Source organism: Artibeus jamaicensis, unplaced genomic scaffold (genome assembly GCF_021234435.1).
Source record: "Artibeus jamaicensis isolate MK-2021 breed Jamaican fruit bat unplaced genomic scaffold, CSHL_Jam_final contig_1015, whole genome shotgun sequence".
NCBI lineage: Eukaryota > Metazoa > Chordata > Mammalia > Chiroptera > Phyllostomidae > Artibeus > Artibeus jamaicensis.
This window is the reverse complement of record NW_026521194.1, coordinates 1,403,344-1,475,432: the sequence shown is the minus strand read 5'-3', so window position 1 is coordinate 1,475,432 and position 72,089 is coordinate 1,403,344.

Sequence of the window (72,089 nt, the reverse complement as noted above, 5' to 3'; positions counted from 1 at the left end):
AGCATTAGTGCTATTGTCACCTTGTGGACGCTTTATCGTGGGCCAAGGCCGGCCACCTCCTTCTGTTCTGGTGATAAGGAATGGCTTAGGGGGTATGGGAAGGGTGCTCCTTTAAAATAAGATTCCCAAGAGAGTGCCCGAGATAGAACCTCTTTCCTGAAGGTGCTGTATAAGGGAATCTGAGAGATTGCAGAACTGGCAGATTCCGGCTCCCGTTAAATAAAACGTACCACATTGCTCAAGGAGCATGTAGGAGTTAAGAACAGCTGACCTCCAGTCAGGCTCTTGGGTTGCCATTAGGACTTGACCTTTAATAATGTTACTTAGTTTCTCCCAACTTTGTTTTCTTTAGCTCAGGTGTGTTTTATTCTATTACCTGCTTCATTCAGTAATATATGTAAGTTCCAGTCTCTGTTCCACGTACAAAAGGTAGAGCAGAGAACAATAAACAATATACATGTTACTCGTCATCGAGTTTTTATTTGTGGGACAACCAAAGGGGCTAATTTTCAAGCAGGAAGTGACTTCACACGCTCGGACGCTCAGACTCCCCCTTAGATGCGCACTGTGGCTGAGTTGATTGTTTTCATTTTCAAGAAAGGTCAATGTGATGTCTGCAATTTGAGAAGGAAAAAGAATGAGGGGAAATTATTTCTCGTGAATATATTCTGCTGGAAATACTTGTAATTCCCAAACCACTTAAAATGCTTAGCAGCAGTCAACTAGATATAATAAAAGCAATAATGAATTAAAGTGAATTTGACCTTGGAGGTACCGCGCGACTCCTGATTTCACAATAAATTGTAGCAGGGTGTTCTTGATGATTCTCAAGCCAGGAAGCAATCTAAAAAGGTTTACACGTATCGAGAGTGTCACAGTCCTTTGGGGGGGCCATTTGTCACTTTCCCACCTAGTGCTGCTGTGAAAAGTCGGTGATGAATTTCACTTTACCAGGCATCTGCCACATGCGCTTTCAGCAGAGAATGAATTCCGCTAAAGTAAGGTCGTCATTGACATTTTTGCTGATCCTGCCTCTGCAGAGCACCTCTGATCAAACTAGGCTAAATCCTAAAATTTAAAGCAAGTTTAAAGTAATTGCTTGTCTTCCAGAGCTAACCATTTTCTAAATTGTATTTGTGGCAATAAGTCAAATAGGCATAGATCACAGTCATTCGAAATCCATCTCCAATGTATTAAAAGGTGCCAGGCCTGAAGAAGGAAAAAGGTTTTAAAGGTTCTGCAGTTAGAATAAACCATTCTGTTAGTCACGTTACACCTGCATAGTATAGCATGTGTTGTAACCTAAAGAACACTCATCCCATTGATCATATTGGAATACACAGTTGTCTGGATAGGGTCTGGCCCCTCCTCCACCTTTCTTTTATTCTACCAATTGTTTATTCACTCAACAAACAGGTGTTACCAATCTGTCCTGCATCTGCTACTTGGGAATATAAACCACGGGGGCCCCGTCCTGCAGCCTCACAGTATTTGCAGGCCCTGAAAATAGATCAGGACCATGAGAGCAGTGTGCCCGAGGAAATGCCTAGCATGATACCTAAGACAGGTGAGGGAGAACTTTATAGATGGGGACATGACTAGGTTGAAGCTGGAATGAGCAGTTAGAATAAAGGTGACAGAAAAATGGAGAAGGTTTTTTTGTTTTGTTTTGTTTTTTCAGAAAAATGACACCTCTGCAGAAGCCCAAGGAGATGAAAGACATTGCATATTTGAGACCTGAAGCACCTAAGCATTGTCTGCCTTGCTAGGAAGGTCAGTGTGGGGTGGGTGTGTCACGTGATGAGGGCTTGCTCTGCACTCAGGTTGACGTTCTCATGGTCAGAACCGTGCTGGGCCCACACACGTTCCTGGTAACTTTGCTGGATAGAATAGGAGAAAAACCTGAGTCAGGTATAGGAGACACAGGTTCTGTACCCAGCAGACCCCGAGTGTCCAGGTGTCCTTAGGAAAATTATTTATTTATTCAGTATCTGCTTGTGTAAGATGAAAATGTTTCATTTTGTGATTGAATATAAAGTATTATGCAACCTTCAAAACCTTGCAAAATGTATCTATTTAAAGCTCAAAGTGCACACATAACTTCAATATAAAATCTTAAAAGAACACTTAAAGTAATCTTATAAATCGATACATAAAAGACAATCAGTCTCATAGAGAATAGGAAAATATAATTAGTGGATTCAGAGAGGGTAAAGCCTACATGGCTAATAATTATACGGAAAGGTTCTCAACCTCACTAATAATGAGGACAATTCAAATTAAAATCATATGAGAATTCCATCCACATTTATCCAATCAGTAATAAACCATGTAATATTATCAAATGTTTGAAATAATATCAAGTAAAGGAAATTATTTAACATCATCAGTGGAATGCACATCATCACTGTGCACATTAACACAGTGACTTTTTGTTGCAGCCTCACACACATACAGATACTTGTGAACTGTGACCTCCAGGCACACCCTTTAAGAACCCTTCAAACAGAATTCCTCCAGGAAACATTTACATGACAGTTTCTAAGGGCTTTGTCGGCAATAACAAAAAAGTGCCCTACCCACTCCTCTCTCAGCCCTACTGACTGTGTCCACCACATCCCCACCACCACCAGCTGCACCATTGCAGTCATCTGGGACTGTGGGGTCACCTTCAGATGCCATGAGTTAAAAGTCACTTTGGATTTCCGCACTAAGATTACTGCTTTCTCCAAAAATGCATCCTTGCCACAGATGGAGATCCTGGCAGCCGACAGCTGACCCAAACTAGACCAATTAAATGGGTATTTGGAATCACAACAAATGGGTATTTGGAATCGCGACCGGTCCTGGAGGTCTGACATGGAGTCTTCAGAGGGAGTAGGTGAGCCTCAGAAGCCGCTGGGTGACGGTGGATGGCCCATGCCATACAAGATCAGGGCAGCACACAGATGTAGAGACAGAGGTGTGGCCATGACAGTTTGACTGACAGTTGCTGGCCCAAGCCCCCACCAGCCAGTCAGCGTTCCTGGGTTCTAATATGTAGCCCTGCTTCCTTTCCACGAGCTCCCATTTCATTCTCAGTTGCGAGTTGCCTTCTGTTACTTGCACATACAAATCTTGGCTGAGATTCCCAGACTACACTTTCCCAAAGGTTACAATAGAAACTCTGGTTCCAGAGTTTATAGATGATGGTTATAGTATAGCGCTGTTCTGTGAACCTTCACCCGATTTCACATTCTTTCTATGAGAAAAACTGGTTCAACTTTCAAATGGTGACTTGTGTATTTCAAAGAACTTGCCTGAAATCTGAGGACTACCTGGTCTGTTTTTACACTTATTTCTGCTTCCCTTTAAAGCAAGTGCAAATACTTTATTTTTCACTTCATAAATGATATAAGAGATGCCACTAATGCTAAACCGTCAGTGCACCTCGGATTGAATGAGACTCACTGACTCAACCACTGTTTACAAAAAGCCATTAAAAGTGGTATTTAAGATGTTTTAAAAGGAAAACAAAGGAGCAAAGCCAAATTCATTATGATTCTAGAAGGAACAATCCACCTTTCCTCCTTCAGTTGCATAACTATAAAACTTTAAAAAAATTTTTTTTAAATGTGTTGCCTGGAGATTTTCTTTAACTGCTAATTTCCTCAGAGGTGGATCAGCGTTTCCAGCAGGATGGAGCTCCTGGGCAAGTAATTTCCATTTAGGTAATTGAGCGTAAGGACTGCATTCTTCCCATGCTTTCCAGCGTCTCTGTCATCCATCTGCAAAGGCCCTTGTTGTGAGCTCCACGAAGCCTCTCGTTCCAGCCACTTTCCTGCCTGGTCGCCAGGAGGCAAATGGAATCACGTAACTTCTTCTGGCAGGAACTGCCAGGGCTCCTGCTGCCACAGGCTGAGCACAGAGAGGCGAACTCCTTTGAAATGTTTATTACATTTTATGATTTCAGTTCATTTCCTGCTCCTGTGAGGTTACCAGGCTGTTTGCTGGAATATGAAGGTACACAGGGGCCCTGCAGTGATGAAGTAATTTAATATTTTTGGTAAAAACAAAAATCGTCAAAGAGTTTTGCAGTTATGCACCAGTCAAAAAGAACATTTACCCTTGGGTACAGAGAACTCTCAGCTCTGGCTGGCAATGCCTTTGCAAAAATGCAGGGTATTGGAAAGAGATTTCAAAGGACTTGGTAGTCGAAGACCGTGTGAATGAAATTTATTTTATGAAAACTAAAAAGTGAACCAAAACAAAAAGCTATTTATTTCATTCACTTAATGTTTTATGTAGACAGAAATATATTTATTATATATACATGTATATCTTTAACACCTCATTACTGTAGGCCTAGATTACATAGACTCTCTAAGTAGTGATGTTGAAACCCAAAAAAGAGACCAGCATTCAGGCTGCCTGACACTACCAAACCCAATAAAAAAAGATAGTGATTGAATCTTTAGAGGCGCTTTATTCAGGACGGCGTCAATCTGAGAAGATGCAGGGTTCATACCCTAACAGACCAGCTTGTCTTTTCTTTCCAGGCCAAGGTTTTTATAGCAGGGAATAAACAAGGTACAATGAGGGGTTTTGAAGTTCAGGGAGGATTAGGTGACAGAAGCTGCAACATTAATGTCCTGGGCAGTTAGCTGTTTCCAGGGGTGGGTGGTGGTCTGGCTCTCCTGGGAACACAAAGGCCCGGATGCCTCTACTTGTCCCCAGGCGGTGATCTACAGCAGGGCCCCAGGAGGTCAGCTGTTTTCCCAGGAGCCAGGATGGGTCTTATCTATCTGTAGTTTCTGAAACAAAAGCTTTAACATATGCATTACATACTAGGCTCATAACTTTTTACCTTAAACTAAAATTTTCCAACTCTTGAGTCCCCTATCAATGTCACTTAAAGATCATTCCAGATCAACTCGTCAACTTCCTTCCCTTTATTATAAAACACACTAGTTTTTCGGAGCTATGTATACAAAAGCAAAGAAAGTAACACTTCATAACTTTACTACATGATCACCTTGCTCGCTAGTAACAGTGAAACTAAAGTAAAGTAGATACTTGGTTAGAAAAATGCAAACATTTAACAGTAGAGTGCAAAATAATATAATGGAAATTCCCATTCATTTCCATTTTGGCTTCCCAAAAGTAACACTATAAGTCATTTTTTAGTTTTTATTTTTATTATATTTTTATTATTAAAAACAGTTAATGACACATGAGTGTGCCTAGACTGACAAAAAAAGTACATTAAAAAATAAAAGCAAATGGTACTTTTTTAAATTCAATAATATACCTGTGGCATCTTTTAGTGTTATAAATTATAAACTGTTTTAATTATTATTCTTTGAATATGTACATTAATCAATGTTCAACCAAGTCACCAGCAATTTTTATCTCTTAGTTCTCCCACATCTACCCTAAAGTCTCCTGTCCATTGCCACATTTTTTTGTTTTTGTGTTTTTTTTCTGTGCTAGATTTCAGTACTATTTTATCAAGTCTGTTTTCCTTACACAAAATAATAATAATTTGGATGACATTTTATTTACACTCATATAGAATATTGGTGCTTTCAGTGTTAATGGTAAATACTGGTGGATTTATTTATTCTTATCTCATCTTTGCCTATGTTATTTCTTTTTCTTCCTTTATTGCACTATCAAAGACCCCTGGGATGATGTTGGAAAGGAGTGATGAGCATCTTCAATTTTGTCGCCAGCTTAAGGCAAAAGAGTTTAGTGTTTCCACAGCAAGTGGAATGTTAGCTGAAGGGCTTTGATAGATACACTTAATTAGATATAAAAAGTTTTTTATTCTTCCTAGTTCATTGATTTTTAATATGAATCTTTATTGAAAACCATATGGTATTTTTTCTTATTTTCTTAATTTTAGTGATGTACATTTATTGATTTTGAATTTTAAACTAATCTTTGTAATATTTCTTAATATAAACCAAATTAATCATGATATATTATCCTTTGTACATAGTATTAAATTTGATTTACAAATTTGTTTAGGTATTTTGCTTATGTTCATGAAAAATCCTAGCCTGCAATTTTTCTTACAATGACCTTGTCAGTTGTACTTATCAAGGTCATGAAAACCTCGTAAGTGAAACAGGAAATCACATCTTATTCTATTTTGTTAAAGTATTTATACAACATTTGCATTATTCCTTTGTTAAATGTTTGGAAGAATTCTGGGAACCCATTGTTACCAGGCACTGTTTTTGTAAAAAAATAATGATTAATTTCACATTTAAATTATTTAATATAGGAATATTCATATGTATTATTTCTTCTTTCAGTTTTATTTTTCAAGTGATTTGTACATCTCCTATATCATATTTATGGGCATAAAGTAGTTGACAAAGTAGATTTAATTGTGGCCCCATTTTTCCTTTCTCTCCTCCTTTCTTTATACATTTGTCTCAGCCTCCTAACTGGGTACAGCCTAATTAGCTGAAATCCAGAAATTTCCAGAAACATGAGAGACAATAGGGACTGTCGTTTCAAGTCCCTGACTTTTGGAATGGTTTACTTTATAGTAGTCAATAAAAATAAAACTCCATGATTTGCTTTGTGATACAGTGTGTGTGGTCATGTGCTGTGACTGATTTGTGTTTTCTGCTCTTTTTCTGGATTAGTCTTACTAGAGATTTAACAAATGTATTGCTTTTCCCAAACATTGTTTTTGCATTTTCTATTTCTTAGAATTTTGCTCTTATATTTGACTGCCTTCCTTCTACTTTCTATGGGTTTGATTTGCTGTTTTTTCTAATTCAAATTTGACTCTTATTGATCCTCTCACAGTAGAATTTTTAGTGCATATATGTGAGAAATTTTGTGTTGTCCCATGTCTCTTTTATATTCTTTTTCTTCATGAACAAATAGGTGTCCTTTCCGAAGGCGGGCCCCAAGCCCTTACCCTACTGTTTGTGATCTTTTATTCCAAACACCTAATAAATTGTTAGCTTCACTCTTATGTTTATCAGTTCTCAAATCTCTATTTAACAATGTGGGTGGATTCTGAGTCTCTCCTGCAATTCTCCATCTTTTCCTTCATTTTCTTGATATATTGCCCATAATTATTTTAATATCCTGTCTGCAAACGACAATGTCCGAATCCTCTATGGACCTGTTTTCTGTTTACTTCTATTTTCCTTTATCTCCAGTTTGTTGGTGTCTATGTTAGCATGTTTCATAGTTTTGATTTGATGCTGAACATAATGGGTAAAAATTACAGTGGTTTCTTCAAAAATGCTTCGTCTCTGCTGCAGGATAGGTGGGGCTCTAGTGAATGGGCTGGTCCTATTGAAGGTTTGGTAGGCGTGGTTATTCCAGTCTCCTCCTCCTCTGCCAAGCAGTCTCCTGCTTTAGTTTAATTGGTCAGAGCTGGATTGTGTGGGTGTCCCTAGTGGCAGAAGAGGAAGGAAACGAAACGTCTTACAAAAGGAGTGGGATTGGGGCTGGACCAATTACCATTCCAAGCTCATTCAAGGTTGTCTTGCAAAGGGGAAGGACAGCAGCTGTTTTATAGACAGTGAGCCCTGTCTGCCATAAAATCCATAATGAATGCAAGTAATAAATGTTCTTTATAAGGCATTATGATATAAATGACATTTAGAGATGACTATTGAATGCTTAAAAGAGAGAAAGATTAAGGCTCATAATATCTTGTCGAAATACTCTTTGTCATTTCAAATAAGTTCACCGGCATATGGTAGTTTGTGGTGAGTACCATACAAAATGACACTTTATTTCAAGGACTGTTTTAGAGCACTTTTGGGTTTACAGCAAAACTGAGCAAAAGATGCAGGGATTTCCCACACACCCCCTGCCTTCACATGTGCGGAGCCCCCACCATTATTAACATCCCCCGACACCCGTGGCATCTTTGTTACAATGGACGACACTACGATGACACAGTGTAATTACCCAAAGCCCATAGTTCATAGGAGAGCTCACTTTTGTGAAACATAATGACACCTATCCACCATTATAGTATCATACAGAGTATTTTTCTCCACCCTAAAAGTCCTCTGTGCTCCACTTATCCATCCCTCTCCACCCTCTCCCTGACCCGCCCCACAAAACTTGGCTGCCACTGATCTTTTTACAGTCTCCATAGTTTTGCCTGTTCCAGAATGACGCATACAGAAGTCTCTGCTTGTCCACAGGGGATACATGCCAAGCCCCCCAGGGGATGTCTGGAACCACAGATACGACTGAACCCTTTATGTACTATGTTTTCTTATACATATACACAAACGTTATGGCTTCTTTGGGGCATATCCCAATCCCCAGTATCACTATTCCTGGACTTTCTGGCCATTATTAAATAAAATAATGGCAACCTGAACACAAGCCCTGTGATTACCCTGACGCTTGGTCTGATAACTGAGATGGCTGCTAATATGTGTTGGTTGGATGACAAATGGGTGAGGGGTGTACAGTGTTAACACACTGGACAAAGGATGAGTCATGTCCTGGGCTGGATGGGGTGGGTTGGTGCAAGACTTCATGATGATACTCAGAATGATGTGCAGTTTAAAAGTGATGAGCTGTTAGTGGAATTTTTCAATTAATATTTTCAGACTGTATTTGACCTCAGGCCACTGAAACCACAGGAAGTGAAACCACGGATAAGGGGCATTTACTGTAATTGGAATTTTACAGTATGTTGCCTTTCAGATTGGCCTCTCTCACTTAATAATATGCACTTAAGGTTTCTACCTGGATTTTTCTGTCTTGATAGCTATTGCCTTTTTAGTGCTGAATAGTATTCCACCCTCAGGATGTATCCTTCTTGGTTTTGACAGCATGGACATAACGTGGGGAAACACTTACATATGCATTTATTATACGACAGAAAACATGATACGCAGGACAAGGTCCGGCAGGCAGTGTCACAGGTGCTTCTGTCCCCGTGGAGTTGGGGTCCACTACCCTCCTGCCACTTGTGTGTATTCACTACCCTGGAAGATCTCCAAACTCTGCAGTGAAGGAATTTTTATGGATGGAGGCTTCATCATGCAGGCATGATCAGGTTTTTTAAAACATGTATTTATTGATTTTAGAGAGAGAGGAGGAAGATGGGAAAAAGAGAGAGAGAAAGAGAGAAATGTTGCACACACCGACCCACAACCTAGGCGTGTGCCCTGACCCAGAATTGAATCCACGGTCCTCCTGCGTGTATGGGACAACACTCCAACCACATGAGCCAGGGCGGCATGACCAGTTACGAACTTGATCTCCAGCCCCACTGCCCTCTCCAAAGGATGCGAGATGGGGCTGAAGTTCTAACCTCATCGCAGCCTGGTCTTTTTAGTGACCAGCCCCCATGAGGAAGCTGTCCAGGAGCCCCGCCAGAGATGCTCCAATAATGGGGGACATTCCAAGGGATTCAGGAGCTCTGTGTCAGGAACTGGGGCCAAAGATGCTCCTAACACCTCCATCGTGTAGGAAATTACAGAGGCTTTAGGTGTTCTGGACAGGAGCCATGAGAAAGACCAAAACATGTGTTTTTTATGATATCACAATATCACAATTGCATGTTGGAGATGTGAAAGGCTTGTTCCGTTGGTTATAGCATTTGAGAATCCCACCTCCACACGACCTTTTTTATTATGCTTTTAGAACTTGCAAACATGTCTTAGTCCAGCCCTGGGAGGTTTTACTTGGATTGAATGCATACATTTCTCCATGTGTTGTGAAAGCATTTTGAAGTGGTTGTAATTCCAAGCACCTCCATAGGATACTGGAGTACAGTCCCATTCTCAAATCACAGTCCTGGTTTTAATAGACTATTTCTTCTAAAAAATCAGTTTGCTTTATTTCAGTGGCTATTTTGATTAAGATTTAAAAAATCTTCCATGTTTTATAAGAGCCCAAGATAACTGCTAAATGGAAAAGAAATTTCTAGAACTAGAAATGAACTCTTTTGAAAGCAGAGATGCACTTTTACCATCCGAGGTGCTCAGGAGAGGAAATATTTTTCATAAAACTGACAGACGTGAGGAGATTGGTTTCCAACAGAAACCTCTCAAGCCATTTTGATATAGTGGAGAAAGGAAAGAAAATGGGGAGGGATGTTGGCCAAGCCAGCAAGAGCCAAAATGTTAAAGAAAAAAACCTACAGTAGAATTTTAACTAGAGGGTTTTTTAATATATTCAAAAATAAAATTCCACAAAGGGCAATAAATAAAATATTACTGTTGTGAGCATAGATATGAGCCATAAAAGAACACACACAAGGAAAACTAGCATAAATATATAAGGCACTTGAGATCCATAAAACATGAATATTTTTCTCTAATATAAACAAATGTTTGTGTATTAGAACAGGTATATCTGTTGCATCCAGTGAAAATTTAGAAGTAAAAGCCCTAGGGATATATAACTTAATTTTAAGTATTGAAGCATGCTTTAAATAGTCTTTTTATACTTTGAATATTATTTTTACGTTAGAATAAGAAGAAACATACCCTTATTATATCCAACTTGAAACAGCAGAGAACACAATGTCTTATCTATGAAATTCAGATAAGTTTAGGTCTTTCCCTGGCAATGAATCTTTTTGATTTAGTTGAAGAGAGAGTAACCATCCTTGGTGTAGACAAGAAAAATAAGAGTCTACAAAGCACCCTTATTCTTCATTAAGTTTTAATACCATTATTATAAAGGACGCCTTTTATTTTGAGAACCCATTTTTTTCTTAGTTCAAACCACTGTGTGACTATATTTGCTTTGGATTAAACTACTTTAAATCTCAATGCACATCCCCCACTACCCATTACAAAGGAGGGAAACATATTTCTGTTCCATTACATAGTCTTCTGTCTCTATGCTGATAAATCCTAATTCTTTCAAGTAGTCACTTCTATGTGGTTTGCAGACTTTATTCTTCTTTCTTCCTTTCAAAGTCTTTCTGAATTAAATTTGATATTTTTATTTTTTCCTTCTAGTGTGCCACAAGTAGTGATAAAACATTGAATGTAGATTTTACTACATTCCCTTCTGGCAATTATTCCACATTATAATTAGTATGCAATGATTAATTTATTAGTTCATGAATGATCTTTTAAAGATTATATGTGGAGTCCTTTGCTTAATATACTTTTTTTTTTAATTCGAGAGAGGAGGGAGAAAAAAAAAGAAACATTGACTTGTTGTTCCACTTATGCATTCATTAGTTGATTCTTGTATGTGCCCTGACCAGGGATCAAACAACTGCCTTAGTGTATTAGGTCAGTGCTCTCCCCACCTGAGGGACCCAGCCAGGGCAGTACCCATTTTTTTTAAGACATGTAGTTTGCAAGCTATGTATAAACTTAAGAGAAAATATAATTTTATATGGCAGTTGATAAATTCATTTACATTACCCTTTGGATAATATAAGTAGAGAGTGACCAAAAATTCTAACATAATGTTTTTTCTTCTTTATTAATAAAAAGGCATTAAAGTGGGAGAGAACGGTTAAATTATTTTAATGTGAGATGAATAGGCATTATCTCTCATTTTCTATCATATCAAATTTCACTATGGATAAATATCTCTAATTCTATCATATGGAGAGGAAGTGTCTTATAGTTATAAATAACATGTCTGTAAATTTCATTTTTAAATGAATACACATTTTTTGCCTAATACTCCTTAGTAGAATTTAAATTGGGAATTAAAATACAAACTTTCATATTAAATATTCAGCAAAGCATTAATAATTCTGAGCATCCATCATGTGGAAATATGTCAGAAATAAGAACATAAAAATATAACATAATGTTGAGACAGGCTGCCCTGGATTCAGACACACTGAGGGTGGATCTTACTCACACTGCTAGAACCTAGTTAGTCTAGTTATATACAGCTTGGAGACTCCATGAATTCATTTTTACCATGAATGCAATAGTATGTACACCAGTGGATTGATGTGAGGATGAAATGATACATCTCAGTGCCCGTGTGAATCAAGTGAACTCTAAATAAACGTCAGGTATTATTATTAACATTAGTGTTCTGATTATTGATAGGTCAATCCTTGATATATTTAATTATCATTTTCTCACTTCTTTCTTTTTTTTACTTCTGTCTTATTGGAACTGTAGTTGTTGGGTCAGTTTAAAAAAAAAAAGTTTTCTAAGTTTATCACCCAGGCATAATTAGAGAGGGACTAAACAGAAAAGCCAACACGTTTCAGCTTCTCCAACATTCACGGGGCAACAGGTTTTTAAATCATAGTGCTATAACTGCATGCAAACTTGAAATTTCTGCTCAGAGAGAAATACAAGTGGAAGAGGAACTCACCTTCAAATACCCAGTGAAGGGCTGCCCATCCGGGCCTGGTAAGAACACAAAGAGTAGACCTGCGCATGCTAAGGGTCAGGGGCTCTATCATTTTTGAGGGTTCTGCCGAGCCGTTAAATGCTCTGAAATGTGCATTTAAATCTGGCCTTGCACATGTAAAGATGAACTGAAAAACTTATACTAATACCCTATCTTTTCAATATTTTTTACCTTGAATAACAATTAAATAACAAATCGGAACACTATGACAGATCAAGAGAGGAATCATGGAGGAAAGAAAAAAACCCCTCATACATTGGTACCTTAATGACCGACTTCCTTTTTTTAGGAAAAAGGGACTCCTGGAGTATTTATTCATTTTGCACGAACCCCACCAGTTATGGAGCCAGTCCTGTGTGACCACGCGTGTGCCAAACACCATTCAGAGGGTGGCTCCACGTCACTGCTTCATGGGCGATTAATGCTACAAAAGTTGTGAAGTGGAGCTTCGATTCCACGTTAACTAAGTACTGAAAAGTCAAGCTGGTGATTCATTTAAAAAACCTCTTGCGTTTGGCATCTTTCGCTTTATTTACTTGGGCTTTGTAACCTCTGTGGTGCATTCATTTCAATCTCTCCCCATGCCACAGCACATGACAATAGTCATGGACATGCTGTCCCTTATTCTGTTAGATTTTGTTGTTGAGCAAGGACATACTGTGGGATCCAGGAGGGAACTGAACCACAGAGTTGGCCTTCCCCCAGCTTCCGTCCACGCCTGCGCTCCAGAAAATGCACTAAGCAGTTGGGATGCTCCGGGAGTACCGGAGCAGAAAGCAGACAGCCCCACCCAGCTTCAACCATTGTGCATCATTCATGCATTTGTGAGGATACACTATGTGTTTGTCCAGATTCCAAGAGCTCGTTCAATCCCAGGTTTATCTTCTTCCCCTGCCGACCTCCTCTGGCCGGAGGTAATCCCCAGCCCAATCTCCCTGCATTCCTGAATCTGCAGACTCAAATCTGCAGATCCTTGTTCCAGGGCCCACACGCATCTAAATCCCTCCAAACCCAAACCTGGCTCTCTGACTCAGAGGCTCAACATTCCTTGGAACCTCTCCAGTTTTGTCCTGACACCTCTCTGATGTCAGCTTTGCCCTTGGGATTCAGGAAACAATCCAACCCTAAGGCCAGTGGTGAATTTAGGAATCACCAGGCCCTAAGGTGAACCACAAATGGGGAGGCTGAAATGAATTTGAGCAAGTAGAACGATGGAAGCTGTTAAGAGGCCCTCTTAATAATTTATTCTTTGTGTCATTCGATCACTCAAGTATTTATTGGGTGACTACAATGTTGTAAATTCTAGGAACAGAGTGAACGGCGAGGAGCTAAAACCCCCAAAGTCTTTGTGGGACTTGCAGTCTAACACTAGGAGACATTCAGACTGAAGATGCAACACACTGCCTGCCTTTGTCTTGAAAACTTTCTACTCTGTGCAAAGGGGAAACAGTGAACATAAAGAAATAAATACAACAAACTAACGAACAGCAGCCCCACAGGGTAAGACATACAAAGCGGATTATGTTAATTCTTCCTGGGAGGGCATCCTTTGAAAAGAATAGATTTAAGTACCAATTTTAAGAAAAGATTTGCTTCATGAATCCATTCTGGGTAATTGTTTAAAAAAAAAAAGGCTGAAGGAATAAATATGAGTTCAGTAGCATTTAAAAAGAGCCAGGGCAGCATCCTCCCTGGAAAAAACCAAAAATCTCTCCTCACAGTCATTAGTGATTATTTTGGCTGCTGGGTCTGCAGGCGCCCATCATTATGCAGGTTTCAGTGGGATCGATGGAGGCATTTGCAGAGCCTTTGTAGGAAGCCTTTGTGTACTGAAAAGATTATTCAGAAGACAACCTTTCTAAAAAGAATTAATCATTAATTATTAAAACTCCAACTCCAAAACCCTAATTTATCTTTAAACTTTAACGTCAAGTTATGAATCTAATTATCCTGTTTATAAATCAACAGAATCTTGGCAAAGAGTTTTTAAGGCAGCCTGGGGTAACTACTTGGTCTCATTTACAAATTAGATACATTACATTCCTTGAAACATTTTGAATTAAATGTACCAATGTAGGGTTGCTGACTTTCTTTTTGAGAACTATTTTCTGATTCACCGGAAAAAGAAATCTCCAACACTATGGTAAATTTTCAATGCAATGAATTCAATATAAATATTGTGAAATTAGATTCTCAGAAACATTGACTGACAGCCTGCGTCAAGCTTTTGCTGCAAGGAAACAGGCTTTTAAGCAATTCAAAGAGTTCACCTTAGTAGCATTTTATAACAGGAAAAACGATTGAAGTATCATTTTACACTAGATTTTAAAATTCTCGGGAAGGAGACCTGGCTAGACTGGATAAACCGTGATTAAAAGTCTTGAGGCATCTCACAAGGTAGAAAGTCAGCTGAGGTGTTCTTAGAAGAGGTTCTTAAGCTAATTAATGTCCGTCGGAAAATTGTTCAAGCATTTTATCACGTGTGTTGATAATTACATCCCAGAAGCAGTTTCCTGTCACATGGCACCGTGGAGTTCTGCCTCAGCTCCGGAGAGGAGAGTATCTGTCTCAGGGCAGTGGATCTTAAATTACCACGCGTGCTTCAGCATCACAGTAAATCTCTACTTAGAATTTCAACCAAGCAAATCACCCAATTAAACATGTTTTAATTTGAATTACTCTATCGGAGCATAGTATCTTTGATGTTACAAATATTTAACATGTTAAATTGCACAAAGTCCTTAACACAGAAATGCAAATATTATTCATTGGATTCCCCTCAATGTGTTTGTAGAAGATTAGATCTTCCCAGGGTTCAAAGATGCTTATGAACCAGAGGCTCATGAATCCTGCTGATTGAAGTTACTTATTGACCAGGGATCTCAGCTGAGTTTGAGGTCTGAGGCTTTCTATGCACAGAAATTTTTTCCCATAATACCTACTAAGTTTCTTTTTATAGTCACTATGGTCAAGTCTTGAAGAAAGGGTTGCTGTTCTGGCTCAGGGAGTACTTGTCCCCAAATTTAAAAATTAGCATTATCTATTTCTCCCATCTACCAGTAATAACTTTCTGTCTAGCTGTAATGACATACTAATATTCCAATAATGTCTTCACATCTGAAGTTGTCCTGTTGTACCCTTTTTGAATATGATGGAGTCTTTTCATTGGCTAATTTGGCAACATCTGATGTGTAGCACGAATGCAGGTGTGGTGGTAGCCATGGCCATGTCCTCAATGCAGTGGTGACGGCTGTCACCCAACCCAGTGGGCTCCTCAGTGGGCCTGATCTTGCAGTGATTCCTTCCAGCTGGTTTCTCTGGTTCCTGATCACTTTTCAATCTGGCTCTCTACCTGGATGTTTCCTAAAAGCTTCCCAATAATACAGTAGTTCCCCCTTATCTGTGGCTTTGCTTTCCACGGTTTCAGTTACCCAACATCAGCCAAAGTCAGGAAATGCTCAATGGAACGTTCTAGAACTAAACACTTTATAAGTTATAAATTGCCTGCCATCCTGAGTAGCAGATGAAATGTCCTGTCTAGGATGCGACTCAGAGAGGGACGTCCCTCTTTGTCCGATGTTTCCACGCCGTGTGTGCCACCCACTCATTAGCCACTGGGCAGCCATCTTGGTTATCTATCAGATCGATTATCAAAGCGGGACACCACATTCACGTAACCTTATTACAGAATGTTGTTATAATGCCTCCATATTACTATGGTAGCTATTAATCTCTTGTTGTGTCTGACTTATAAGTTAAACGTTACCATAGGCAGGTATGTACAGGAGGAAACACAGCTTGTATAGGGTTCGGTACTGTCTGGAGCTTTAGGCATCCACTTCGGGTCCTGTAAAGTGTTTCCCACAGAGAAGGGGGGCACCATGTTACCTTTATGCTAAACTGTTTGCAGCCAGGAACTCTGATATGTAAAAGTTTGCTCACAGTAGAAAAGCTTCGTGAAAACTTAATAGATAACAGCTGAGTTCAGTGTTCAGCGATGTAGTAACAGTTTGTACCCAGGTATTTTTAAAATCACACTCTAACTTAAATGCCACTTTAAAGCATTTTTATACTAAATAGTAAATCTGGTGCTTTCCTGAAAAGTAATATATATATAATAAAATATGGAAAATATATAGCAAGTCATTGAAGTTTCTTATCTTTATGTGATGGAATTACAGATGCCTTTTTCTGCTTGTGTGTATTTTTCAATTTCCTAAAACAAAATTTACTGCTTAGGTCATTTTTAATGATTTTAAAATATATTTGTAGGAAATATGTTTGTAGGAAATAGTATATAACTTAAATATTACTATTGCTTTTTAATCAAATATTTATGTGTCAACATTATCAATAAAATCTGTTGGGGACAGTACCCAAATGATAGACACACTACCTAGAATAATTTAATTGGTATTTCTAGGGCAATCATGGAAACCCATATGTATGGGTTTCCTTAGGTTTCCTTAAACCTAAGGAAACATGACCCCAAACCACAAGAGTATAAAATAATAGATTTCTGGCCAAGATGGAGGTATAGATAGACACACTGTACCTCCTTGCACAACCAAAAAAAGGACAACAAATTTAAAAACAAAAACAACCAGAACTGGCAGAAAATCAAACTGTATGGAAGTTCAACAACCAAGGAGTTAAAGAAGAAACATTTATCCAAACCGGTAGGAGGAGCAGAGATGGGCAACCGGGGAGAGGATGCAGGGCAAGGTGGTGGCTGTTGGACCAAGTGAGGCTGTAGCTTGTGGACTGGGTGATCCCACATTTGTGTGCAAATAAACTGAGAGGAGCAACTGGGGAGCAAGATAGACCACACAACCCAGGGTTCCAGCGTGAGGAAATCAAGCCTCAAACCTCTGATTGAAAACATCTTTGGGGGTTGAGGTGTCAGTGGGAGAAACTTCCAGCCTCACAGGAGAGTTTGTTGGAGAGACCTACAGGGTCCTAGAATGTACCCCCCTGGGAATCAGCATCAGAAGGGCCCAATTTTATTGTGGGTAGTGGGGGAAGTGACTGAAAACCGGCAGAGAGTGGAGCACACAGCACTATTCCCTCTCGGACCCCTCCCCCACAGACAGCATCACAACACAACTAGGTGGGTTGCCCCACCCTGGAGAACACCTAAGGCTCTGCCCCTTTCTACATAACGGTCATGCTGAGACAAAAAAAAAAAAAAGTGGTCCAAATGAAAGAACAGATCAAAGCTCCAGAAAAAATAAAACTAAGTGATGAAGAGATAGCCAACCTATCGGATGCATAGTTCAAAATACTGTCAATCAGGATGCTCACAGAATTGGATGAATATGGTTGCAAACTACAGAAAAAAGTGAAAGGTATGAAAAGTGAAATAAAGGTAAATGTACAGGAAACCAACACTGATGGGAAGGGAACTGAGACTCAAATCAACAGTGTGGACCAGAAGGAAGAAATAAACATTCAACCAGAACAGAATGAAGAGGCAAAAATTCAAAACAATGAGGACAGGCTTAGGAACATTAAACATTCCAACATCCAAATCATAGGGGTGCCAGAAGGAGAAGAAGAAGAGCAAGAAATTGAAAGCTTACTTAAAAACATAATGGAGAACTTCCCCAATCTGGCAAAGGAAATGGGCTTCCAGGAAGTCCAGGAAGCAGAGAGTCCCCAAAAAGTTGAACCCAAGGAAGCACACACCATGGCACATCAAAATTACTTTTCCTAAGATTAAAGATAAGGAGAGAATCTTAAAAGCAGCAAGAGAAAAGGAGAGAGTTACCTACAAAGGAGTTCCCATAAGACTATTAGCTGATTTCTCAAAATAAACCTTGTAGGCAAGATGGAGCTGGAAAGAAATATTCAAAGTCATGAAAGGCAAGGACCTACATCCAAGAATGCTCTATCCAGCAAAGCTATTGTTTAGAAGGGAAGGGCAGATAAAGCTCTTCCTAGATAAGATCATGCTAAAGGAGTTCATCATCACCCAGTCTTTAATATGTGAAATATTAAAGGGATTTATCTAAGAAAAAAATATAAACAGTAAAATGACAACAAACTTATAGCTATTGACAACTTAAACCTAAAAAAAAAATACCTAAGCAAAAAACTAGAATAGGAACAGAATCACAGAAATGGAGATCACATGGAGGGTTATCAGTGTGAGGAAGGGGGAATTGGGAAAAAGGTACAGGGAATAAGAAGCATAAATGCTAGGTAGAAAATAGACAGGGTGAGGTTAAGAATAGCATAGGAAATGTAGAAGCCAAAGAACTTATATATATGACCCATGCACATGAACTAAAGGGGGGACTGTGGTTGGGACAGGGGGTGCAGGGCAGAGGGGAGTGAAGTAGGGGGGGATGGGACAATTATAATAGCATAATCAATGAAATATATCAAAAAATAAAATAAAATAAAAAATTACCTTGTTCCATTATTTCAAGTGATCTCAAATTTGCCCTGTGCTTTTAGATAGCAGTAATCTTATTTCTTAATTATTTATATGTATCTATAAAAACTACCAGAAATAGCGCTCTATATGAAAAGTAGTACTTATTTTAACCTCATTTCATATTCAACTATCCTTTAAGCTCCTGGTCCATCATTACTACCTGAGTAGAAATTCTTGGGAATTCAAGAAATAAATGTTCAAGAGGAAAGCAGACTGGTACACGGGGGCAGCGACAAACCAAATGTGAGTGGTAACACTATGAAATATTTTCGGAAAGGGACCCTGCCAAGCACTGAAAGCTAAACATTTTTCTCTAAGCACTGTTTTAGCTGCACCCCATACGTTCTGATGTTAAATATTTTCATTTAGTTTAAAACCTTTTCTAATTTCAGTTATAATTTCTTGTTTGACTCATGGACTGTATAGAAATATCTAGCTTCATTTTGTTAAGTGTGTGATTTCAGACAGCTGAATAAATTGAAAAACCTAACATTAACAGAAAAATGAAATATTGTTTTTTTCCCAGAAATAATTGGAATCTTAGCATAATTCTAATTGACACTCCAAGGGACTTTAACACAACATCTCACAATATAATTATCTAATTCATATGCAATAACAAAAGAAACAAAAATAACCAGCATTTCTGTACTTATTTCATAACTGTCAATTTTGCATTTCTGGTTTAAAACAGGATCTTCTAGGCCTTACTCCCCCAACATCGGAGTTGTCTGCTCCCAGCTGTGACTGGCTGAATGTGCCCCCTCTGCTGTGGGTGAGAAGACAAGAAGATTGGCGGGTTTCTATTGCCACTTCGAACAAACTCTAAGGATGCAGTGTTTGAGGACTTCCTGTCAGTGGGGAGACACAAGTGCAGGCAAAGTGGTGTGGAGGTCGGGGAACTGCCCCAGACCTTGGAGATGACACCTTAGGGAGCAGCCTGTCCTAATGACCCTTCCCTGGGGGGCCTTCCTGCTCCCGAGAGGGCCCGCACCCTGGACAGAACAGGCTGAGGCCCACTGCGTGGAGCGGGGTCAAGCAGCGGAGGGTCCGATGCCCTGTAGGGTGTGAGAATCTTTAGTGAGGAGCTTTCCCCAGAAGCCAGGGGCCTGGGAACAGACCCAGTCCTGGGTGTAGTCAGCTCGTGACTGATTCTGTTTGCACACTGGACGCAGACCAGTTTAGTAGGGATTAAGGTTGAGGACTTTTAAGGAAGGAATTTGTACATATGATATTTCAAGAATTTGTAACATGAAAGAAGTGCTAACAAATCAGACAGAATAAAAGGTCAGTTTTGTGATGCCGCTTCAGAATCCAGAACTTGGTAATGGTATTTCAGGAATATTTTAGATTTACCACAAAAAAAAAAAAAAAAATACCCGTGTAGGAGTTCCCATATATCCCACACAAATTTCCCTATTATCATCAACTTAGGCAAGTGTGGACATTAGTTATAATTAAAGAACCAATATAAATACATTCTTATCTGAAGTCCTTACTTTTTCAGATTTTCTTAGATTTTCACTCATTTTTCCCCCAGAATCCCATGCAGGATATTACATATCACTTGACCATCATTTCTCCAAGAGCCTTGGTTGATTAAGCCTCAAGATGGAGTCAAAAAATCTTACTTACTTGAAAACAGATGGCCTTGAGATTTCATCCTTTCTGAAAGCTATGATGTTACCTAATGCTGGGGCCACTTGTGGGAATGGTGGGTCTCCAGGGTGGGCCTCCGCTTGATAATGACCTTGACTGTGTTATTCTCAAGGTGCCTGTGGGCAGCTGATGGGAACAGCACTCCCAAAGTGTCCTTAAGTCTTGTACTCAAGTCACACACAAAACGTGGGAGCAGCAGGTGTACAAAGAAAACAACAGGAGTGACTTTCTCTCATGACACTTGGTTTTACCAGCATATTCTACCTTCATTCGGTGCTGCAAGAAAACTTTTATCACACCTAAAATCAAGCTGTGGTAAGTCAGCAATGTTGATGCAGCTGGAGTTAGCATATGAGTATATTTTTCTAAACTATATGCTTTTAGTATCATCGTTGGCTATCTGAAATATTTGGAATAAGATCCATTTCCGGTGAAACGCAGTGGGAATTGCACATTGTGTAATAAGTTGCAAAGAACATGCTGTCCGTACAAAAGATAAGCGTGTGTTTGTGTTGTTCTTCCTCTGAGTGGTCGTAGGTAGAGCAGATGCTGATTCTGCATAAACATTTAAAGGGTTATGCCTCCCTGCTAGGATTTGCTGTACGAAATCGGCACAGACGAAAAGAGTGTCAGTGTAACTTGGCAAACCTATAGCCGGTCTTCTGGGAACATTTTGTTAGAAGAGGAGTGAATGTAAAATCACTTGTATATCAGAACTACCTGATTGATAACAGGTGGTTTTGAGAGTATGAGGTGTATTAAGAATTTATATATATACAAATATAAATACATATACTTTGTGTACATGTGGGTGTCTGCTTGTCTCCCTCTGTAGTTCTACTATTGGGTGTGCTAACAACTGTTTATTGAGTACCTCCCTGTGCTAAGCACGATGCTCCATGTGTTACATGGGTTATCTCATTTAACTTCCCACCAACCCTGAGGGTGGGTGTCATGATCTCCCTTTTGCTGCTGTCAAAGGAATGAAATACATTATTCAACCCATCAGATTGAGAATTTGGCAGGGGCTTGATCAAAGCCCACATCCGGTTACGGGCTTTTACCAAACAGGTGACGTAAGGCTTCTCGACTGGGGATCCAAACACAAGTAGGCATATGGAATCAACATGCAGGTTCTGGACTCTTCACAGTGAGTTCCTTCCTAAATGTGAGCTGCCCAAGAAAGCATGGGCTCTTGAGGCTTCTTGAAGGTCCTCCTCCCCCACCCGCTTCCCAAGAGCACTCACCCACCCCTCTCTATAAAAACACACTCGGAGCCATTCCAGATCTCCTGGCTCCAAGTGCAGCTGGTTTTTCCTTTTAGTTGTTTACACTGATGGTGGCTGATGGCTTTAGCAGGCACTGTTCAGTTCTTTCTCACATTGTGGGGCAAGTTTTCCTAACAGAGCATGGGTAGGTTTCCTAATTTCTTGGGAGTTTTTAAAGCATTTGGCTCTTACGATCACTGGTCTTCCATTCTTCCCTTTCTTTTCCTTTTCCTCACAGAAAGTAAAAAGAAGAAAATATGTTCCTATACACATACATACCTGTGTCATGCATGCTGCATACTGCATAAGATTTGGATCCTAAAAAGTCTGCTGACCATTTCCTGCCCCCAAATCAGGAAAGCTGCCTTGGTGGTAGGGTACTAGCCTCCTAACTGGTCAGCTCAGCCTGGGCTGTAGTGTTTCCACATTTAATCACACCCAGATTTTTAAAATCTCTTTAGCAACTCTAAAAGCCTTTAAAATTTTTTTGCCACCCTGGCTGGTGTAGCTTGGTGGATTGAGCACGGGCCTGTGAACCAGGGGATCATGGTTCGATTCCCAGTCAGGGCACATGCCTGGGTTGCAGGTCAGTTCCCAGCAGGGGACGCATGAGAGGCAACCATACATTGATATTTCTTTCCCTCTCTCCTTCCCTTCCCCTCTAAAGATAAATAAATAAAATCCTTAAAAAATTTTTGCCTATAGGATGGGTCATTCTTCTTCTTTTTTTAATCTACACCTGAGGATGTTTATTGATTTTAGAGAGAAAGGAATGGTGATAGGGAGAGAGAGAGAGAGAGAGAGAATCATCAATGTGAAGGAGAAACATCACTGAGCTGCTCCCTGTATGCACTTCCACTGGAGATCGAACCCACAACCTAGGAATATGCCCTAGCTAGGGATAGAACCTACAACCTTTTGGTGCACAAGACAACACCCAGACCAACTGAGCAACCCAGCCAAGGCAACACCAGTCATTCCTGAAGGGCATAGTATGTTTCAGTTGAATATTTTAGAATGTAATCAAAATAAGCAGAAATCAAAATAAACCAAACATCCTGTGAGTCTAGGATTCATGCAGTGCCCCCTTCCATTCTCTCTGATAACTGTGTGTGCTACCACCTGACTCTTCCCCACCCCCACTACGAGCAGACCCCTTATAGCGGCATAACCTGTTACAGTGCACTCCCAGTCTTCCCTGCGGCTGCCTCAGTCTGGCTCACTCAGAGATGACGCCCTAGAACAGCAATTAAGGTTTGGAATTGGAGTCAAAGGGACCACAAATAAGTGTACTCACTACTGACAACTTGACACAATATTAATCGGTCAGCACGAGTAGGGAAAATGAAGCAACTCAACCCCAGGAAAAAAATTAATGAGAGCAAAATCTATTTCATTTCGCAGACATTAAGGATCCATGATTCTGATACAAAGCTGTCTTAGCAAAAAAAAAAAAAAGCAGAGTTAAGATAATCACAGGAGACTGGGTGTTGATCATACAAAAATTTTTATTTCAGTTGTATGTCACAGTACTTAGAAGATGGGTGACTTTGCACCAGCATGAAAAGTGTTTGCAAAAATAGACACTGTAACTCTTTCCTGGCGTTATGAGTGATGGCCAAGCCCGACCAGGCATGGAAGCCAAACTATTCTCTGGGAATCAGAGGTGAAAGCAGCTTGAAATGGTACCAAAAAGAGCATTAGAAACCCTACAAGTCTTTCTTGAAATCAAACCCTCATTTTCCAAGCAATTAATGCTGATTCAAGTTGGTAGGACAATGGCCAGAAGCCACACCTAGGGGAGCCCTGTTGTTTCAGAGAACTGTGTCTGCTAAGGCAGCTGGGTCACAGATCCTGGACCAGGGATCTCCCAGGGAGTGTGAGCAGCAAGGAGAAGCCATAAACCTGCTCTGGGTGAGTCTCAGCTTCCACTAGTGACAGTTACTCGTCCCAGTAGTTAACTCCTGCCTCTCAGGAAAGACCAGGACCGGCTTCTGCTTCAGACTCTCTTCAGAAATCATACACACATAATAATAATAATAATAATAATAATAATAATAATAATAATAATAATAATAATAAAAATACTGAAAACTACCCAAAAAACCTTCAGTGACAAAGAAAAGGAACAGTCCAATGACTCCCGACTTAGGCAGAGTACGACCAGAACCAGACCACATCATACAGATCACATCTCAATTCAATTCAACTCATTCTCTTACTTTAGACCTAACACCCACATGAAGCTTCTGTGTCTGATTTAATCTTAGTGACGACAACAACAAAGTCTATGACTCAGTCCTAGACACCTATCCTTGGTTCAATCCCAACTGCAGTGGCAATGTCATCAGCAACTCTTAATATGATTCTGACACGGTTCAGGGCACTGGCAGACCCGCACGGTGGCACTTACAGGGCAGTGGGTGAGAGACCATCTCCAGCGATACAAGTCAGCACGTGGTGTACCTCCAGTGCAGCACCTAGTCACACGGGGGGTGTCTGTGGCTGAAAACCCAGTGGTGTAGGCGCCAAGGAGCGCTGGTGCAGGGCTCAGTGACAGGGCTGCTCAAACGTTGCCCTGAAATGAGTTTGCATTTAAGTGCAAATCTAAAGGTGGAAAATAGATAACACAGCTCAGTAAGAATTTGGAAGGCCTGAAATAACACAAACAGTACAAAAAAAGTTTTTAAAATATCACTTCCTTAAGTGTCTGAGATGTTTGTTACTTTTTTGGGGGGAGGGGGAACATTAATTTTGATGGAATACTCTTGATCATCTCATGTGACAACAATGTAGTAACATTTTCTCTGTTGAGAGATTTGAGATGATTTAGCTTTTTCTTTAATTTTTTTAGGGGAATTGTGTCCCCCAAGAAAAATATGTTGAAATCCTAAGCCCCAGTATCTCAGAAAGTGATCTTATTTGGAAATAAGGTTGTTGTGTGTGTAATTAATTAAAATGAGGTCATACTGGAATAGGGCAGACCCCTAATGCTAAGGTACAGCCACCCATGCAATGATACCAGATGCAGTGAGAAGACCAGGTGAAGGTGGAGGAAGAGACTGGAGCAATGCTGCTCTATGCCAAGGAGCATCTGAGGCTGCCAATTCCTAGAAGAGGCAAGGAAGGATCTTGCCCTTGAGGCTCCAGAGGAAGCATGGTCCTGCTGACACCTTGATCTTGGGCTTCTGGAACCTCTGCAGAACTGTGAGAGAGTAAATTTCTGTTGTTTTAAGTCACCCAGTGTGGGTTACTTAGTTATGGATGCCCTGGGAAATCAACCCTTCTAGCATGATCAGTCTCTCTTTTTTGATTACAGAGAATTTAGAAAACATGCTTTTTAACTTTGCAACTCATCATGGGTAATGTGATGAAAATGTTTAGTATTGTGGAATTTGAGAAAAACTACAAAGTTTCCTTTATGTGGAGCTGTTACCTATGATTTCACATGACTTTCATGTGTGTGTTTGTGTGTGTATTTAAACACACTTCTTAAACCAGGTATCAATGAGAGACAAATGCTTCCCTTAAGACTTTGCATGTCTGATGACTGGAAGGGTTTTACTCGGATTAACTCCAGGCTCTGTGAACATCAGGCCTTGTTTGCCCTCCTGTTTTGTTTTCCATGGTGCCAGGTGCATGATTCCCCTGCATATTTACCTGCATATTCATGTGCCTATTCTGGTCTAGCATGTTGATAACTGATGCTTGGTGAGTTGGCTCAGTGAATAATAGAAAAATTCCTGAAAACCATTCCTGCTCTTGAAATACTTGGCAATAACTTGATTCTACCCCAGAAATGACCGATAACACTGTAATAACTACATAGTGCCAAACTCCAACACTGTGGGCCCCCAATTAATTTGCCCTTTGCCCAATCTCAAAAATGCCCTTGGCCCCTCTGATACTTCCAAGCAATAGGGGAAGTATGACAGAGGATAACTTAGGTGGGAAGAGGCAGCAGTCAGGACCAGTCGGAATGAAGTATCTTGCAAGTAAAACTATACAAAACCATATGAAAACACCACCAGGGTTGGTTCCAGGGCCTTGGAAGGGCCCAGCCTGCAGGTGGAAGTGAGTGTGTCCTGTGGCTCATTAGCTTTGCAGTCAATTTGCTTTTGCTTTTTTTATTTCAGGGTACATTTGTTCAAAGGCTCAGTGTAATAATAAAATGTTTCAACTTAACTGGGATAAGAGATGCCCAGATAGCTAGTAAAATTATATTGGGTATGTCTATGAAGGAGTTTCTGGGGGAGATTAGCAACTGAATCAGTAACTGAGTAAAGAAGACCACCTTCACCAGTGTGGGTGGGCACCATCCAAACCACTGAGAGCCCAAATAGAACAAAAAAGAAAGGGTAAATTCTCACTTTCTCATATCGTGTTGGGATATCTATTTTCTCCTGATCTTGGACATTGGAGATCTAGGTTCTCAAGCCTTTAAACTACAGGACTTAACCAAGCATCCAACCTCTCCCTTCATCCCCAGTTCTCAGGCCTTTGGTCTCAGACTGGGATTTACACCATCAGTTCAGACTTGGACTGAATTATACCACCAGCTTTCCTGGTTCCCCAGCTTGCTGACAGCGTATCATGACATATCTCAGCCTCCATGATCACATGAGCCAATTCCCACAATAAATCTCTTCTTGTGTATCTATATATATCCCCCTGGTTCTGTTCTCTGCAGAACCCAGACTAATACACCCAGACGTGTAGATTTGTCTCATCCTTTAATTTAGCACCCTGGTTATCAAAACACACTGTGTATCGGAATCACTATCCAGGGCTGTATCTGTAAAATATGCATTTTGTTAAGTAAGTAATTTAAAGGATGGTTTAAGATAGTTATTGGAGGGTAACTCCCATCTCATGTAAGAGGAAATTCCACAGATGCTGTCTTTTAAAATCAGATGAGTTCTGCAACAATGGTATATGTCCTCTAATAAGAATGATATTGGATCCATGCATTTAATAATAAGGTTCAAAAAAGGGAAAATCTTGACTTATTAACATGAGAAGAAAGAAGGTGGCCTTCAAACATCTTTGTTTTTTAAGTAAAGAAGCCTCATAAGTCATGAACCAATTTCTTAATAAATTAATTTATTTGATGAGTAAAGTTTGAATATTCAACATTCAAGTTCAAATTATTCATTGAAAGGTTATATTTTATGACCTATGAAAATAAATATCTCAGTTTATAATTTATAACGTAACACCATAAGAAATATTTTAGTCTAAAATATGTTGTGTTAAGTGAACTCAATAAGTAGCTCACCCGAGGTCATGCAATTACTTATTTTTAAACTATTGCTGATGATACCACACAAAATGATAATAATTAGTATACAGGTTTCAGCAATCACCAAAGTGCATCTTTAATCAGTAAGAAAACTTATTTTATGCTGCTCAAATTCAGCCAGATTGCCAGTGGGACCTCTAATCGCAGTGACTCATCCCTGAAAAAGTTGTGAGTCGTCCCTGTTCCTACAGTAATGCACTGTTATTGCTATAAAAACTTCCCTGAAGTTAAGCCAACTTAGAGGTGATGTTTTTGGATGCAGAAATTATTACATCAGTTCCAGCCATCAACAAGGGTTTCGACACAATGAGTTTTATGTTTTTCTCCACTTTTTAAAAGATTTCTTTTGTTCTTCCTTGCAAACACATTGTGTGCTTAACCAGGCTTATTTCTATCCAACTGAAATCATGAGCTCGATAATGATGTTATAACCTGATCTCGGATAAAGTACAATACAGTCACTGGATTCTGCAAAGGGTCTTAGAAAAAAATCTGATTTAAACTTTTAATTTTTGGAGAATAGGGCACTAAAACAATAGAAATGACTTCCTCAAAATCACATTTATAGAATAAATGGCCTGGTATTTATTCTTATCTCTCTCCTGTGTTGTGCTGGTTACATTCTGTCATCCTCTTTTCTTCAAGGATAAAGTTTGAATTCCTAAGCCTAGCAATCAACACTCACCCCAATTTGGTTGAAGTAATTGCATTAATTGTATACAACATTACTCTTCACCATAATTTTGCTGCTAAAGTTACTCTGCTGTTTTCCAGTTTGCAGAACATGACTTGCTATCTGTACAAGGTTACAAAATCAGAAGGATCTGTCAGACTGATGAAAATGCCATACAAATAAAATGGTAAAGCAAAGGTGTTTAGCTGTTGGATCAATTAACATAGAGAAGGGTATATTCATAAAATCCAAAAGTCAGTGTCTGAATCTGAGTGTTCTGCACTCTTGTAAAGCAGAAAATAGGGAAGTAGAATGAGTGTTTTACAAACATTTTGGCACCAACACCTCATTATTTATAAAAACCAGGTGGCACCAGGAAGGGGTATATTCCGAAAGAAATGTCATGATCAACCCACAAAATTCTAAATAAAAAGTGAACACATGCAGAGAAGTTACCTTTTCTTTTTTATATATTTTATTCATTTATGTTTTAGAGAAAGGGGAAGGGAAGGAGAAAGAGTGGGAGAGAAACATCAATGTGTGGTTGCCTCTCATGTGTCCCCTATTGGAGACCTGACCTGCAACCCAGGCATGTGCCCTGACTGGGAATCAAACCGCGATCCTTTGCTTCACAGGCCCGTGCTCAATCCACTAAGCCACACCAGCCAGGGCAGAAGTTACCTTTTCATAAAGATGTCTGGATCTTCTTTCAAGGCTTCCACTGGAACTAAATGGGATGGACAGGAACATGAATTCTAGACAGGATGACAAAGATAATAGGCCAGATAACCAAGTGCCACCTGTTGATAAGACTATGGCAGTGGACACAGAGACGGCACTACATTTAGCTCTGGGCTCCTTAGTTCTGTGTAATCAAAACTGGAATATATTTCCTGGGAGACTAAGAAAGATCAGTATTCTTTTCTCCAATATTCCTGGGAAGCTAGTGTCATAGCAGAACTTGGGAACAAAACCCCTAAACACACACACTCACTTCTGGAGAGTTGTGCATCAGCTATTTCTCCTACCTTTTTTCTGAGGTGAGGGAGACATGCCTACTACTTATTTTACACACATGCTTTTTCTTGGTTAGTTTGCATTGCTATCCATGTGTTTTAAAATCACTCATACAGTTCCTTCAGAAAGGAGATTCAGAATGAGAAGCTAAAAACTATACATAGCAAGACCAAAATTCAGGTTAAGTGTAAGGGAATGTGGCCATGAAAATATGAGAGCTCCATCAAGGTTATCAATATTGAGAGAAAATACAATTTGGGGCAAGTGTCCGTGACCAATGGACACTTGTCTACACCAGAGAAGTGGGGTGGATCCAGAAGCTTTTAGTCAGAGTTCCCCGTGTGGCCAGCTCTAAATAAAAGTGTTGCCTCGTGTCAGGACGATGGGGAAGAGCAGGGCGGGAGACATTTGTCAGAAATGTTTACAAAATTGTCAGGACAGCAATAAAACAGGCTTCACCTCCAATTTAAATGAAACCATGAATAAAATGCTATTCTATGATATGGCTCTCAAACTTGTCTTCTTTAATGTAAAAACTTGGCAAGTGTCCATTAGATACCCACGATATTTGCTGAAGAAAGTGCTATATATTTCTCATGATAGTGCATTATATTTATTGTGTGAAACAGGGGCTATAGTCTTAGAACATAGAAATATTCATTTATTAATATTAACAGTAACCTGACTTATGGAGGGATCACTTCATAACTTGCCTAAATGTCTAACCACTATACTGTATACCCGAAACTAGTATATTGAATATCAACCATAATTTAAATATTTTTAAAAATATAAAAAGCAATTGAGATACATAAGTGTAATGAATACAGGAAATAATTCTTAGGGATCATTATGAGGTTAATTTTTTTTTAAGTTATACTTTAAAAAAGCAACCCGCCACTTTCCAGTTACAAAACCACATTTGCAAGCTCTTTGTGAGAGTTTCCTGTTCGTCTTTCCACCAGTCTTCTCCGACCGGCGCCCACGGTCCCTGGTGGCCGTCTGCAGCCGGCAGGAGTAAGGACTGCTTCGTGCCCTCAAGCCCAACTCAGCTTATGAAAAATCAGTATGCATGAGATGAGCACATCGATTTGGTGCAAAGAAGCCGAGGAGGATGTGAGAGGAAGGCACATGCTGGAGCACCTGCTTCAAACTCTCTGGACCGCCGGCCTTCCAAGGGCGTTTGCAGACATGCGGAAATACTAACTGAACTAAGATTTATGGCCTCGACGCTCCTCACTGTCTGCCGCACACTTCCTCCGCGAGGCAAATCTGTTTTCTAACTTCAGCCTGTCTGATGACCAGGAGTGAAGCAAAGAAGAAGCAGGGAGAGGGTAAACCATTCCAGACAGGATTTGAATCAAAGCAAAATGCCCATTCTTTGTTTGATCCAGACATAGAAATTTTCAAGACAGAAAAATAACTGTGATCTTCACAATATCTCTTGCTAGGCTTCATTTGTAGTCTTTTGAAGAGATTATATTTCCTTATTTGCCAAATTGACCTACTTTAAGGCCTCTTTGTTGGGTTCCTAAAAGAACAGAATGTCTTATTCATTTGCATACAGTAAACAGATGTCTCCTCCAAACAGCACAAAATTGAGAAATAGCCCTGAAACTCAATCCATTCATGGTAGCTTTGACAATCCCAGCTAACAAGAATCCCAAAAGGTTGCTCTGCCAGTTGCTTATACAAGCAGATTATGTTATCAAAACATGTTTATGAAAGACCATTCATCTTTCATTTCCTGCATACTGAGTTCCAGTTTAACTACCATTTCAGAGACAAGCATTATGGACTTCTATTATTTATCTATTTTGGTTGTGATAAAACCGGGATTCATAAACAGACTGGCAGTATACATGTCAAACTTACTTTATTGTCTTGGTTCAATTATGCTTTGGAAGTTGAAAATAAAATGTGAAAGAACAGTATTTCCTTCCAGAGGTCACTGTTTAATCTTCATTTGTCTGGCACAGATCAATTTTGCTCTGCATCTTTCATTCTGGAAATTAGGAAAGCAGTTCTTCCATCTGTTCTGGGATTTTAAAAAATCTTCCTTCTCATCAACGATCTGGGCCAGTCGGCTATGTGCATATTCTCTGAATTCCCAATGGAATAATATGTTGAACCTTGATGCCGAATGTGAGCAGATCCTAAAGCAGTAAGTGGCAATGGACATAAAACATTATTCTGTGGAATAATGGTTCAGGTCTCCGTAGGTTTTATTTTTCTAACAGCTTAACAGACAAGGTTATGTGAAGCCTAGCAAATGAGAACTGCAAACCAATTATAAAATTGAGCAAGCATTTGAAATTACCTCCCTCACCCTGCCCCTGACCTCTTATTATCAGAAGAAGATGACAAATCTTAGAACAATCCTCAAATAAGATCTCTAGTGGATGTAGGTTTTGGATTCTTAAGTGGTTTCCCTAGAAGGTGTCAATTCTAGAAATTACCTACTATTTACTTATTTCATTAAGTGGGAGGTTAGCATTTGCTTAAATGGTGAGACAGATCTGAAGATTAAGAAGGAGTAGTTAAAATCTTAGTCCTGGACACAGCTAAAACTTTTGGTCTAAAAATAATCCTAGTGCCAACACTGAGATCTATGAGAAGATGCAACTTTACTTTCACCAAACTACAGAATGAAGGCTAGAATGCTTGGAGGTGAAGAGTACGGTCATGTTGCTTTCATTGAAACTAGTTTATAGGCATTTATTAAGCACATACTACATGTGTGATAGCGTTCTAGGTGCTGGGAATATAGTCATAATGAAAGCAAAAATCCCTTATATTATAGTCGAGAGAAGACAGACAAAGCAATCAAATATAAAATATGTTAAATGCTAATAAGTGCTAAGAAAGGAAAAATACATCAGGGAAGTGGTATTCGGAATGTTGGTAGGTAACATTTGAGACAGAGTGGATTAAAGGTCTCCCCATGACAGGGACTCCTGAGGACAGCCTGAGTCCCCTCCAGTGGAAAGAGCTCTATGTCAGCACCAGAGTGTTCCACACCAAGGGAAGAGCACATGCGGGGACCCTGGGACAGGAATGATTCTGGAGTGCTCTCAAGCAAGAGTGAGGAGGTGTGATGCCCATGAAAACACACCACTTGGATTTCCAGGTGTGGGAGAGACAGTTGGCGGTAGCCCCAGTGGGTTCCTGCTGGGTTCACTACCAAGGTCACGTGGCAACCACACTTCCCATAGACTGATCCTGTTCAACAACTGACCATGGTGAGGGCTCTAGCGCAGGCCATTCCTGTGGATCTGGGGATACCACTCATCATGACATTAAAGATTTAATGATTTTGAGGATTCTCCATTAACCCTTGTCAAAACTTCCTTAGACTGACTCAGCAATCCGACACACTGCAGCCCAGCCCTCCTTTCTTCCCTGCCTCCTGCCCCGTGTCCCAGAGCCAGAGCTGCATCATGGTGTGAACCCTCTCCCGCTTCTTCCCTTTCATTCACAGGCATTTTGAGAACCACAGAAGTCTCAGTAGGCACATCCTAACTCTGCCCAACCCCTGCATGAAGGAACGTGACCAAACTCCAGCAGGACTTCTAGCCACATAAGGCTCTGTCCTACGACGACTGCAGCCCTTCTCTGCATGCCCCCATTAAAATGCCTGCCTAAGAAAGTTCAAAACTGCCAGGAAATTTACTATTCTTTCTAGCCAACATCTGCTGCTAATCCCAGATTTCGTTCTCTTAGAACATTTACTAAAAAGGAGCTTACGATTGTGAATATGTGTTTCTTCCAACTCAGAAGCATCCTTCTCAAGGACCTAAGAGACCTGGGTTTGAAATACTATCATCAGGAAATGTAGGGCAACTGTCTCCCAGGATCTGTGGGAGGATAGAATTCTAACCTCAATAACTGCCAGCTAGTAAATACAGCTGGCACAGTCATATGGACAGCGACCAGTGCTTTGTAACTCTTCACTTCTCTGTCTCTGTGGAACACTGGCTCTCCTCTCTAGCATCCAGCTCTCCCCTCTCCTGTTGTCCCTTTAAAATATTCAAGTCACCTTTGCATAAATTGAAATGGAGCTCAGCACTTTCCTCCATGGTCAGCAGTAGCTGAGTAAAATCTGCTTCCACTGCTTTAACTAATGTCCAACTGGGCTTATCTTTGATAATTTCTACCAATAAATCTCTAGGCTGTCTCACACTGTCTTGGTGATTGCTTCTAGGAGAAACTGAACCAGCACAAGAGCCCAGTGTCGCTGGAGTCTCCCAGAGTAGGGCAGGAATGGAGATGAGGCCAAGGAGGCAGCAGTGGATCACATCATGATAAGAACTAGAATCCCTTATTTTTGAATGAGATGAGAAGGAAATAAGGGTTGTGAATAGAAAAGTGATATGATCTATCTTCCTTTTTTTAACAGAAGATCCCTTTGGATGCTCTGAGAGGCAAGGGCAGGAAGGAGACCCAGGAGGTGGCTATTTCAACAATCAATATGAGCAGTGGCTTTATGTCAGGGTGGTGTCAATGTGGGTGATGGGAAATGCCATAGTCTGGATCTATTTTGATAGCAGCACTAAAAATATTTTCTAAAGGGAAAAAAATGGTTGTGGAAGAAAATGAAAGGGCAATGAGGAAAATAAAGCCATCAATTTGAGCATCTACATGAATAAAGTTATGGCCATGTCTAAAGATGGGGTTTTTTTTAATTACCTTTTTAAATCTTCAGATCTGTTTCACTAATTAAGCAAATGCTAATCTCCCACTTAATGAAACAGCAAAGTATCAGGTAATTCCTAGAATTGAGGCCTTCTAGGGAAACCAACTAAGAATCCAAAACCTACATCCACTAAAGATATACGTATGGATAGAAAAGTATCTGAAAATGTCATCCTTTAGTTACCCATCAAGTATTTTGGTTGAGAAAAAAAAGAGATAAGTGCAGGATAAAGTCAAACATTCTTAGTAATGCAAATAACTACAGAAGAATGACTAAAATAAGATGTTGTTTGTTGTCAGTTCCCAAATGAAATTCAGTTCTGGATGAAGAACTTCAAATTTGCAATTTCATAACATGTTGCTCATGCTTTGGGAATCATATGGGTCTTATGATCTAGACCCTAAAGCACGAGCATTGGGTATGTTCCACCTGGACTGGAAACTCCAGAGATTCATAATCATGAGTGTCAGTGCCTCAGCACAAATTAACCTATCAGAGTAGTTCATCTTAAACAATTCTCAAAACCATATTAATGTCAATATTAATGTTTTAGGATGCCTTTAATGCATAGTTTCTTTTCTCCAAAAGTTGTTTTATAATACCTTTAATGTACCCTATATTCTATGATTGAACTCCTTGCTTAGACATCCTGGAATGGTTCTTTATCAAACCCCTAAAACTCTGAGCTTAGAGTTAAGATTAATTGCTAGTAAAGTACTTCCAACCTTCCCCTTGGCTTAATGCTGGCAGCCATCTGCTCCTCCATATCTCAAAAAGCTAATTTATTCACTTGATTTAGGATGTACAAGTTAAATAACAAATAACCTTATTTTAAAGCTTGTTTCTTCTGTTTGAATTTTAAAATATAGTGAAGTCAACTGAGTTTCTTTTACTAGCTTAGAAATATATGCCACTGAATAGAATATTATCCTGCCCACATGGCCCAGGACCTATTTTATTATCAGAAAGTGGTAACTCATCTTTTAGCTTTCCGCCATTAATTAGTTATTGATTTGTAACAGTATGGTGCTTCATAAGAGAGTTAGAGACACTGGCTAAACTACTGGTCTACCATTTTTGAATATTTCTTAAACCTCAGGTGGACAATCAAAACTATAAAGATATTTCACATGATTTATGGCCAGTGCTAAGGTAAAGAACCCTCACCTCCCCAGCTGAACAAAAAGACAGCTAAGGCAATGCACATAGAGCAACATCGAGGAAGACTTTATTCTTGCAGCTGGAGCCTAATCCACAACAATTTAGACATCACTTGAACAAGACCGTGACCCTGAAGAACAAGACAGAGAAGGCTTTGTTGAGATGATGAGCCTAACGTAGGGTAAGGCTGGCCCATAAACAAAGGAGAGGGAAGAGAGCTGGTGAGTGCAGTGTGGTGTCTTAGTCAGAAAGGACTCCCAGGTGGCAGATTGACACAACACCTACACGTACCTCTGGGGTATTTCTTAAGCAGTTTCCTGTGTGGTAGTCAGTGTAAGTCCTCTCATACTTCTCCTCAAAAATACACATTACTCAGTAACTTTCTGAGAAATGTGAGTCAGGGTGTATGTGTGTACTTGTGTGGTTGTGGAAGGTGTGGTTAGGATGATGAAATGTTGAGTATTGCTTCAACTTTGGACTACAGATTGCCCACAAGAGGATTGTCACAAATGAGTTAATGTGAATATTTCAATAATAAGTTACCAGTAGCAATGTGTATAGGTATTGGTTATAAAATGTATATCCTGAATTCTTACCATAAGTAGTTTACTAAGAAAACACTTCATTCTGTGTTCAAAAAAATGAGAAAACTCCCATGCTGTTCAAGTGGAGAAAGCAAATCATGGGCTCCTAAGAGTCTGGAAGGAAAGCAGGGGCCAGATTAGACTTCAGTTTTAGGCTACAGTAAGGATTTGGCAAATTATTGATTGACTTTAACCTTGGAAGGGTTAAGATCAAATGCCACTTTTAAAAATGATTGAAATGTCAAAGTATAAAAACATATATTGGAGATGGGCAACATTGATGAGAAGAAACTAGTTAGGAGACTATCACAATATTTTAGGCAAGAGAGGATGGTAACCTGGAGTCAGGTCAGGGGGTTAGGGTTACAGAGAAGTGGACAAATTCAGAGTGAAACAGGACTTGTTAAGTTTTGGATGCAGGGAACTGATGAGAGGAGAAGTGACAATGATGCTAAAGTACTGACACATTTCACATACTTCCTGACATTGGAAACATGAAAGGCAGACAACGTTGAATGGGAAATATCACTTTGAACTAGTTCATTTTGAGATGTTCAAAGCTATTTAAATGGCCACTTGGCATATTGGTTTGGATTTCCAAAATTAGATCAACACTGAAAATATGGATTTGGAGTCACTTTCTACCCAATATTTATTCACCCTTCCCCATTGCTAACAGGGCCCTGATATAGTGCAAAGAAATAATATGCCCCACTAAAAATGTACGCGTTCTCAGACTTAATCTCATTTTTGGGTTAACCACATGACTCAATTTGCTCTAATGAGACCTAAAAGTCACTTTTTTAGGAACTGCAGGGAACATCTTTGCTTTTGTGACACACGCATTACTCTTGCCCACTCGACCTTCTGCTTTCTTTCTGCCCAAGGAACCACGATGTACCTGGAGGTGCAGCATTATATTGCAGCTACTTTCTTAATGTAAGTGGTGATTGAAGTGAAGGGAGTAGATAAAATGTAAGAGAAACAGAAAGAAGGTAGAGCAAGATGCAAATATATTCAGAGGCAAGTCCTTAGCAACTTCATAATTGAAAGACTGATTAGAGGAAAAGTGCTGGAAGAAATAAATGAGAATGAGTATAACCAAAGATGCTGAAACAAAATGACAATATGGAGGGAGAGAGGAAAAAAGAGAATGTTTCAACAAAGTTGATCATTTAAAATCATGCTCAGAAATTAATAAAATGATTAATATTTCCACCTAGAAAATATGAGGTCAACAAGTAAAAACTATTATGATGTATAGCAGATTTCAGGACAGTGATCAGACAAAGGCTAAAAATTAAAAATTGTCCCAATCAAATCTTCAACACAACCTGCAACATGAATGTCTTTTGGATGTAACTCTTTATCCCTCAGCTTTATGGCTTTATTTTTTCTGTTTTATCACCTTTCTGGATAATCCTCTCAGTGCCATTGCCAGTTAGTCACTGGTGCCACCACACTGTCATTTACATCCTGTCAATGTCATTTATAGCTCATTCCCACAAAAATTAATTTTTAATGTCTGAAACATTTAACCAATTGTTTTATTGTGGGTTTTTTTTCCTGAGGTACAGAGGCTCTAAAAGTCATTATTCTGCAGAAAATCCTAAGTCATCCCTTAAGAAAAATTAAGTCCTTGTCTGACAGAGGAAAATCTAACAGCAATATTGAAATAAAGCATATCCCCATCCATTGTGTTCATAATCTTTCTTTGTACAAGAGAAAATTGCTACTACCTGAGCAAAACTTTTCCCAGCACGGGACCATCTCAGACAATGACCACGATTATTTACTATCATTATAGCTAAGAGTCATGTAAAAAGATGAACTGGTGGATCCCTTTTATGGCTGGAGAGAATGCATTTACAAAGATGAATGTCATAGAACATTTATTTTTACTTCAGGCCATGCCCACTGTATGGGAGCCAATAAAATATTCATTTTCTGCTGTGCTTCCTTTTTGGGGGGTAATGGACTGTCATAAAGAACCATAAAACATCATTAGACTAAGAGGCTTGGAGACAAAGGAAGCCCACACACCTCCTGTGCAGGTCAGAAGCTCCTGTCTATGGGACATGATTGTGCCCCTGTATTTGCTGACTGGCCCCGCCCCATGAAGTGGCAGCCAAGGCTTCTTTCACAAGAGGAGGGCACTATGCCGATGAAGACCCATCCTCTGACTGGCAGGTGTTCTCCAATGCGGTTATAGAAAGCACATGATATCAGAGCTTCTACCTGTTCTGCTTCCCTGCCTTCTCTCTTCAAAGAAAAGTTCTGAAAGCTTAGAGAGGTGGGATTTGGCAGGAAGTGTTAAGTTGCTTTGCTGGCCTTTGGGGAAAGCAAAATTGGTAACTGCTAATATAATGCTGTATTCATTTTCAATTACTTCATAACAAATTACCCAAATGTTGTGGCTTAAAACAATACCCATTTATAATCCCAGTTTCTTTAGGTCCAAAATCCAGACATGGTGTAACTGGGCTCTGTGCTCAGGGTCTCACAGGACTGAAATCAAGGTGTCAGCTGGCTGTGACCTCATTTGGAGATTGGGGTCCTCTCCCAAGACTTTCAGGTCCTCGTGGTTGTGGAGTGGAACCACCCCTCCCCCTTTTAACTGTCTGCCAACACGGGCAGCTCTCAACAACCAGAGGCCACCCTCGAGTCCTAGCTCATTCAGCCTCCTCTATAGCTGGTTGACAACGTGGCTGTTTGCTTCCTTTCTTTTTAGGCTAGGAGGAGAGGACTTCGGACTTCTGAGAAGGCCTGGACCCCTTTCAAGGGTTCACTTGATTAGGTCAAGTATACCCCCCAAAAGCTCCCTTTTGATTTACTGAGTGAGCTGGTTACGAATCTTAATGATATCTCTAAGACCCTTTCTACCATTTAATGCAATATAATCTCCATAATGAAATCCCATTATTCTCACAAGTCCTGGCAGCACTCAAGGGTGGGGGCAGTTACCTGGGGGTGTGTATCAGGAGAAGGCATCTTAGGCCATCTTAGAACTCTGCCTCCCACACCATTCTGGCCATATCAGAGAGGCCCTCACCAGACAAACTCCTCCTTCCTGGGCTGAATTGTTTTCATAGTACTTACTGGCTCATATCAGGTTGTTCCTTTGTTTCCTGTTTTGTTAATTATCTCTCCCATTAGAATGTCAGCTTCATTGGAGCTGGGACTCTGTCTCTCTTGTCCCCTATGCAGATGTGCCAGCACATACCAGGCACTCAGTAAATATTGGTTCATTGGATAAACTAATGAATGAACGAGTGGATGAGTGAATAAGGAATCAAAAATGCAGGGTGGCTTTTTGTTTTCATATTCAACTAAGGTACTCTTTTCCCACATTCTGCCCACAAGAAAATGAAAACAGTCCCATGTGCCCATTGCTCTCTCCTTCAAGACTGCAGTCCTACAGACTGGGGTTTGCACTTGGGCCAGCATGAACTTGCTCTCCAGCACTGCTCTGTTATTAATTCTTTCACTAATGTCACCTTTCATTTGCCTTCTACTCTTCTCATTTTTTTAATTTCTAAAGCTAATTTTACATTTTTCTGAAAGTAACGCATAGCCAGAGCTAAAAAATGTTTGATGGCAGTAAGTCGCGCACACAGAGCACACATACACGGCCAGCCCCTCCTTAGTCCTTCCACAATCCACTCCCAAGAAGCAGCTTTGCTTCCAATATATTTAGAGCCATGCACCCGTGCAATTATTCCTTGACACTATGCTTGGGGAGTATCTGTTGTGCTGGTTGAGGACTCAGCTTCAGACATGTGGGGCAGATACTGCAGCAGGTAGCTTTGGGATCCTGAGATTCTTTTAGTCTAATAAGCTTCAGTATAAGGCTGAACCCAGGGGGGAGCTGAAGTTTAGCTCATTAGCACTGAGTGCCCAGAAGTGGCAGGACTGCGGTTTCAGCCACCTGTAATGAGACAGTGACAGATCTGTGGGAGAGCTGGATTGGTTTGAAAGGTTTCTGTTATCCGACTGCTGTGGGAAGCAGAGGGAAATCCAAACTGACATTGAATAATTGAAGCATTTTATTACCTGAGTGACGGCTAACCTGGCATGCCTTCTCTCTAACATGTGGCTCATTTGTCATTCCCCTTATTCTCTTACACATTCTGAACTTGTTCTTTAACCTGACCCCCTATCCAGGGGTCACTAATAAGGAAGGCTCCTCTTTTCCTAGCCCATTTCAACTATTCCTAAGTCTTTAATCAACCTGTCTTGTATTTGAATGCAATCTTAATGACTCTGGCATCCTTGCTCCCTTGGTATTTTGCAAGACACTTCACTTTACATAGCTTCTCATTTGCATTTCAGCTTTTGAATCAATGGACTTTGTGACCCTGGGGCAACCTGTTTAATCTCTCCAATTCCAGGTTCTCACTCCCTAGTTTGTGAAACCTGGGTAGAACCATCCACACATTGCTCCCCAGTGTTGTTGAGATGATGAAATAAATAATATATGTTAGCATTGTTTGCAAACTATGAAGCACTATTCTGCTGTTATTGTTAGAATGCAAAGATTTGAGCATATGGTGGCTGTGTGTGAAGGTCCAGGTGTAAGCACTGTCACCGTCACTATCTAGGTTGTAGGTGAGTCATATCACGTAGCCTGTCATCACTGTAGCTTCTTTAACTATTGCTTTTACTTATTTTCATTGTCTGTAGTGTGCATTCCCACTTGCAAATGGAGCTCTTGGTCTCACTAAGCTGACGGAGGTATCTGTAACTCCTTGATGACTGCCACTCTCTGGTGAACCTACTGGCTTTCTTCTGATTTGACAACCAAGAGAACCCATGAGAAAGGGTGCAATAGTCTAAGTGTGACCCTTTTCTCAAGTGCACATGCTGCAACCTCACCCCCATAGCGATCATGTTTGGAGCTGGGGCCTTCAGGAGTTGATGTGTGCTTTTATAAAAGAGGCCCCAAAAGAAATCTATGGCCCCTTACACCATGTAAGGGTGCAAGGAGAAGTGTATGATGTGCAAGAGGGGACCGTGCTGGTACTCCGATCTTAAACTTGCAGCCTCCAGAATTGGGAGAAATAAATTTCTGTTGTTTATAAGATACCAGTCTATGGTATTGGGTTATAACAGACAGAACAGACTAAGACAGAGGAAGATAGCCAGGTGGTATGACCATCAGCACAGCAGATGGGCTCAAGGACCACATCACAAAGCTGCACCTCTGCCTGGGAAGGGCTTGGCAAGGAGCAGCTCAGAGACGCTATGACTAGATCAGCACTGGTGTGCGGGGCAGAGCACCAAGAAGGACCTGGAGGGGCACAGTCCAACGTTTGGGTGTCTCTGGGCTACATTGGAAGAAGAGTTGTCTTGGGCCACCCATTAAATACACAAACGCTAATGAAAACAACAACAAAAATCTCATAATGCTTTAAATAAATTTATGATTCTGTGTTGGGCCTCATTCATAGCCATCCCGGGCCACATGTGGCCCGCAGGCTGTGGCTTGGATACCCTTGAAGGGTAAACTCAGGGGAACAAAGAGAAGGTGGCCACTCAGTACGGGGCTGCAATACCAGATAAAAATAAAAATTCTTTATTCATCAGGAAACTAACCGAATCCTCCATATTGGGAGAATGGGACTCTGCCACTGTGCTGCTCATCATGCGATTTCTACCTTAATTCCAAATTCTTAAGAGTTTAAAAATGTTTTCCAATTAGTAATTTGTGTTTTTCTTCCTTATGATCTTGAAAGCTTGTGTGCTTGTGCCAGTACAACCTTCAAGGCCAAGTTGTCTTTGGAAACTGAATAACAAAGTCTGTACAGAGCCAGCCAATGGATGGATGGGGGAAGCAAGGAGAATAGGCAGGCAGCAAGTAGAAATACAGCATTCGGATCTGTTTAAGTTTGCAATTTTCAAATAGTAAAATCCTGTGATAACTACCTCTCTTAATGCAAGGACTGGCCCTTAGCACACATTTTCACAGAAAGTCTGAAAATAATCGGATTTAGAACACGGGAGAGAGAAACAGAAAGTGTGCTGGCTCCTGCTGGTCCATGCACACACAGACAGAGGAGCTATGCACCGAGCCAGTGCTCATCACCAATGCTAAGGAATGTGAGGACACCAGACAGGAGTGTTTCCATGGAGGTGGAAATTTCTGGCAGCAGCACACTCTGCTGGATCTGAGGCAGAAGGAGCAGCTGGCTCGGGGTGGGGGGCAGGGCGCAGGAACTTTCAAACACGTTTGACTATGACTGACCGAAAGAAATGTATTTGGCAGTGCATTTTGAATTATGACCCAGCAAAATCATACACACATACACAGATACAAACATATACATGACTGAAACAAAGATTAATAGAGCGGTATGTAGCCTTTTAATATGGGATCCGGGTTTGTGTTTTCCATTTTATTTTATTTCAGTTTTTGAAATAAAATATGATGAAGACAGACATGTTGGATGTGGGCCTCCATTTGGAACTATATGAGGGGACTTTCTGAGAGTCACAGTGGGTCTGTCTTGTCCTTTTCATTCATCCTTGGAAGTGAAATTTTGCCTTTTTGGAAGGGAAGGGTCTGAGTTGAGGGTTGGGACAATCAGCAATTTCTGTGCACAGCTTTCCTGAGTGCGATGCAATTTCAGAAGCTCCAGGAGATCCCAACCCTTCCTCACCACGTCTCTGACTCCCGAAATTCCTCATGATTTCCATTTGCTCCTTCAGTGGACACGTATCAAGTGTCCAACCTGTGCCAAGCATGTTTCTTTTTCTTTAAGAAAGAACTTAAGGTGATTATTTTCTCTTTTCTACTTTTTGATGATTTCCTTTTTTCTAATAAAACACTTTATCTAAAAAGGAAGATATTTTAGAATTATTTTCAGTGACTTGAAAAAATTAATTTGTTTCTATTTGTTAAGATTGTTATTAACTAATAGAAATAAATTTATTGAACTTGTGACTTTCATGTTCAAAGTTCAGTTTAATTCTGAGAAGGATGAAGGCTGTACATGTGAAGGTGGCTGTACCTATGAAGAATATCAGTCAGAAGAGTACGAGAATGCTATTTATGTCCAAGTCTTTGCAAACCAGCTTTCAAAATACATAAACCATTGCCTAGACCTGGCTGCCTGTGAATTTCCAACACCTCACTTCCATTTTGGAAAGCAAGAATATTTCATTGGCCTTTTGCTGGTAGAAAAAAAGAGGCACCAATAATTGCTAGATCCTTGCTATCTAATACAGGTTGTCTCTGCTCAGTTTCTATCAGTGTGTCAAGCTGTCAGCCCAGAGAGAACCACAAAAAAAAAATAAATGTTTTGGCTGTTTTGTCTATTGATTTCTTTTCACCAGCATATTCAGAATTTCACTCAGAGTGGCTTCTCTTACCTATCATAATGACCTTATATTTTTCAAGGTCCCATGCAATATTCAGGTTCTCATAAAAAATGTTGATCCTTCTCACCCCTGTTACTCCACTGGATTTCTGATCGGGTTCTTGCTCCTGGAGTTTAGCCTACTTCCTATTCTTGTCAAAATACATGCATCACAGCTTCTCATCTGTGTCCCCCAATTTTCTGTCTCTGTGCATTGCCATACGCTCTCCTTTCTCTTGGAATGTCTTTCCTGATTTGAAGTGTTAAAGTTTACCAGTCCTTCAGGGGTCAGCTGAAATGCTTGTATCCCAGGTTCTCTATTAGAGCCCAGCAAGATTATACATAATTATAATATATAACATTATGTACTATACATATCTTTATATTAATAGTTATATGATCATAATTATTACCATATTCTCAAGTCTCATAATGCTTACATTTCTAGTTGGGGAGAAAGAGCAGTAAATAGGGCATTGCACTGCAATGCAAGGATTGCCATGTTAGGGCGTTCTGAGTTTCCATAAGAGAAACATTTAATGCCAGTTTATTAGAATAAGGAAGGCTTTGGAATAAGTAACATTTAGGCTAAAATGGAGATAAGTGAAAGATGGTAGGGAACATAGGAGAATGATGTAAACATAGGGAAAAGCTTATGTGAGAAATCTGTGGCTGAGAGAGCATCAAACTTTGAAGGAACAAAGAACACTTAGTGATGACAAGCTAAGTTAAAGCCTTGGAGTGGAGGCTTGGAAACTGAGAGAAAATAAGATCAAGCGGGAATTCCATCCTGAAAAGAACAGGGAGCCCCTGAAGTAATTTATGCAGAAGAGTATCTGTAACAGATTTGCATGTGAGATACAAGTTTCGACTGCTATAAGGAAATCTGATCAAAGAAAGCCAAACTTGGAGTAAGAGGCTCTTACAGAAGTCCAAATGCAAAATGATGCTGGCCTGAATTGGAGAAGTGCCCAGAGAGAAAGGGAGCCAAGGAGGTCTGAGATGTGAATTATGGAATGCAGGCTTGGCTGGTGCAGGGTGTGAACAGTGTGAAGACCAGAGAGTGAAGCATAATCACCAGTCTTATGACCTGGGCATGGGGTTAACAAGGAGGCCCAGAGAGAATACCTAGGGGGAGTAGTAATTTTGGGGGGAAAGATGGCTTTAGATGATGGCATGTTAAATTTCTGATACTTGTGGGAAAGCCAAAAAAAAAAAGAGTTGAAATACACAGTAGGCTATCAAAAGAAAGACTTGAATATCAAAAGAGACCTCTGAGTTTCAGTGGTGAATTTGTGACTCAGAGTTTTAGATGGCAATTTAAATCATAGGGGCGAATGTCATTCCCAGGAGCACAGGGTAAGAAGAAGACTTAGAACAAATGCAGAGAAACACAGAGCTTCACAGCTTGGAAGAGTAGGAGCCCCAAAGTAATAATGGTAAAAAATAACCAGAAGGACATGGGAAAACCAGAGAAATATTGTCACAGGCAGCAGGAAAGAGTGTTTTGAAGAAAAAGAGGGTCAAGTGTGCAATACACCCAAATAATCAAGTCAGATAAGAACTGAGAAGTGCCTATTTGTAAAATTCCTCTAAGTACCAGTTTACCCAGGAAAGTCCCAATTTATGTCTTACAGGTATCATTATTAATAGAGTAGCTTTCATTCTCCAAAAAATATCCTATTTTGGATGGTAAGTGGTAAGGTCAGTTTCGGTGGGGTAGTGCAAAAACTAGCAGGCAGTGGGTGGAGGACTGAGCTGTCGAAATTCAAGTACAAACACACTTAACATAGATGGTTCTTTGATCCAGTTGTGATAGAAAGGAGAGAGGGAACGGGGTTAGCTGAGGAAGTTGTGGGGGAGAGAAAGGGAGGGGACTTAAAATGACCATGTGTAAATATTCTTTAAAGGAAAGGACCTATATACAAAGAAAAGGCAATGCCTAAAAAGAAGTTTCTCAGAAGGAAGGAGATAGAGTTGGGAACTTAAAGAAGGATAAGCATTAAAAAAATAAAATAAAACAATAGCTTTTGTACTGCTTCCAGAGAGAAGGAAGAAAGGATGCAATAGGAATACAGCTAAGTTGATAGATTTGTTGGGAATTTCTATCAGATGACTTTTTCTTCTGCATTCAGAGGCTAGTTTATTTGTTTTAACTCCTTTGTGCATATGCAAACTACATGTTTTGAGTGATGTAAATCAAAGCACAATAGGTTAGTTATTATTAGCTGAATTTTGTGAGGATGAAACTGAGGAATATTGTAGGTCAGTGGCAAGGGTGGGAGTGAGACGCAGCTAGCTGGGGAGGTAACCTTAGGGGACATTCAGTGGTTACAGAGCTCAGCTTTGAGTCCTGGGCAAGCCTGCTGCTGTATTTCTGATTTCCATGTACTTTAAACAATAAACTGTCCAACATCTAGCTCTTAAGCATGAAAGCAGTAGGAGGTGATGAGAGACAACACTTCAATTAAGTGCCTCCTTGATTTCCCCTGTAGGAATTCTCCCACGCTTCAAGAAAGAGAAGAGTGACAGCTTATTACCACAGAACTTCTGCATTCTAAAGAAATCATGCTCATGTTCTTACAAGTCTGAGAGTAGTTATGGTAATTTCAAGCTAACACGTAACATTGGGATTGGACAGTATAAATCTTTTTTTTTCTACCAGGAGTGGAAACAATTCTTTATTTAGAGATAAAATACCTGGGCTGAAACCTCAATTTTACCACTTAGTAGTTGTGTGATTTTAAGAAATACATTTCAACCCAAGCCTCTGTTTGCTCCTTTATAAAAAGGGCAAGTTGAGGTTTGCTCTGCTGATTGCAGGCAGCTTCTGTGAAAGCACAGCTTGTCCAATGCAAGTCATAAAACCACAAGAAGTGCCTGGGCCACCTCTGTGCACCCTGGGCTCCGTATGGACCCCTGAAAGTGAGTTCACCCCTGAAAGTGAGTTCACTCTGATATAACAGAGTGGAGTGGGGTGGGCCCAATGTATGGGGTGGGAACTAAAAAGGTCTAAAGTCAAATTTTAAACAACTAGAATTCAACTAATCCACATCATTAATAAATCTATCAAGGGTTCATAGGGGGGTGAGGGGGTAATATTTGGTTTTCAGGAGGCAGACCCTGTTCTCCTCACTCTTGCCTCACCCCAGAATAAAAAACAATCAGCTTCATATCTGTGTCAACAATATTGGAGACTTATACCCAGTAAACTTCAAATAACGTTGGGGTAAATAACTTCCACTATAATATATATTGCAAGACAGCAACAGTTTAGAAGTTTATAACCAAGTTACAGGTTTTTTCCCCATTAATTTTGAGACTACCAAAAATATAATTCCATTGTTCAAGTCATTCAGGAAATTAAAATTTTCCTCTAGGCCATCATTAGGCATTTGACTCTGTTCAAGCTCACTTTAAAAGTGTTTATACAAATGATGAATTCTTAGCTTTACATTTTGCAATCACCATGCAATTATTTCACCCTGCCTGGAGTGCCCTTCCTCCTAAGTGGGCCCATAGGATAGTTGCAGAAATACTCCCAGCCTTGGTTTAGAGATATGTCTGGATGCACATTCACTTCAAATACCTGCTTTTGTAATGTAGGAAAAAAAAAACGCTGTTGACATGTTTTAGCAGTGGAGGTGGTGTCCAGTGGTCTGCTCCTCCCTCAATTTGTTTCTGTAAATCCCAGTCAGAATGACAGAGGATGCAGGCCAACTCTCCCCAGCCCCTACTTGAACAAAACAGCAACCATGGTCAAATCTTATAATATGAGAGAGAGTAGTTATTCTGAGCATTTTAATTTAGATGTGACTTTCCCCCCCAGTGTCACTATTTCAAATGGGGAACAAGTGGGACCCTCCAAAGATGAACACAACCAGCACGATGGCCATTCCCCTCCCACTTCCAGCCCCTCTCATGTGCTCAGGGACAGGGCTTATTCCCTAACTCCAGCTGGTGAATGGCAGTTAGTACAGTCCAATCACAGTGATTTCATGTCCTTTGACAATAATCAATACAGGCGTAGGAATGTGGCAAAAATTCTAATCAGCGAGATGGAGGTGAAAATCTCTCAAAGTCTTTTATTATTACAGAAAGTTGCCATAAGAAGTGGCCCCCATGCCTCTCTATGAGGCTGTGTGTGGACAGTTGTCTAAAGGTGGGATATCTGAGGCATGACTGCTGTTTATGACCATGGAGGGGCAAGTCGGGTCATGATGGCCAATGCAGTACAGACAGCACAGTGGAAATACGGAGAGGAACTGGGTCCTTGACAATGTCGTCATATTGCTAAGCAAACTAATTTTGCATCTAGACTCACTGTTATTTGCAGCCAAACGCACCTTCCATTCACCTTAATCAATGTTACGTGAGACGATTTCCACATTTTGTTCTCATCAAAATAGAGCTCATTGGCCGGCCCTTGCCTGGCTTCCTGATGAAGCAAATACCCACAGATTCACTTCACAGAGTCATAAAATAGCATAAATATGAAAAAATAGCAGCATACTATACCCTAGAATTAGAGCTCCATTTATACTATTTGCTTCATTAGCTCTATAAACCTCCTGACCCCCTGAGTCAGGAGCAACACTTCTGTCTCTGTACCGCCTTTGCTGACTTACTCAAGCATTGCCACCCAATACCTAGACCTCCGTGCACCCCTTGATCTTTCCCATTTGTCTAATTCCTCAGACAACACCAGCCTCTCCGATGTGGTCTCATCTCATTGTGGTTCACACACCAGCATGCTATGTTCCCAAGTTTGCACTTGACTCATGACTTTGGCAATATTCAAAGAACTCTGTGTCCTCAGCTTCCACCTCAGAACACATAACAGTATCTGAAGATCATAAACCTTTAACCAGAACCTGACTGAGATATGAGTTTTTAAAACCAGACATTACACTACTGTTAGAACATGAATCTTGAGATCGTATTGTCTTAGGCTCACATTAATTATCCAACTAAAATGGTTAGCCAACTCCTTTTCCTCTTCTCATATCTTGGTCTCTAACATGTTATTTTGATCTACACTAGGGTGTTTTAACTCAAGGCTTATTTTGTTCTCATAACATTTTAAAATCAATGATTAGATAACATTACTGTACTTGAAAACTCTGTTTAAAAATTATCTACTATGATTTTCCCTCAGATTTATGTTTATATTATACATTATATATATATATATACATATATATAATATATAATATTTAGGAGATTTTCTGGGGCTAAAAATGATCATTATTTATTTTTCTAATGACCTCTTTCAACCATCTCTTTTTGTTTCTAGTGTGAACTTCCTTATATTTCCAATGCTTTTGTTTGTCTTAACCTTTTCTCTCCTTTTTTCTTCGTCAAAATGTGCCATGACATCACTGCTCTCACCTTTACTACCAGTTGAGAGTGGTCATCGTCCACTGTTTCTACCTCATGTAGTGTGTGTGAGGTGGGGGCACGAAATTACGAGGAAAGAAGAGGCTCAGGGTGTGCAACCTGTGAGGACTTTTTTGCTTGTCAGCTGTGGCGGGTATCATGGAAATTGTGCATGGACCTTTTTCCTGCTTATCAGCTTTCATTAGTGATTGTGTATTTAATGTGTGGCCCAAGACAACTCTACTTCTTCCGGTGTGGCCCAGAGATGCCAAAAGGTTGGACCCCTGTGCTACCGTTTCTACATCAATCATCAGCCTCTTTTCTTTGGAAGTTCCAGCCAAATCAGCCTTGTTTTAGTTTTATGGTTTATTCAGGTCTGACTCCATGACGTTCCTGCATGGACTTCAGGGATTTGCCACCAAACTCCTAGTCCCCACCCACAGTGAGGGCCGAACTTATTTATGTAGACAGGGGAGCCAGATACACGTTTAAAACGTGAGTGTGGCAGTATCATATCTGACTTCTAAGTTAGTCATGCTAGAGGCTGGGTTTAACGTGAATTTGAGGGGCACACATCTGGGACCCAGGAGGCCTGTTGAGAGACTGTAAGTAATCCAGAAAATATTTGATGAAGGTTTAAATTAAGGGAATAGAGTCAGAAATGGAAAGAGAGTACAAATTTAAGAAATACTTAGATGGTAAAGTCAGTGGGAGTGAGTTATAGATTAGACACGGAAAGCGAGGAAGCAGAATCAGAAACATTCCCCCAGGCTTTTAGCTTCAGTTAGTGGGTAGGCAGTAAAGCCCCAACAGAAAGAGAGAATTATGCTGAAATAGCAATAATGGCCATCACTAATTGAGTACTATACACCAGGCATCCTTCAACATGATCGTTTTTCCCTCTTCATCCTCACAGCACCAAGGAGAATAAAATTTATTATTTTCATTTTCAGTAAAAATAGAGAGGCACAGAAATGTTAATTGCTTTCATCATGTCACACAGGTGGGACATCTTGGAGCTGGAATTCATACCAGGCCATTCTGACTCCAGCACCTATGCTCAGACTCTTCGTAAGCAGGTTTATGGGGATATGCGGGGTGTAAAGAGAAATTTGAGGATGAATTCTATTTTATAGATACTGGATTTTAGGTACCTGCATGAGATCCCAGAGTCTCCCTTAAGCATTGAATTGGATATGAAAGTTCAAAACTCTGGATACACTTAGAGGCTTGAGAATCATTAACATAACAAGAGAAAAGTTGGAAATATTAGAGTAAATGACATCATCCAAGGCACTGTAGAGAGTGAGAACTATAGTGGACTGAAGACAGAACCCTGAAGAACAGCCACATTGAAGATATGATTAGAATAAGAGTCTGCCAAAAAAGAAGGAAGCAATACTTGGGGATGTAGAAGATCCAAGAGAGTGAGGTGAGAACATTTCTAGGAGGAGGTTGAGAGCTCATGCTGCTGGAGGATCTAGCAAAAGTAAGCACTGAAAAGCCTCCATTCACTTCCAAATAAGGACATCATTGGTGGATCTATCAGAAATAACTACCAAAGACTTGGGAAAGTAGAGAAAGGCAGAAGCCAGGTGGCAACAAGCTTAGGAACAAATGAGAAAAGGCCCAGTGGTAAGTCAAATTTGGATTCACTTTCAGAAAGTTGGATGAGAAGAGGGGAATGACAGGATGACAGCTGAAAGATGTAGAACTCAAGGGAGTTTATTTCTTCTAATTATTCATCTATGTGTCTATTTAGGATGACAAATTAAATAGACTGTTGCAAAATTACTTGACAGAAGGAGGAGATAACAGTCAGGTTGGTTATGGAGAAACATTCCCCGTCCCCAAGGAAAGCAGCAGAGGGTCAAAAAACTGTAAGAGCAAGACTTCCATGTAAGCATGTCTCTGCATCCTCTCCTATTCTTTGCTCACTCGCTCCAATGACAGAAAATAGACATAAGGGCAGGTTGTCCCACCTTTCTAAGATTGAAACCCATTTCTCTGACCTTGAGTCTTCTCTGTCTCAAGAACCTTGATTGTTAATTAGCCCTCACTTCCCTGGTAATTCCAGCCAACCCCCTCCACTCATACTTTTGGTCTCTAACAAGGACTAAGAGATCCTACGCCCTTTCCTTACTCTACTTTCCCCTTCAGCTTCCAACCATCTGGCTTCTATTTTCCAGTGCCACGATTTTAGGATGACCTGTCTACACGCAACGATTTCATTTCTTTCCTGCTCACTCATTCTGCAAATGTTTACAATCAGTTCTCAGATCCCATTACACCAGTATATTATTCTCTTGAAAGCCACCATTGCTTCACTAGTTTCCACATCTGGTGAACTGAATCTTTTATTTCTTTTGCAACAATTGACTTCCATTTTCTTCTGCTTCTCCTATTTCTGACTGTAAATCTTTCACCCTTCCTGGTAATAATAACATTGATTAAAAACTTCCCCATTGCTTATTATATCTTCTAGCATTATCTTGAGGGCATTATGAATATTATATATTTAAAGTGCATATGTATTTATGAAGTAGTACTATTATCATTCCCATTTTGTATTTGAGGGAACTGAGGTTCAGTCTGGTTAATGAACTGACTCAAGGTCACATAGCTACTGAGTGATGTGCACAAGATGTGAACCCAGGCAGTTTGATTCAAATCCTATGCCTTTAACCCCTGATAAATGATATTGGCAGCAGTCCCTATCAGGGTCATTTATAGGGTGACTGTATGTCTTGGTTGCCCAGGACCTTCCAAATTAGCTTATTATTGCAGCACAATTAATAAAGCATCCCCTTTTATAATGAAAATGCTCCAATTTGAATAATAAAGCAGCCATGCTAATTTTATGCTAATTCCCTTTTTCTGTGTTCACCCAAAAGTTACCATCTCCAAAGTGCCCATTAACTGGAATAAGCATATCACATCCATGATTACTAATCCTTACAACAGTGTGTTGAGGTTGGTTTCCTTATCCCCATGTGAAAACTGAGGTTCAGATAAAGGTTAATTGCCTTAATTAAGCCCACATATGTACTAAGTGGCTAAAACTGTCTGGATAAAAGCATAGGTGTGTGTGGCTCTGAAGCCTCTTCTCTATGTTTTTCTCTCTTAGCCATCTAACCACTCCTTTGCTTCTCTCTGGCTGTCTCCAGGTGATATCTTTTATTCTACCTTATGTTATACTTGTGTAGTTATCTATCCATCAGTAATGGAAAGGCTCCCCAACAACATAACCTATGCCTCAATACATTTTTCAAATTTATTTTTCAATTTCAGTTGATGTACAATATATCAATTTCAAGTGTACAATATAGCAATTAGACATTTGTATATCTTATAAAGTGATTGCCCTGGATAAGTCTAAAAGAAAATAGTAACATTTCAATAACTACGTGTGGTGTCAGATAGGTGTCTATGTTTTATATATATATGGTTTCACAATTATTTACATTTATCCCGGATGTTGAACGTAAGTCTCATGCTTCTCTGGCTTTTCTGGAGGCAGGCTTCTCACAAATTCATTCCACGTACTACTCCCTCCTCTGATATAGTCAGACACAGTCTGTTGAACACAATTTCCACCCGATGATTAGAAAACGCAGTCTAATCAAAAGCACATCTGCCCCAACATCCTCTGTTATGATTTGTTAGCACTGGGTGCCACCTCTTGCGTTCGGAAAGCACTGACATTTTCCCCTGCCCAAGATGGTATTTTCTCCATTGGCAAAGGAAATGTATTGCACTTTTTATGTTCACATGCTGAGAGTGGATTAAAAACAGCATTTTTGAACCTTTACTCAATAACTAATGCTTAGCATTACATTGTTTTAAGCTAGAACACTGTCTCTCAATACTGCTAAAATCAACTGGGGAGCCTTTTAAAAAAATACTGATGCCTCACCTCAGTTACATTGGATGTCCGTGTTTAATTAAACTTTCTTTCAAGTGATTCTAATATACCGCTAAATTGGGAAATACTAATCTAAAAGGAATTTTTCTTTGACACTTTTGAAAACATTCTTAAAGAATCCCCAGATGAGAGGATGTCAAAGAAGATAAAAAAGCCATCCTATTATTTTGCTGCAAAATTATGAATGTTTATTTATGCTCCTTATACAAGCCTTGCTTCTACAGAAATGCAGAGTTAAATCCATTCTTACACATAAGTATAAGAGAAATTTTTATCTGTTTGTAAGGTGGCAAGTTAGTGTTATGGTGTTTCTATAGCTGTCATCTACAAATCACTGTTATCTTCCATCAATAAATCCAAGCTTTGTAGCAAAGACACTTGTATCATCAACAGATTGTGTTATGAGTTGAATTATGTCCTCCCAAATTCATGTTGGAATCTAACCTCCAGTACCTTTGAAATGTGACCTTATTTAGAGAGAGGGTCTTCAGAGAGGTAATCAAGCCAAAGAGAGGTTGTAGAGGGGCCTTCATCCAACCTCACTAGTGTCCTTATAAAAATGGGCAATTTGGACATACAAACCATGCACACAGTGAGAATACCACACAAATCAAGGAGAGAGGCCTGGAATAGGTCCTTCCCTCACAGCCTTCAGAAAGAACCAATTCTACCAACACCTTGATCTTGGACTTCTAGCCTTCAGAACTAAGAGAAAATAAATTGCTGTTACTTAAGCCACCCAATTGGTGGCACTTTGTTACAGCAGCCCTAGGAAATCAATACAGATAACCTGCAACTTAAACCAGGTTTATCAGAAAAAGTATTTCTAAGTCAGTTATTTTTATTTGGAACATATTTTCCCATAGAAACACGAACACCTGGTTCCCAGGTGAGCCACAAAAGTCCCTCTAAGCCTGAAGGGCATTCATGGAAGTAGACAAAGCAGCCATGTAACGCAAATAGCAAGAAGAAAGAAAAACAGTTGTAAAGGAAACTTGCAGGGTTTTCTACCCACACATGGACAAGGCTGGGACTTACTTGGGTGTTGGGAAATGTTAAGTTCTGATGGCCCAGGGGTGGGGGGAAATGAGGCTGAAGTTTGCCTCAGGAGGTCACCCAGCACAGTGTGTTCAAATCAAGGGCATATGCAAATTCGAGACATGAGCAGAGCAGGCCAAGATCCAGAAGCCATAAATGAAACTCTAGGTGAGGTGGGCTTTGGGGGCCTGAGTCTGAAGGCACAGAACTTGAAGTTACAGAAGGAAAAGCAAAGATTTTATAACTTAGGCAAGTAAGCAGGCTGGGCCAGGGCCAAAGGCCAGTGGTTGCTGTGGTCATCTTCCTAAGGTGTGGACAGGACTGCCCCATGAAAGGCCCAGGGGCAGGCAGCTTCCTTCCCTTTTTCTTGTGCCAGACCATTGACTATTGCTAGGCCAACTACACCTTGACTTTCTCCTCTGACCACAAATCTCCTACAGGCATCATGTACCACTGCTGCTGCTGGGCAGGCAGAGCCTTCTGGGGTTGGGAACACCTATTCCACTCATTCTGCTGAAACTCAGTGTATTTCATGCTTCAAATCCCTCTCCATCCAAACGTGACTCTGGTCCCCCAGTGCAGGTAAATTCACACAGGCATTGGAAGCAATCTCCTAAAATCAATGCATGATGGGTCAATGACTTATGGCCCGTTAAACTACCTGAAGGTGCTTGCATTCTGTAATGTGGATGCTCATCAACCTAAATAAATCTCTGCTTCATGAAACTTCAGAGGCTAGAAGAATGGAACTGAGGAATCCATCAGTTAGGGCAAAGCCTTGGAGGTGGAGACACTAGAACTGTGCAGCCTGGACAGTCAGGCAGGCCAGCCCTTCCTTCTTTGTGTTACTGTCAGTTATTCTCACCTCTTCATAGTTTTATCTATTCTAATTTCACAGCATTGATTCCCCCAAATTAATGTTTAGAAAGCATAAAAGAAAAGCTGGTGCTGAGGGCTCTTCTTTGAGGTTGCAGGATCCTGGCTGGGATCCCTTCCCTGTTGAACGGCCTGAACTCAGCAGGGCTGCTTTGACTGGCGACCACTCACTATATTCTTCAGTCTCTCATCTAAGGTCTAGACCTCTCTGTTAGGTGAAAGTTCATCTCTAATGACGATGACCTTGGCTGAACTGTCTCCAAATTATTTAAGTGGCTTAAATGTTATTGGCAAGGGAACCTCAGTTGTCCTGAGCCAATAATTTCATTTAGGCCATGCAAGGCTGGGCTTGCTGGCTTGATGGAGGGAGACTCCCACCTGAGCAGAATGATAAAAATCGTCCTCACGTTCCTCAGAGAGCTTAATCCCAATTATGCATGCCTTCTAGCACCATGATTAGTCCCCTTCCAGACCATGCTCAGGTAGGCATGGTAAGTATGCCTGTGTTCTAAAAATGGAATGAGAAAGTCTTAAAACATCCATATCTCATATTAACAACATACTACACCTCAGGTGCATTCTTTTCCTAGTTTGAAAAAAACTGGTGATGAAGGTTAATGGTTTAATGAAGTCCACTGCCCAACCTTGCACCCACACCACTATGGCTGGCCAGCACAGTATGGAGGCTGACTCAGCTACCAGCAGACGCTGGAAGGAAGGCATTCACAGATGAGCAGCTAGGAGTTTTCACTTGATGACAGTTTTATTATTGCATCTGGAACTAATGTCATTAGCTCATGGAGTTGCCGGGGAGGAGTGCCTCTGATTGATAAGGTTCAAGTACAATCTATGCTGGGAAAGAACAGGACTACAGGAGATTTGTAAAGGCATCATACTCTTGGACGAGAACAAAGGTCTCATTCTTTACACTGCTGTATTTTCCATTTGTAGCCAATGCTGTTTTCAGGGGCAGCAGGAAAAGCTGAGGCAGTGGCTCTCTTTCCCCCCAGCACTGGAGAGGATGGCTCAGAGCCTCCATCCAATGAGTGAATGGAGGAAAGCAAGCTGGATACAAATTCTATAGCCACCACCACCTACTGGGTGATCATTTATTTCCATCCATTTCATTCATTCAACTTTTGCTTATGTTTCTTTTGTTATTAACACCAGGTACTGAAGATACATCACTAACAAAACAACAGATATTTCTAGTTTCATGGAACTTACATACTAGGGGAGGGGAGCAAGTGACATAATGTGCAAAGTACACAGTTTGTACAAAGATGCCATAGTCTGGCAGAAAGAAAGAAAACTAGAGGAAGTAACTGCAGAAAGGGGAAGGAACACACAGTTACAATTTTAAAACACGAGGGCAGGTTGGACGTGATTGAAAAGGTATCCTTTGGGCACAGACACAGAAGATGACAGCAGATATCTGGGAGAAGAGCAGCCCAGGCAAAGAGGAAAAACCCTGCAAAGGCTCTGCACTGGTTGCCTGGGAAACAGTAAGAGTGGCAGAAGCACACTGAGCTAGGCGGCAGCCAGGGCATGTGAGGCCTCAGAACTACCGTGCGGACTTAGATGATGACTCTGAGGAAACAAGGAGTCACTGCTGGTTTTAAGCAGAGGAGTGATCAGATCTAAGCTTTTCAAAGAATCTCTATTTTTTCATTATTTTAATGAAATTTATTGGGGTGGCATTGGTTAATAAAAAGATAGGTTTCATGTGTACGTTCTATGAATAGACATCTGTATGTTGCATTGTGTGTTTACCACCCAAAGTCAAATCTCCTTCTCTACCATGTATTTGACCCCCTGTACCCTTTATTAACCTCCCCACCCCTTTCCCCTCTGGTAACCATCATACTGTTGTCTGTGTCTGAATTTTTGTTCGTTTTTCTTATTTGTTCATTAGTTGCTTTCAGTTCTATATCCCACATATGGAGTGAAATCATATAGTTCTTGACTTTTTCTGTCTGACTTATTTTGCTTAGCATGATATTCTCAAGATCCATCCATGTTCTCACTAATGGCAGTATTTTACCTTTTCTTATGGTTGAGTAGTATTCCATTGTATACATGTATGAAGATTGAGAGCTCAGAAATAAAATTATATTTATATGGGAAAGTAATTTTTGACATAGGATCCAAAAACACACAGTGGAGAAAATTAACCCTCTTCAATACATGATGCTAAGAAAATTGGAAAGCTACATACAAAAGAATGAAATTAGACTACTGTTTTTCTCCATGTACAAAAATTGACTCAAAATGGACCAAAGACTTAAATATAAGACCTGAAACAATAAATTACATGGTAAACTTAATGACCTTTAGGGGCTAAATATTTAGAAATTCTGGGACATGGTCATGCAACGACCTTTATAATTTTTAGACATTTGTTAAGGAATCAAATCCAGAGGCATGACTTACCCTTCCTGATGTCCCAGAAGGCAGAGACTTGTGAATTCCTTGATCATGGCAGCATTAAACCGGTGGGGTAAAATTTCCAAAAAAATGCACTGGTCTCATCGTTCCTAAGTGCCACTAACTCTGGGTTTTGCGTTACACATAAGACATTAATAAAAAACCACAAATATGCATCAGCATCTTGTCTCACCAAACTGGAACTGTTGTTTATACACTTTGAAGATAAGATTTCTTCCAGTGAAATAACCTGAGTTATAAGATTGCCTTAAGACCTGTGACCTTTCATCTAATAAAAATGTAGTTATTATACCAATTCTAAAAAATTTTTAAGAATTATTATATAACTAATGGGTTATAATTTATAACAATTTATGTCTACCTTAAAAGTATTATGCTTAGCTTTAGTCGAGCAAAACTAGAACCAGAAACATGGAATAAAGAACAAGCGACGGCAACCAGAGGGGTGGGGGGAGGGGCATAACAGTGGAAAGTATGCGAAGGAGCCAGTCAAGGAACTTGTATAGAGGACCCGTGGAAATGAACAGCAGGGTGGGGATTGACTGGGGGAGCCGGCGGGGGCAGGGCAGGGAAGAGAAACCGGGGAAAAATGTGGGACAACTGTAATGGAACAACAATAAAAAAGAAAAGGAAAAAAGTACTGTGAGTCAGATTCATGTGATTAGATTTCAACCTCCCTACCACATGACAAAATTTATGACCTGAAACTGTGTCTTCCATTTTTTTTGTTTGTTTGTTTTATATTGTTTTCCACAGCACAGGAACCAGTCACACAGGGGAAATATGGTTTGAGTTCTTATTTTTTTTTAAATTTTTTGTCTCAGCCCCAACTCATCGAGGGGCTGAGAATGGATGACGGGGTGTATTCATCCTCTGTGTGTGAGCAGCTCGTCTTCCCACTACTGAAATCTTCAAAAAGCTACAATTTGATGAAGAGAATAACATTATTTAAGCTTCAAAATACCTGTTGCATTAACTTGCATGATCTTTAAGCTTCTCTTTATTCCCATTCATGTGTCTAGGGGCCTCAAATTCATTTCAGCTTATGTAAATTTTATCAGTACACTTTTAAAAATAATATTGTATGTTAATATTTCTAATTGACTACTAGTAAAACTATACTCCCTCTAAAATAATTTTCTTATGGAATAAAATTAATTTATATGCTAATTTCCTTCAGCATTAAGATTCCATCTACTTGTGTTATAGCTTGATTGATATTTCTTTAATACAGGCTAAGAGTTGGTAGGAAAAATGCAATCCATTCGCAAAATAGAATCCAGGCAGGTAAAATCTTTCTCATGTCAGATTTTAGACACTCTATCCACATGAGTGATAAAGAGAAAAATAAAAGGCCTCTGCTCTTCTGGTTTGCAGTAACATTTGGAGGAAAACATGCATACAGGATGAATGCAAGAAAAATGTTAAGTGATGTTTGCATAATTGATAGAACAGAGCTATGTAAGATTCCGAATACTTATTCAATGGAAGTGTATGTTTTGGCTCATATAAGAGAAATGCTTCCAGAAAAAAATGCTTGATATAGCAAAAGAAGACTGATGGTACTCATATTACTATGACATGGCCTTTATTGAGAGGATAAAAGGCTCCAAATGGTGATTACAGATGAATTACTCTGTACCCTGGGATTTTCAAGAGGAATCTTATTTCTGAATTTTGAGACAGTAGGACCAAAGAGACGTATCTGTTTCTATTATTAGGCAGAAAGTATATCTCAGAATGAAAAACAATCTGTGGCTTCAAAGTGAACGAGCTGACAGCAAAATATTTGAATTAATTAAAAAAATACAGGATTGTTGATTGGTGAGTCCTTTTTGCAGGCATATTTCAAAACATCTGTGCTCGTTTCCATGGAGATGATGGCTGGGTTATTTTTTTGGGGGGGTGGATGTTAATATACCATATGGGCATGAAAGATATTAGAGGAAGATACTTGATAGCAAACTAAATATAGGCATTTCCAGACAGTCTGAGAGAAGGTACATCCTCCAATCCAGGCAGAAGAGAGTTCAAATCCTTAACAAAAGATGCCAAGTTAAATGAACACTGGAGATTTTGTGAATACTTACAAGGTTCTTAGAAATGATACCAAAATATACCAATCTTGATGCCTGTCAAATGGGGTACACAGGTGTGAAGAGTTCTGAAAAATAAGTATAACCATTTTAAAAATATAATAAATAACAAAGCCCACTCACAATTTAAACACTGCCTGTGAAAGGCTCAGATGCCTAAGGTTTCATTTTATTACATGGGTCTTTCACTGTTTGTTTTTCAAGGTAGGTCATCGTTTTCCATTATTTGTTCATTTTTCTCTAAAGCAGAGGGGTCATTTATACCTTAGATTATGATTTCTCCACCTACCTTTCAAGGTAGAGAAAATTTTTTAAAAAGATAACAAGTAGTTTTAAGACTGAAAACTGCTTATGTTACTTAGTTTTCATTTTTTCCTTCTGCTACAATTGCTCCTTCATCAATAGTGCCTCTTTTCATTTTGTCCATTAGCACAACTGAACTACATCAATGCAGCCAAGATCTTTTTACTTCAGAGCATTTAGAGTTGAACAGCATGAAACATTAAGGTCCGTGGTTTGGCACGTTTATTCCAATTTCAATTTATTTCAGAACTTTATAGCTCTACTGTCGGGCTCACAAGCTTTCATCCCCTAAGGCCATCTATTTCTACCATTAGCCCCTATGAATACACTGTTCCAATTATTACTTCTAGCATTTCCCATGAGACGAGCACGTATCGGCAGATGCTAAACACATTTGGGTTGTTTCGTATCTATTTAGCAAAAAAATGATGGCACCATTCTTGAAATGCCACTAGCCATAAAGATGTAGTAATTTGATACCATGCTGCTTAGAGAATCAGAAGTTGCTCGACATTAGAATTGACCTCACAGAATATAATTTGTCCCCGTGTACAAAAGTTAATTTTTTCAGAATCAAAAACCTAAATATGAGATATAAAACAATAAATTACATAGAAGAAAACATAGGCAGTAAAATTATGGACTTTAATCTTAGAGAAGATTTTGTGAATTTGTTCCCCAAAACAAGGGAAGTAAAGGCAAAAATAAATAGTGGGACTATATCAAACAAAAAAAGCTTCTGGACAGAAAAACAGACCAACAACAAAACAAAAAGGCAACAAACCAAATGGGAGAGGATATTTGCAAACAGTTCTACCAAGGGGTTAATATCCAAAATATGTAAGGAACTTGAACAACTCAACACCGAACAAACAATCCAATTGAAACATAGGCAGAAGACCTGAACAGACGCTTCTTTCTGAGAAGACACACAAATGGCCAACAGATACATAAGAAGATGGTCAACTTCACTGGTCATTAAGGAAATGAAAATCAAAAGTATAAGATAACAGATGTGAGGGCCACCTCACACCTGTTAGAACAGCTATTATCAACAAGATCAGCAATAACAAGTGCTGGAGAGGTTGTGGAGAAAAAGGAGCCCTCACCCACGGCTGGTGGGATTGTACACTGGTACAGCCACTATGGAAAACCATCTGATGGTTGCTCAAAAAAATGAAGAATAGAGTTACCACATGACCCAGCAACCTCTTCTCTGGGTATCTACCACCAACATTTACAAGACATGGAAATAGCCAAGCGTCCTTTGATTGATGATTGAGTGAAGAATACGTGGTACATATATACAATGCAATGCTACTCAGCCATAGAACACATGAAATGCTGTCATTTGCAGCAACATGGATGGGCCTTGAGAATATCATGCTAAGTGAAATAAATAGAGAAACCTAAGAACCATATAATTTCACTCATACATGGGATATAAAACTGAAATTCATAGACGTGGACAACAGTATTGTTGGTGAGGTGAGGGTAGTAAAGGGTAGAGGAGGTCAAGGACAAGTGATGAAACATGAGTTGACATTTGGTGGTTGGCACACAATGCAATATATAGATTATGTATCACTGAAATGAACAATTGAAATCTAATGCTCTTATTCCACAATGTCACCTCGATAAACTTAACTAAAAAAAGGAATTGATCTTAAAGTCCCATTTAATGAAAAGCTATACTTGAACTATGAATGGCTTGTAAGTTAGTTTTGAATTATTTTCTTTTCAAACACCCATCAGGTAGACAAGTATTTAAGGTTTCCACTAACTTTGTTGTCTAAAAGTTTACCTCTCATATTTCTAAAATACTAGGGATCAGTTTAGTGAGCAATATAAGGAAGAAAATATAAAATAAAAGTAAAATAAATACAAGGTACACTACTCCAAAATTAGCACTGATTTCTCCATTAAATCCTCAACCATACAAATGGATGAAGAACATGCAATTGATCCAAAGAAATATTTGTGAAACTGATGGATTTGAAACCTTGCACCATGTACTGCTGTGTACCCATAAACCTTGGGTAGGATTTCCCTGAAGGGTCACAAATGCACAGGAGACCGAGTGCCAGGAAATTGGGTGTTTTAGTTCTGCCTCTCGCAGGATTACAAACATTTATTTTTTATGTAAATAATGATGTTATTTTCCAAATACATATTAGCTAAACTTAAAAAACAATAGAAATAAAAGTGATGTATTTAGCACTTGTATAATAAGCCAGGCATGATGATAGCACTTGGACATCTTCATCTTTTAAGAAACCCTATGAAGTAAATATTATCTCTATCCCCACTTCCCTAATGAGGAAACTGAAACACGACAAGGTGAAGCAGCTGTGCGAGGAGATAGAGATGTCTCCAGTCTCTGCTCCATTAACCACTACATTCCACAGCCCCCTGTAAGAGGGTAGATAGAAAGACTGGTCAGAAACTCTGATCAAACTAGCCCTGCCATTTTTACTTTTCAGAGTTTTAAAGTTAATTATACTTCAAGTTAACAGAAGCAAAAATGAGTTACAGTAAAAATAAAGGACTTGTTAAAATGCAGATACATCTTTCTCCATCATAAGTGATAATAATCGTTCCTGAAAGTGCCCCTGAAATTTAAGAGAAGTTCATGAAAAGATTAAGAGGTTGCCATGCATTTATTATTTTAGTGCATATCCACTGACTACCTGTCATGAAAGAAGAGGAAATGAAGATATTTTTCTTCTCCCACTCCCCATCCTGGTTTTATCAATACCACTTAAATTCTGTTTTGTAATTGCAAAGCCCAAAGTGATTTAAACTTAAAGCTACATTTAAAAGCCCATCCCTACTGTTGATCCTTTTCATTCCTGAATCACTTACTTGATGCAACGCTTTTGACTGGCATTTGTCTACCAGTACTACTCTTTCTCAAAAGCACTTTGGTGTTATATTCCCCAAACGCTGAATTCTTTCATCTTCAAGAATCTGTCCTTTGCCTTTATACTTGAAAGCTTGAGTAGTTATAAAATGCTAGTATACGTTCCTTGCTCTCTCCCCCCCTTCCCACATGGTCAGAGTTTGTTTTATAAATATTAACTGTTTTCCAGCAGTGAGTATAGTTGTGAAGCATTCTGAAATCAATCTGATAGTTTTCCTTTTTTTTTTTTCCATAGGTGACTTCTTGTTTTCATCCTGCATGCCTGTGTAATTCTTTCCTTTGTTCTCAAATTTCAGGGTTTATCTCATTGGTGATCATTCTGTTTTAATTATTTTTCTCCCAGACACTGGGTGCTTTCAACGTCCATTTTAACAAATTTATTTCAGGAAAATTTTCTCCTACCTAAAAATATTTTTCCAGGTCTGTTGTTCTCTTTATATGTTAGATCTCTGTGCCATATATTAATAGATTCTCCATTATGAGTTTTATGTCTTCATTTTTTATTCATTTTGAGTTTGCTTTGAGAGGTTAAAAGGATAGGTTTTGGTTATGCTTGTTCTATGTTCTGTTGCTTCCAGCATGCTTTTTCATCTCTCTAACATCTTTTGCTTTTTGCTTCTTTGGCATTTTGGTGCACAACCAACTTGATTCTTATCTTCTGGAGTTGTCTTAAACTCTCTTTTTCAGATCCTTGAGTCTTTGCTTTGAGCTTTACCTTTAAAAAATTAGAGTAATGAATCACAATGCCTGTGATTACTCTGAGACTATGAAATGTCATTTTTATTTTTGTTTTTTCCAGTGAGCTACAGAGATATTTCCTAATTTTGAGTACCCAAGAGCCAGTACTGTGTTTGAGGTGACAGTCTCCACCTGTTCCCTGCTATCTTTGCCTCTCCTGCCATTCTTCCCATACTCGGGTTATACTCAAGTAGAAATTACATTACTGATGTGTATTCTCATTCAGTAGATCCTTCCCTCCAATTCTTGGGTACCTAGAATGATACTTCCCAGTTCTCCCAAAGGATGACAGTGATTCTAGAGCTTCATTTTCTAATCAAATGCTCTGAAGATGTCAATCATGACTGCTGAACATACTTCTGTTCCTGCTCAAGATCTAAGGATGCATGTGTGGCACAGAGTTTCTTCTCATTTTAGTGTAGAGTTCACATTATTGGAAGAGAGGTGTCAAAGAGGGTATGACTTTGGACTATGGTCATTTTCTTATTTTTGAAGTGTTTGCTCTATATCTGTGAATGTGTCATTGGTACTTTAATAAGGATTGAGTTGAATCTATAAACTGCTTTGGTAGTATGGACATTTTGATGATGTTAATTATTCCAATCCATGAGCATGGTGCATACTTCCATTTATTTGTGTCTTCCTTAATTTCTTTCTTTAGTGTTGTGTAGTTTTCTGAGTACAGGTCTTGTACATCCTCAGTTAGGTTTATTCCTAGGTACTTTATTTTTCTGGTTGCTGTATCAAATGGGATTATTTTCCTGATTTCTGTTTGTGATATTTCATTGTTGGTGCACAAAATGCCTTTGATTTATGAATATTGACTTTGTATCACAACGTTTTGCCAAAGTCACTTATTAAGTCAAATAGTTTTTTGGTGTAGTCTATAGGATTTTCTATATACACTATCATGGCATCTGCAAACAATGCCAGTTTTACTTCCTCATTTTGAATTTGAATGCCTTTTATTTCTTTTTCTTATCTGATTGCTGCGGCTAGGACTCCCAATACTATGTTGAATAGGAGTGGTGAAAGCAGACATCCTTGTTTTTTATCGAGACTGGTATTTTTCTACAACTTTCCATTATTTGTTATTTGGCACAAGTTTAAGGTGGAATAAATAAATACGCATTTATTGCATTGTATTTATTTAGAAGTTGCTTTGAATTCTTGAGAAAGTGTGTTACTGTAGATAGTCAGGGAGTGCTGAGAGCCTCCCCCATTGGCCAGTATGGCACAGGGGGAGATTCTTACACTGAGCCTCACCAAAGGCTAGAAAGATGAATGGATAGGGCCTGAGAGTACCAAAAGCTGACAAGATAACTGAATAGAAAAAATGCTCTCTGCTCCCTATTCCTATAAGTACCACAGGCTTGAGCAGGAAAATGAGATAGTCTCTGGAATGGGAGTCCACCATTCTCCCAGGTTGTGATGCCTAAATAAATCTCTTCCCTTTTGCACCAGCATCTGTCTCACGAGTCTGGCTTTCATTGCAACAAGCAGCTGGACTTGTGTTTTTGGTTACAAATTGATCAGTTAGGACCAAGTAAATGTGTGCAGAAGCTTAAGTGTGTTCTTTATGCTAATTGCCAATTTTCCTTTGTATTTCTCTCTACTTGTATTTTTCTGAGATATTTATATTTGGAACTATAGTTCTAATTCTAGGTAAAAGATAATTATCATGTAGAAAAAAAATCCTGGGTATTGGGCAGAAGTAGAAGATAATACTGGAGGCAAGGGGAATTTTCTGGAAACCTAAAAATTACTCCATGGCCCATACATAAGTGCAGTTAGACCCTTTATTATTCAGTTATAATATATGAGAAATTACAATTATCTGTCACATTGTCATAGTCATTAGCACTTTATGAGAAAAATGAGATTTGGGAAAGTGTTTTGGCATGTTCTTCAATACACAAAATAAATGTATGTAAAGTAATTATATGCAAATGAGGGTTATTAAGGATTTTAATAAGCCCAAAATTCTCTTGATTATATTAGCATCCTCTGATTAATTTAGGAATGCTATTAGATTGCTTAGAAAATTCTTTTTTATTAAAAATTAGGAAAAGATAATCTCCTTGCTAATATGGAAATTATTGATTCAGAATTAATAAGGATATGCCATATTGTAGTAATAATTACTATTGTATCAGTAATATAGCTTATAATGATTAAACTAACACTTTTACAATAGTTCTCATTGTAAGTATAACAAAGAGTAAGTGTTTAATAGAACAAATTTCAGTTGAGATATTTCTGTAATTTATGGGACTAGTGCTGTTTTTAACAATTATTAAATATATATTCATAACAAAACATATTAAAATAACATTAAGAAGAGAGATATAAAAATGAATTGAAATCACCCTCAACCACATAACTCACATGTAGTCTCTGTCAGGGTGCTGAGGCACATGTCCTCTGAGAGTATTCTCTCTGTTTATGCTTCATTTTTATTAAACAAGAAAAAAAAAGGGAAACACCACGCCAGTTTACGAAGAGTTGAATTACTACCAGACCACGCATTTTTTCTGATACTGATCATCAGAATCAGGGTTTATAAAATGCATGTTCTTTTAGCCACAGAAATAGGAGGACAACCAGTTTCCAAAAGTTAAAAAAAAATACAAGGCAATGCAATATAGGAATTAGCATGTCATTAAAAAATTCTTAAAGTAATGTTTAAAGATCAGATAAAAAGTACAATATTTGTCTATAGAATTGAGATTGTTGACATACTGATGATGATTTTATATTTTGATGTTAAAAACATGGACAGCTTCCTTATCTTGCATTTTGCATAGATCTTTTTATCACTGTTCTATCAGTAAGACACATATGTCTTCATGGAAGGCACATGAAACCTTTCATAGTACTGTATCACCTCAGTGGATGAGTTACTGACAATGATTCCACATAGATATTCACTGTCCAACTCCCAATTATACATGCAAATATTATAAATTGTAATGTTTGCTAAAATTGGAACATAAGCCAATTTTAAGAAATAATAAAGAAGCTGTACTGAGAGAACTAATTAGAAACATCGGAAGGTAATTCTGCATCTTTCACATCAGACATGTAGAATACATTAACATTAATGTGATAGAATCCACTCACTGATACCTGTCACCGTTAACTCATTTAGAACACAATAATTAAATGCCACTGGCTCTTTCAGGCCTTGCTTCAAGAAGGGTGGGCACTGAGGGGGACATTGGGTGCTCCAGGGACTGGAAGTCACAGCCTGGTTATCAGACACCATCTGCTCACTCCAACTGCCTCCGGGTCCCTGCATCCAACTGGAGGCGAGTGCTTGCTGGAGGCAGCAGGTTCATTACGGGACAGCGTGGTCCCTCTCATTTTATAGAAGGTAATCATCATTAAACTGGTTATGAAGTGTTCACCAAGCACATCTTTCTGCTTCTGAGCCAAAACAACTTAATCAAGAGTGCTTTCTAGTAATTTAATAGGACTAAGTATAGGGTAAAACTTACTCTTACTTTTCTTTTAAATAAGCATTTTATTTTAGAGTAGTTTTAATTCTACAGAAAAATTATGGAGATGGAACAAAGAGTTCTTCTGAAACACGTATGTGGTGTCCCCTATTTTAACATCTTACATTGTAACAATTAACCAGGCAATCTGATACATTATTAAACTTTTTCAGATTGTTTTAGTTTTAACCACATGCCCTGTTACTGTTCCAGGATCACATGTATATATCTGTATATCTATATCTATATTGATATCTATATCTATATCTCCTTTTTTAAAAAATGGGGAAAGAACAAAAAGTTCAACTCACAGATATAATTTGGGGGTGAAGAAAATGCTCGATTTTATTTCTGAGAAAGGAAGCTTACAGAAAATTTATGATGATGTTTAAGTGCTTTGAAATGTGAGCTAGAAGATAAATACGAAAGGAAGCTAGATTTCTTTGGCTTTTTCAGTGAAAATTCAAAATAGCATTTCCTAGGGGCCTTTCATCAAAATCTTCAAAGTCTTCCAAGTCACTCTTACATTCTAATAATTCTTTATAAATGTCTAAACGTTCAGCCTCAGCTGGAGAATGAGGAGAAAAAAACTTCTGTCTTCTAGCCCTTGAGGCACATAAAACTAGCTGAGTTGGCCTGTAAGGGCAAGGCCATGACAAGACATGGACCAATCTCTCCATTCCCTTTTCCATCCCTTTCCTTGACCCCAGAGCTGGTGATATTTCCAGCCCAGCTCCCTTGGCTCAGAAACATGTGGTTACTAACTCACTGTTCAAACACATCAGGACCCAAGGAGGCCATGCTGGCAGAGCCAGCTACAGAACGTGCCAGACATAGCGGAAAAAAAAAAACAGGACCCCTTTTTCACAATTTTTAATAATTTCAAGATGGTCACAATAGAGCCTTAAACCAAGCACCAGGTCCTTCTGAGGGAAAGTCCTGTGCACCTGTGTTGTTGCATAGCCCTGAAGCCGGCTTAGCAGGCTGGACATGCAAAATGATGTGCAGGGAAAATGCTATTCCAGCATTCCAGACTGGCTTTCTTTTCTGAAAAGCAGTTGGAACTAGGAAAGAACTACAATTCCCAGGAGGCTGTGCTCAATGGGACCTGTCAGGTATTGGGGCTTCTTGTAGCCCAGAACCCCTTGTTGAGAAGGAGAAGGGGAAACAGTGTGATGGGGAGGACTTGTTATGGAAAAGAGAGGGAAGGGGAGCCTCATAAATCCTTTGTATATCTTTTGTATTTCTCGTACCAGGGCAGAGGCAACAAGAGAAGCAGAGAGAAGATGACAGTGGAGAGAATTTGTTGCTGCTGTTGTTTTTCCAAGAGCATGGGGACGTGGAGACAGGAGGAAAGATTGGGAGAAAGTTTATTGTGCACAAAGAACAAACTTCCCTTTTAGTCCTTTTCCCAAAAGACTTAAAGATTTGCATTTCTACCGTTAGCTGTGTTACAGCTCATGTTAGTGTCAACGAGTATGATGCCATGACAACACAGAGCCATGCAGACCCCTGGATTTCATCTCAGTTGCATAATAAAAATGCTATTAACTCCTAATCCATTACCATAAGTTTATTTGCTTTAATCAAAGTTCACATAATGGACGTAGAAATGTGAGTGGAAAATTAAGCCTCACTAAGGCAAAGGATCAATCAAAAGGAGAGAATCCTGAGAACATTTTGTATCAGACTTTCCAGGATGCCCTTCAGAACTTTATTCTCACTGATGCTGATGCACCTGTTGGGACCAATGGACCATTTCTGATCTTATTGTTATATCCCAAACTAGAAAATAAAATAATGTGCAGCAAATAAAAAGTGCTGTTGGGTTTAAGTAATTTTACCAGCATTTTGATGTAATAATAGCTCTGTTTATTTTACTGAATCAACAATAGATTTTCGAGCATCTAGAGAATGAGAAAAATATATAATCCTCTGCCCTGGCTGGTGTAGCTCAGTGGATTGATTACAGGCCTTTGAACTAAGGGATCACAGTTCGATTCCCAGTCACAGCACGTGCCTGGGTTGCAGGCCAGTTCCCAGCGGGAGACACACAAGAGGCAACCATACATTGATATTTCTCTCCCTCTCTCCTTCCCTTCCCCTCTAACAATAAATGAATAAAATCTTTTTTAAAAAATTTTAAAAAATATATATGTAATGTTCTGAAGGTTCTCAGGTAAGACTGCCTGAACTGGGCTTTGAGAGTCAAGGCTTCTGGGTCCAAGGCCCTGACATACACTTGAGAGCAGAGCTAAACCCTGGGTAAGAGCTTCTTTTAAAAAGCTAAGAAGCCAGCAAAGCTATATACCTGAATAGAAGGCCACCTGATTTTCCACAAAGCAGCCCACCTTTATAAGTGTCAAGAAAGAACTGAGAGCTCTGCCTCCCATAGTTTTATTTTTGCAGCTGAAATGAAACTTTCACAAGAGGAAACAGGGAGAAGAGTAGTTAGTAATAATCTCAAAATATCTCTACTTGCTTCTGTCCTCTGTAGAACTACTTTTTTAAAATTGTACTTTGGCAATTAAAATAATTGTATATTGTGTGTGTGGTGTGTATACAAAGTTATATATGTGTGTATACACATATATACCACATACATCAACCCATTAATACATTTTGACACACATATATGACTGTATATGTACACACACATAAATATGTATGCAACTGTATATGATTGCATATGCATGTGTTTATAAATGTGATTTCATATATTTATGTATGAGTATATATATTTTATAGGTCATTATATATACACATATGATAGCACATGCATATGTGTTTATATGTGCTTGTGTTTTATATATGTTTACATATGTAAAGCACATGTGTATACATATACACATATAAAATAACAATTTTATTTTTTAAAGAACTCACCAGCATTCTACAACCCTATTTCTGCACTTAGCTAGTTCATTGACCCATCAACCAATTAAATAGCAATGCAACCTTGGTTCCCAGTGTGAGCTCAGAGAGTCCCACAATTCCCCACAAGCTTTGGGATTTAACTGACCAGGGTCATGTGGAAGCAGATATATGTTAAAACCGCTGGCTCCTGCCTTCTGCAGTACAGTCACAGAAAGAACTAGTGCAGCCGTGCCCGAGCACGCTGCTTGGAACAGCTTCTACTCATTTCAGGATCAGGGTTCATTAGTTTCATATCCTTTCAAGTCCAAGATGGGAAGTCAGTTTGCTATCCTCCAAGGCCATGGGTCATGGACAGTTAGTGTTAGCATCACTGGGGAACTGTTGGAAACTCAGACTCTCAGACCCCACTGCAGTCCCACTAGAGCAGAATCTAGGAGAGAACCAGGACCCTCGGTTCCCAGGGAGAGAACCTAGGAACCGAGCTCTCTATATGATGCACAGCAGTATTTGGCAATTAAAGAAGATTCAGAGGTACAAAGCTGGTGAGGTATTCTGCCGAGACCCTTCCCTCTCCAAGTTAGAGTGGGCCATCAGGAAAATATGCCACCTTCAAGGGAATAGCGAGGTGGGGGGATGACTTAGCCTTTGCTCTGGGAATTTGAGATTTAATGAATGAATAGTGAGGAAGGGAAGCACTTTGCATAAGGAAATAATGGTATTCAGATTCTGTAATTGCCAGTGCAGCTTGGGGACTGATGTCCTGCCAGAGACAAGGCGGTGAGAATGAAGTGTTCCCAACACAGTTGTTAAGTCCTGTTAGGTACATTTTAAAACATACCTCGTTTTGCTGGTTTCTAAAACAAGGCCAATAAGGATGCAACACTCGTGAGCCTAAAGAGGCCAGTCTGAATTTACTAATTTAAGAAATATTCTAAAGCCTCAATTCCTCCCTTTCGAGACTCTATTTTACTTGTGTTTGTGTTCCCACAGTCGAGCAGTCTTGCATCAAAAACAGCTGAGCACTCATGCTGAAATTGAAAGGCATGACTGCCTGAAAAAGCATCCTGCTGTGTTTGTTATTGCCATTATTGATTACTTATAAGTAATGGCAAAAACTTGGGATTGTTCGAACATAGGTTTGGAAATCCATCTGGCCACTGGGCTCAAAATGCAACTGAGTCGGATGAAATACAGACTTGAAGAGGGAGAGGGGAAGAGAAAGCTAGTGGTCATGGGAAACCAGCTTCCCGCTGTAGGCCATCTAAAGCCTTTGAACTCTACCTGTGTTTTCAATTTGGGTTTGCCGGTGCCTTTGGAAACTCAAGGTTTTCTCTTCTTCCTCACTCTATTAACATTTACATAGCACTTCAAAGCTATGAGGCATTCCTTACCACTCTTCAGTGGGGTGATAAAAATAAACTTTTTCCTGATAAAGCATTTGAGTCACTGAGAGTTCAGATAAGAGATGTATTTTTGAAACAACCAGCAGTGCCATCAATGCTGATTTTGGAGCCCTTAACTTCTTTGCTTACAGTCTCCACTCTTGAATCACAATGTTACCGAACAAGAGGTCCGAGGGATGGGCAATACAATATTTGGCCCACCTAGGGATGCCAAATATTGTTACACAACAGGGGCCCCTCCCAAAAACAAAATACTAATATCTACTGGGTTCTTCTGTCCGCCGCCAATTGGAAAGACAGCTCTCAATGCCAGAGATTTGTGAAAAGGAAACAAAATGTTTATTTAATGCTATTCAGGCCTAATGCCACCACTAAAATAGCAAAGTCCTTTAGGGTATACACCTACACCCACACAGCGCTCCCTTCTCCCACTGTCCCAACTCCGGGTACCGTAAATCAGGAAAAGAGCACAGGCCTGTGTTGCAGGCCACTGGCACCATCAGCTGTGTCATTGTGCAGGATCTCCAGTTAATCCAAAGTACTGTGGTACCCTCTCATGGTCCACTGGCAAGAGTCCTTTGTACCCAGTTCCAGTCAAAGTCTCTCTTGCTTTCCAAGCCATGTGGCCAAAGGGGGCACCCCAAAGCTGCGTGGGCCTCCTCCACCAAAGCTGCAGGAGTCCGCACTCCACCAAAAGCATGTGGCTTTCTTCTTCACCTGGCTGCAGGGATCTCCATTCTGGAAAAGCTGCTTGGCTTTCCCCCTCACCTGGTAAAGAGGGGGTCCGCACCCTGCCAAAACCACATGGCTCCCTCTTTCACCTCACCAAGAGGGGGTCCTCACTCTGCTGAAACCGCGTGGCTCTCCCTTCATCTGGCCAAGCGGGGGCCCTTCATGTCTCGGAGCCAGTCCTTTCCAAGCTCTCACCCAGGTCTTCTCACTCAGGAGTCCCTCGTTACCCCCTGAGTCCAAGCCCCTCTCACTCAGGAGTGCGGCCCCTAGTTACATCCTCCTGAGTCCCAGCTACTCCCTTCTTCCTGGCTCCAAACTTGGCCACTGCTATTTACCATATCTATGAAACCAGTTAAAGGTTATAGATATGTTAAATAACCATTCCAGAGGTTAGCTACAAAACTGTTGCTATGCAAAAGAGCTCTCAATGGCCTGGCTCCATCCGTTTCTTCCCCCTGGGGGGAGGCGGTGAGGACATCTTATGTCTCTCCAATATTCCTATACACTTTGAATTCTGGACACCATTCCAAATCTGGCTGCACCCTGTATCAACAACACATTCTGCACACAAAATACATGCATTGACATAGTCATGAAAAGTAGAATTTCACACACATTTTTAAAAACTCACCTGATTAGGTTAGACCAAAAAGATTGAGATCAGAAAGCCAATTCCCAGTTGAACAGTTGAAAACCCAAAGAGTATAGCTATCAATTGTTATTCTCACTTGCCTACTGACCCCCAGTTGTGTCTCCATAGCCATAGTCACCATAATTGCATGTAACCCAAGCCCAGTCGTGGTGAGTTGATTTCCCTTCGGTTCAGGTTTGGGTAAGGCACCAAGTTCCAGCAGAGAAGCAAGAGGATGTCTAAGTTTCTGGGAAATGCTTTCCTTCTGATACAAAGAAAACAAGATGTAAAAGCCCTCTTGTTCCTGCCACCTTCCTTTCTGCTTACCACATTGTCCCAGAGAATGTAATACTCGCCATCCTAGAGCCTTGATGTTGCTAAACCACTGAAGGCTGCAGAGAAGGATGACGTCAACAGCCTGTGTCATGGATTCTAGTGTCCAACCTGTAATGGCTGACCTTCCAACAGCCTGTTATGTGAGATTAGGAAATAATCGCTGTTTAAGTCACACTCATCAGGCACTCCGTTACCCACAGCCAAATGTGTTTCATCAATACTCTAAGTAAGCATTATAGTCACAGGCCATTATGGCAAAATACAAGGAAAACATCTAACATCTTAAAGATTTTGTTGTGATATGAAAAACTTAGAAAATTTTTTCCATTCTTTAACCATGACTAAGGAAGCTTTTTTATTTTAAGACAAAATGCACTAACACATC